The sequence below is a fragment of the Pangasianodon hypophthalmus genome, chromosome 3 (assembly GCF_027358585.1).
Source record: "Pangasianodon hypophthalmus isolate fPanHyp1 chromosome 3, fPanHyp1.pri, whole genome shotgun sequence".
Lineage (NCBI taxonomy): Eukaryota > Metazoa > Chordata > Actinopteri > Siluriformes > Pangasiidae > Pangasianodon > Pangasianodon hypophthalmus.
In genome coordinates, this window is record NC_069712.1 from 20,137,341 (window position 1) to 20,209,429 (window position 72,089).

The window sequence follows — 72,089 nt, forward strand, 5'->3', positions numbered from 1 at the left end:
TCGATGGTAGCAGCAGAAAGGCTGCAGAAACATTCTGTCTGCCAATTTACAGAGAAATGCATCCAGTCGAATTGCAGTAAGACAATAACGCAAACACACTGCCAAAAAAGTGGAAGGATTTAGACTGGCCAAGTCAATCACCAGACCTTAACTCAATTGAGCATGCATTTCACCTCCTGAACAGGAGACTGAAGGGAGAAACCCCCCAAAACAAGCAACAACTGAAAGAAGCTGTCGTACATGCTTGGAAAAGCATCAAAAAAAAAAAAGAATGCAACAGTTTAGTGATGTCATTGGGTTGCCGGCCTGATGCTGGCACTGCAAGCAAAGGATATGCAACTAAATATTAAGTGTTATTTACTTTAACACTGTATATATATATATGTATATTAGTTAGGTCCGGAACAATGGACAATGACAGGGTTTTTGTGATTTTGCCTTTATACACCACCACAATGGATTTGAAATAAAACAGTCAAGATGTGATTGAAGTGTAGACTTTCAGCTTTATTTTAAGAGGTTCCAAAAAATATGGCATTTACCATTTAGGAATTACAGCCATTTTCAACAAAGTACCTCCATTTTCAGGGGTAAAAAAAAAAGGTATTTGGACAAAGTAACATAATTGTAAATACAACCATAATTTTAATACTGAGTTGAGTTGCTTTCGCAGTATCCACCTGCACTGTGAAGCTGTGTCCTATCAGTTTTGTAGCATTTGGCTGAATGTGAGCAGAGAGTATAGCCCTATAAACCTCAGAATTCGTCTTGTTACTTCTGACAGCAGTCACATCATCAATAAACACCAGTGAGCCCGTTCCATTGGCAGCCATACATGCCCATGCCATAACACTGTCTCCACCATGTTTGACACATGATGTGGTGTACTAAGGATCATGAGCTGTTCCTTTCTTTTGCCATATTTTTCTCTTCCTATCATTCTGGTACAAGTTAATCTTGGTTTCATCAGTTCAAAGAATCTTATTCCAGGACATGGGAGGCTTTTTTAGATGTTTTCTGGCAAAGTCTAATCTGGCTTTCTTGTTCTTGAATGTTACCAGTGGTTTGCACCTTGTTGTAAACCCTCTGTATTTACACTAATAAAGGCGTCTCTTGATTGATTTTGACAATGATACGCCTACCTTCTCCAGAGTATTCCTGACTTCCATTGATGTTTTTTAGGGGTTTTTCTTCACCAAGGAAAGGATTCTGCGATCGTCCACTTTAGTTGTCTTCCGTGGTCTTCCAGGCCTTTTGATGTTGTTGAGCTCACCAGTGCTTTTTTACTTTTTATGAATGTACCCAACTGTTGATTTGGCCACACCTAAGGTTTTTGCTATCTCTCTTATAGATTTATGTTGTTTTTCAGCCTAATGATGGCCTCCTTCACTTGCATTGAGATCTCCTTGGACTTCATATTGGTAGCTCCAGTCGAACAGCTGCCAAATGCCAACTCAATACCTGATATCAGCTCAAGACCTTTTATCTGCTTCATTTGTCTTGAAGTAACGAGGGAATGGGCCACACCTGGTCAATTAACTTCTTGTCAGTCAATTGTCCAAATACCTTTGAGCCCCTGAAAATGGAAGTACTTTGCTTAAAATGGCTGTAATTCCTAAATGGTAAATGCCATATTTTTTTTGGAACCTCTTAAAATAAAGCTGAAAGTCTACACTTCGAACACATCTTGATTGTTTTATTTCAAATCCATTGTGGTGGTGTATAAACGCAAAATCACAAAAACTCAGTCACCGTTCAAATACTTCCGGACCTGACTGTATATCTATATAGGTGACATGTTCTAAGTTGTCTAACACATCTAGATCTAAATATCAAGAAATGTAAGCTGAAATTCTGATCTATCATCTCATATTCATCCAGTGCTCTCAAACCCAAATATATTGAGTGTACAATTTCAAAAGAATTGGCCTTGCCGTTTCAATACTTTCGGAGGGGACTGTATCTGGTCAGTAGAGGTATTATGGTGGTCCCTTTTCAACAGTTACTGTTGACCTACAAAATGCATCTTACAAAATGTACACTTGATGACAAGGGTAGAAAATACTTCAGTAATTGTACTTCATTACTCTACTTATGTACTACTTGTGACTAGTTGTAATCTTACCTAATTTCATTTCCAAGAAAAAAAAAACAGTGTTTTACTCCTTAGATTTTTATTTATACCTTCAAAGTACTCATTACAAATCATGAAGGATTCTATTTTCATCCAGCGAATGACTGTATGCTATATACAGTATCAATCGAATGGGCCTGGTTTAGCATCTAATCATTTCAGTTTTAAGCATCCTTTAAAAAAAATCAAGAATTGATATGCCAATTCATAATCTGCAGTGACTTTCTCATGCTACACAATGTAGTTAACAATATTGATATCCATCTGCATCTGAAGATCGACTGCCATTTCGAACTTGAGGATGAGCACTCCTGGCCGTACCTCAGTGTTTCGATGTTCCAATATGCTGGAGTACGCAAAGACTTTTTTTGCCTCCCAGGAAGGCATTAACTCCATCTAATTTGAAATAGCATGTTGAGGTATATTTAACTAATTTCCTAACATAACATGGTTATATTTAACTAATTTTCCATTTTCTCTGCTAATGAGGATTTAACTAGCATGGATTCCCATAACAACAAATAATGGCTAGGGAGCCAGTCAAATTCTAGCTAACAGTAAATTTTGGTTATTTACAGGATATTTCACTTCAGATTAATTCATTAGCAAACTATGTCATATTTACCATGCATATGACAAAAAAAAAAAAATCTTACAGTTTTAGATAAGTAATAAAGGTAACTTTACACACAAAAACAAAACATTTACTTTTTAAAACTTCAGTACATTAAGAAGTAGCAATTTTTTATTGTTTACGTTGTCTTGAGTACATTTTTAGCTGGATACTTCCATTTTTAATTAGCAATTGGGGGCAGTTGTGGCCTAATGGTTAGAGAGTCAGACTTGTAAAAATGTACTCAAGACAAAGTAAACAATAAAAAATGTTGCTACTTCTTAATGTACTGAAGTTTTAAAAAGTAAATGTTTTGTTTTGTGGAGGACCAGCACCCTCCTCCACCCTCGATACCATGACTGAGGTGAGACCCTTGAGCAAGGCACCAAACCCCCAACTGCTCCCCAGGCGCCGCAGCAAAAAAAAAAAAAAAAAAAAAAAAAAAAAAGGCTGCCCACTGCTCCGGGTGTGTGTGTGTGTGTGTGTGTGTGTGTGCACTTGGATGGGTTAAATGCAGAGCACAAATTCCAAGTATGGGTCACCATACTTGGCTACATGTCACTTCACTTTAATTTTGACACATTGTCTAAACGTTGTATACACTCTCAACACTTTTTCCACCCCTGCCTGGCAATGTGTGTAGCTACAAAAACAAGGTGTACTGCCAACTCAATGAAAGCATTCATAATTGTTTATATGTCAAATTATCAAGTGATTCATATAAACAGTGGCATACCAAAACTTGACTGTTTTCTTCCTCCACATTAGATTCACCGAGATAAGACAGAAAGATAGAGGCGTGTCTAGTTTTGCTTTTATTTCTAGGTAGAATTTCTGAAAAGCACAATGAAATGAGGTTTAATGTTATTGTCTATTTAATCAATATAAAGATACATGTCTCAGTTCTTATGTGTATTTCAGCTGAAAGATCAGGGAGTGTTCTCACCTCAGAGCATTGCTCGCGTAATTACACAGGGGGCCAGAAATGAGTTAGAAAAAATCAGGGCCATATGGGTCTGGCTCTGCTATAATATAGGTGAGTAAATACACACACTGAAACAGCAAGAGAATCTAAACACTAAATGAATTGGCGAAACAGAGTTGCATTTTTTTCTTGAATGGAGCAAACACTGCATGTAGTAAGCACAAATACTGTAATATGTAGAAATATGTATGACGCATGTTGCTCTATGAATACATTGTATGCTTGTGTGTGTGTATGTGTGTGTGTGTGTGTGTGTGTGTGTGCAGAATATGATTTGGATGGGTACCTGGGTTTTTCCCCAAAGCTCTCCACCCCAGAGGAAGTCATTAAGGCGGGTCGAGGAGTATGCAGTGGATTTTCCAGCATCTGTCTGGAGATGTGCAGGTGATAAAGATAGAGGACTGCCAACATTAAAAATGCTGGGATTGTTATAGTGGTAGACAAGCCATCTCAGTGACCTCTTCAGTTTCTTTCATAAATATTCCATGCATTTTACAGCAACAATGCATAAGACGGAGTAATAACATACTATTGTTTTAATGCTAACGAAATCATTCAGTGACCACTCTTGCCAATTCATGGAAGGCATTGTCATATATGTTCTCTCATTTCCATATGCATTAGCATTAGAGCAGTGTACCATTATACCATAAATATTTATAGTTTACCTGGAGTATAGACTGAGCTGACCTTGTTATCTCTCTGTGTTCTGTAGGGAAGTTGGCATTCTGTGTGAGGAGGTGAGTGGGTACAGTAAGGGCATTGGGCACTGGCCTGGGCACAGGCTGGCAGATAAGCCTTCTGACCACATGTGGAATGCTGTGTGGGTGAAGGGGCAGTGGGGGCTCCTGGACGCCTGTTGGGGGGCTGGAACTGTGAACATGGATACTAAAACTTTTGTTAAGAGGTTAGAATTCTGTCAGTGTTTGCAATAATCACGCCTGTATACAGTATACACAAATAAATAAATGTACAAAGATAAGTGCTAAATACTCATAGCACTATTGTTTTATATTAACATTGCTATTCTTGTTTAAATATTAGAAAAGAGATGGTGAATAACTCTTTTGCGGTATGTCTGTTAGATTTGACGATTTTTACTTCCTGACTGAGCCGAGAGAATTTATAAACTCACACTTTCCTGATGAAGAGACCTGGCAACTGCTGGACACTCCAATCGCTCTGGAACAGTTTGAACTGATACCATTAAAGACCTCAGCATTCTACACGCTGGGACTGACTCTTCTACAACCCACACAGTACAAAATAACCACAGGTCACACACCCACACGTACAAATACGTTACACAAAATAAATAATAAAGGAATTAATGTATGCTGTCACCCACACTCTCAATAATGCAGACAATAACAGATTTGCATGCAGAAAAACAGTCAGTGCATAGACATACAGCGCAGACTGAGTTAATATCTGGCTCCTTAGCCCATTCTCCATAGCTCTGGGACCATACATCAGAGAGGCCCAAAATAACATTCTTCTTCTGTTTGTGAAGTTATTGTGTGCTTTAAAGATTAAAGCATCTCAGGGGAAAGAGGGCCAATATGTTATTGTTACTAAGATTTCCTGAAACAGTGACAGAATACCCTCTGCACACAGCAAGGGATACAAACATATAAACACTGAAAGGAAAATGTAAAAGTGAAAACAGAAACTCCCTTACCAACAACATAGTTTCCATACAAAGAAAAGTTCTAAGTTGTAAAGTTCCATACAAAGTCGTAAGAGTTGTAAAAAAAAAAAAAATGCTATGAGTGGTAGACAATGCACCCCACCCTAATCTTAATTGTTCAGATTTTTTCTAAGTAAGACCTGGTTGAGGAAACTACTTACAAAAGTGAGACTGTCTACTTTGAATACTGACCCTGACTAAGAAGCCTGTAACATTTTGTAAAATCTTTGTGTGTCCCGTAGATGATGGGGAGACAACTGTGACTGTGAGCTCATGCGGACGGTTGACCTTTGCCTACGAGCTCAGGCAGCGGGACTCGGAGACAGGAGCTGCAAGGCAGAACGAGGTCGACGGCTCATGTGGTCTGCTGTCAGTGACGCAGCAGGGTATGAGACTTCGTCTGCTGCCACCAGAGCCAGGAACCTATGAGCTGAAGCTGTTCGCGCGACCAGAGGGTGACTCTGGCACTCTTCTCTGGGTCTGTACTCTGGAGCTGGAGTGTCCGGCTGTCCAGCAGAGCCAGTCGCTGCCCGCTAACCCCTATCTGAGTTGGGGCTTAGGGTCCAATGCAGGGGTGCATGGGGTGAAGGGCTGCAGTGTGCCAAGCCAAGACACTCTGGAGGTTTGTGAGAGAGGTGAGTGTGAGATAGTGCTACACACCTCACGGCCCCTGATGATGGTGTGTGAGCTCATACACCCTGAACTTGACTTTGCTCTGGCTAAGCGCTGCCTGGCACTTCAAATAACAGCAGAACAACTGGTGTGCAACGTGCTATGCCCATACAAAGGCTACTACCGTCTTTCTGTGTTTGTGCGTGATTACAATGATGGAAGTGGCTCCTTTCAGAATGTAGGGAATTTCCTGCTGCGATGCAAGGGCTTAGGAGTGAATCAAAATGTGCTATATCCCCCTGATCTCAGTCCATGGTGTGGACCAGGAATGCGCACTCAAGCAGCCGGACTGTCGCAATTTAGCCACACAGGGGCATTGGTGAATTTGCCTCAGGGTCGCTGTAATATTACTTTCCACTGCACCTCATCACAGCTACAAATACACGCAGTCCTTAGTGCAGAGTCATACCAGAAGAACAAAGAAAAACTGAATCAGGCCAGCTTTCCACTGTCACGATACATTTTGCTCACATTCACAGACAGCAAGGTGACAGTGAGTGTGTGTGTGCCGCAGCCTGGAGTCTATCGCTTGGGTTTATATGGACGCACACCACCTCAGCAAGACTACACACCGCTGTGCGACTATGTGCTACGAAGTGTGTGTGACAGATGTGGAGAACCATTCCCATGTGTGTATTCAGCGTGGGGGAAAGGGTGCGTGCTGCTGGAGCCACGTGGAGGCGTGCTGGCCCCACAGAGCTGGGTGTGTTTCCGTGTGCGGGTGCCGGCAGCACAGAGAGTGAGTGTGCTAGCAGAGCAGCGAGTAGATTTAAAAATGAATAAGAGCAGGGTGTGGGAGGGCAAGGCCTTTACAGGAAACATCACTCAAATTAAACTGACTGCAGCCACCTCAGACACCAGCGACATGGCCGTGCTCATGACCTTTGATGTCCTCAACCTGGAGAGTAAGCTGTGATGGAAAAGAGAGAGAGGGAGACAGACAGAGTATATGCGTGTGTAGGGCAGCTGGACAGTATCCATAAAGTGAGCTTGTTTATGACAGAAAGTTGCTTGTAATTCTTTTTGGGGTTTTTTCTGTTAAATGGTTTGTGTTGTACTGGATGTATCTTATGAAATGGCTAAGAAAGGCAATTTAAGCATTTCTTAAATACAGTAACCTCAAACACAAGCATTGTAAATGTCTCTGTCTTTGTTTTTCAATCCATGTTCTTAGTCTGATCTCTTATAGTGTAATTATAATGGCTGCAAAGGACAATAGACATTTTAAGAGGGCATGGTACAGCTGTAAAGAGCATTCAAGTCACAGAAGGGGTCTTTGTGTGTTTAGCAGCAACACACAAAGGCCAGAGTACAAGGCCCACTGGTAGATGAACAGCTTTTATATGGCATGTCACTTAAAAACTGCTAAAAGTGTGGTCTGAATATATCCTTAACCTAAGGATATGCTGTTTATGTGTCAAACAGCGCAAGACGCTGAAGTGAACATTCATAATCCCTAAGTTCATTGTCTGCGGTTACTGAGATTGGTAAAAATATGCTTGTACTGAACGAGGGAAAAACAAATGACAAATGAACAGCACAGTATATGGAATCATCCCAAATAGAAGGAAATGAGAAAGTCTAACTTTTTCCAAATTGGAGTCGTTTCTGCTATCAGACTGGCCCTAAGCTCTACAGGAGCCAGAGGGGACACCCTTGTTTACATGCTGCAGTCATAACAAATAGGAGCTCAGAATGCAATTGGACTGCAGATCCATTCCAAACAAGAAGTAAAAACAATGTCTGCTATGTGTGTGTTTGTGTGGGTATTGCCTGTAGGGAGAAGGTCAAGTACTGCTGATGTAAGGTGCCAGTAATACTGTGTGTTTTGGATCTGTGTGTGAGGAGCTGGTGTAGCGATGTCTAGGGAATTGTTGGCATGTGTATGGACACATAGAAGGGGGTGTCAAGTCTGCTTGTCTCTGCATAAAAACAACTGCTTGGTATGTGGCCACGATTGGATGGAGACCAAAACTGAGGGCCAGGAAAAAGGATATGTACTATCAGATAAAAACACACCTTTATTACAGCCTACACAGATGGAGAGAGAGAGAGAGAGAGAGAGAGAGAGAGAGAGAAGTAAATAGCCCTATTGATGGCAGGCTCTGAAGGTTTGTGTTGATGCAGGACTTGGCATTTTCAAAGATGTTACCACCATGTGACAAACTCACTACTGAGGGTATAAACATTAACACCCACCCACACCAACAAATGTGACTCACTAATGATGAGACCATCCAGAAAATGCAGAGAACCCCACAATCAGCAAACTGAAAACACAAGAAGACATCCATTAAGTGGGTTATAAATAGTTTAATGGATTACTTAATCTCATAAATATAACATATAGATTATCAAAAGCATAAGTCACAGGAGAAAACATGAGTTTCAGTAGTTTTGTGCAAACACAACTCAATTATTTGAACTTTCACACACTTTAGTGAATCTCTAACATTTTGGCACTTTTCAAGTACAACTGTTTGAACCATTTTCACCACAAATATCAGTATGAACTCCAAACATTGGGTATCCTGAGGTAAAACCTTAGGAATCTATCACCCCTTTTCCTTTATCTTCTCTCTGGAACTAAAAAGGTTCAGAAATAACTTACTTTGTCCACAGTCCGGACGGAATAGGAATGTGTTCTTTGTGCAGGCAATAACATACTGACTATTCTTATTTTAGGTCTGGAATTCTTTACTTTAGGCTTGTTCCCTACCAAACATCTTGAGCAGTGTAAATTAGCCCTTAAGTTTCTGTATTCCAAATAAGCTCCTCTCACCACCAAGTGTAACCTGATTAGCATAACAAGTGCAATTAAGTCTCTGTCATCTGTGATGGGAAATTCTTATATGTTGGTACAGCCAATATGATCCAGTACCTGGGAACATAAGAAAGAAAACTTCAGCAGGAGCAGTCTCTGATTAACCCTGCTGATTTTAGGAATGAACAGATTTCAAAGAGAGGTTAACAGATGGGAGTGAGATGGTTTGGTCAGGAACAAGCCCTCAGCACTTACAGCAAGTTTAAGATATTGCTGAATAATATTATTGTTCCAACAGAGGCCAAAGCCAAGGCAACCGACAATTATAGTTTTATTTATTTATTTTTTTTTAAAAGTTCAGTTTAAGGAATGGCCTCTCGGAACACTGATGCGACCCTTCAGCTAATCATAACAATTTTTCACATATAAAAGGCTAATTCTTTCTTTGACACCAAACTCTGTTTTAGTCCTCTAACCTCAGCTACACAGGTACAGTGGTCAGGGAAGACCTCGCAGGCAGTTATAGGGACAGCCTGGAGGGCCTCACTGGGGTCTGTCTCCAAAAGCAAACTAAAGACTTACCCGCTGCCAAATTTGCATTCATTCATGCAACTGTTAAATAAGATGTCTTTAAAAGAACACCCAGTCCACTTAATCCAGGCTTAGGCTTTGCCCTGACACTGATGTGTCTTTGTTTAAAATTTTGCTCTGCTGCCCTCCAGTGCCCTCTTGCCTGCCAGCATCCGACCCTTCACAAATAAGAAAAACACTCTGCTTATCCTTTCACCAATACTGGTGCTCAACTCTGCCTGGCAATGTGCCTGTTCCTCTTGGCCAAGGCACTTCAGTCAGCCTAATAGGAAGCCTCTGAAATAAGTTACAGGAGTGAAACATACCCCTAATTTAATCAGTTTTTTTTTGCATTTTAAATAAACAGCCTTACAAAAATACACTTTTTTCCTCTCTAGGTAATTCAATTCTCTTTAGGTATGCAAAATAGTTTTTTTCTCTCTGTAGTACCAGTTTGGTGAAAGGCATTTGTGTTATAAATATAAATATACCTCAGTAAGACATATTAACACATGCACGTAGTATGTGCTAAAATGACTGCTACCCTGAACTACAGATTACAGAAGCATTATGGAGCCCCATAGCCCCAGAACAGCTGCTCTGTGTGTCTGAGATGCTGCAAAAATTGTCTAACTCGCAGAGGAACTGCTCAGTGAAAAAGCTCTGTCAGTCAGCCTGGTGTGAGCTGGTCTGACTTCACCTTTTACTGCACAGTGGACACACAGCCTCACAATAACCTGTACTTACAGAGTTTATGCTAAGACAAGTGTGATATCTTGAGGCAAACTGCGATTGATTGCTAAAAAGGTACGAAGTGGTAAGTCTCCATGGTGATAGTGGCAAGTGTGCTGTATTGTAAATCTCCATAGCAACAGCAACAGTAACACACCTCTCGAGCATATCAATGACCACAGCAACTGTTATATACTCTTATACTGGATATGGTGAGAGCGCATACAGAGTGCTAACACTTCGTATATAGAATTCCATTACTATACCTTTTATTCTTGCAGCACAGAGAGGAGCAGCAGTGTCTGAATTTTTTTTTGCAAGTGCATCCTCACCCCATTTCACAGCAAACATTTCTTTCATATAATATTTAACATTTCATTCACTTTAGATGCGCTATACTTTTGGCTTCTTTAATACTCGTCTTATAGATGCAAGGTCAAATATCAGAATGCATGTTTGAGAATGACACTGCTTCTCCCCTGCTGTGCACATTTAGTTTGAGTAAGCATGCATAGAGGAGTGACCCCAGGTGAAGAGCTAAATCCGCCTGCAAACAACATGACACATTAGATTCACCGCTACAGGCTCTAATAAACACGCATTAACCATAATTGAGTCAAAGAAAGTTAATATATGACTCTCCACAACCCCCTACACACATTAATTGGAAAATAGGCTTCACAAGAAAGCATTCATCCCACATTAAGAAAAGGCTCTACCATGTTGCTCCACATCACAAATTAATTCTACAGCCCAACCTCCCACTCAACTGAAAACTCAGATTCCCATCAAACTCCGTGACCATTGCCCCTTCCATAACCATCCTTCCCATACCACATATCCTAACCCCCCAACCCTCACCCCAGTGGAATTTTCCTTTTTTGGCCACTTCAGTCTGATGCCACTGGTTGTCTGAGCTCTGCCTTAGATGAGAGATGATCACCACAGCTCCACAGCTGGAGTCTACAGACTGATGGACCATCACATCTGTCTCCCCATCTGTACTCCCCTGGATGTGGACTTCTGAGGCATCTCCTGTTAGTGCAGGTTTGCCCCTGCTGACAAACTCTATTAGCATTTAGCTATGATCCTAGCACTTACTCTTTGTGTAACTGGTACCGGAATTAGAGTGGAACTAGGACTAAGCACTTTTATCTCTCTAGCTATAGTGATATCTACACAACCTCCTTAGTAGTATATTCACATTATATACATTATGATGAGGTTTACTACGGAGAGAGAATTTAAATGAAGAGTACCTACATCTGTTATACTTGTTATGTCCCAGCAATAAAAAAACCTACATGCAGAGTTATAGGTATGTGTGTGAACAGATTAATACATTAGATAGGCTTGATTTAAAGGCATCAGAGCACCAACATCATCACAAGATGGTTAACATGATCTTCATAATATATTGCCACAATTATGAATGTAGCATAAGACTTTTATTACTATTTTAATATATATGAACTCATGCCACATCTTAACATGCACTCTGTTTCTTCCCATTATATGCTAAATGTGCTATTCACAGAAGGAATGGCTCTCAGGAAATAGTACAGAGTGGTAGTGAGATGGGTGAAAATCTCTCATCATCTACACTGCAGTGGTTTTCCCTGAATTTATGGTGGGAATTTATGAAGTGGCCAACCCCTCCCATTTTAGTGACTTAGTTATCCCCTTAACATTGTGTGGACAGTATAGGGAACAGATGATTGCAGACATCATTGGTCCTGGAGTGAAGCCCTATCCGGTGTGACCAGGACAGAGGAAGAACTCTAGTCAAAGAGATCCCTGGGTGCATACAGGTCCACCTCACTGTTAAAGCGCTCAATCTCCTTATTGGCCTCCTGCAGATATTCCTCTACAAACTGGTCCATTACTGAATACACACATATAAGGAAGCACAACGCACACAGTGACCAAACATATGTGAAAACAAAGAAAGGTTCTACAGAGAGTAGTGCTTTCACTAAAGGATACAAGGATGGAAGTTCTGCTTCTCTCCAAAGAAACTGACAAACTGATGGCCATTATAGAAGTAACCAGAAGGAAGCGGTTCCAGGTGCCTCTTCATCTATAAACAGATCAATAATAATATACATATATATATATATATATATATATATATATATATATATATATATATATATATACATATATATATATATTTTTTTTTTAAATCATAGTTTCTGTTTACTTCATCAACTTTGTGTTATGTACATTACTCACATGGATATTTCTGATTTCCTGTGGTGTAAGAGTACTTCTAGTCTTCTTTGCTTTCTTTGGTACTTTCTGTAATACAATACAATTGTGAGCTGACAAATCCAGACAGTTCTGAATCTAAGTGATTGGACAGTGACCATTTTTGCTATTGTCGATCTGTAAATTTTGGATCACCATTATTATTTTGCTTACAAATATGTATCACCAGCAGAACACAACACTGGGTAAGAAGCGCTTAACAGTATGACAGTTCATTATTGATACACCTACTTTGATACATTTACTCTCTAAAGTTTTTATCTATAATTTTTTCCTGGTTGACTTATTCTAGATTTTTTTAGCCTTTTAACTGGCTGCGTTGGCAGAACTGACACTGACAAGCCAAGAAACAGTGGTTAAGATAACTGTACAATTCTTTTCATCTCTGAAATCAGGGGGAGTATGTATAAAAGAACTGATATATTTTATATTCTTATATATTGCTGACAATTGGAACTCAAATAAATGTAGTGGAGTACTAAGCCAAAAGTGACCAAAACCGTACCTGTTTAGCACACTGTCTGAGCCAGTCCCTCATGCCGTTCTGGGTGAGTCCTACCCCATGGATCAGCAGGTAACAAGTTTGCGTGATTTGGGGGCTACGGGTTGAGACCTGATCAAGGGCCACAGTCACACTCCCACTGATTGAGTTACAGCTCACGTTCCACAACTTGTCACTGTCTGTTTGAAAGCATTTGTGTGGGTACACATTTACAAACACACACATACACACACAACTGAAATCACAAAATTTGCAGGGATTAAAGTCAGAGTCTACATATGACAAACATAATTAGCCAAAACCAAACTAGAAAATATGAAAAAGCAACTAAGTAATACAAACTGTGCTTTTACTGAACTTATACCATCAGTGAAAAGACAACCAAACAGACACAACTACTGCCCATCTATTGCCTGTGCAGCAATAGGTATGTTATTAGAATATCATGCAAAACTTGTCCATGTGTAAAAGATCTTGTCCATGGACATCCACTTTGTGCTGCCAAGATCATGGCTGCGTAAAGTCATGTCTGCCACGTGCAACTATTTTAAATTATGTCTATGAAAGCAAAGCAGTGAGGTTTATGAGAAAGCCATTGTGCTATATAAAAAAAAAACATCTGGTTGTACCTGTAGTGACTTATCCACTAGCCTCATCCATGTTTACACTAATAAAACATTTTGGATTAATCTAAAACTGCCCTAGACACAATCAGTATGATGGAAATCTTGTGGTTGAAGAGTTTTAGTCTATGAATCTGTATGCCTAATGTAGTGACATACTATGCACTACATCAAATGTCTAGCACAGCATGCTTATAATCACTCTTCTCACTCTTAATACACTTCTCACCACAATATGAACTAATATTTCTAACAGTACTATACACACAGGCAGAAATTTAAACGAGGATCAAATAATTGAAAATAATGCCTTATAAGTTTGCAAACAATGTAATAAATTAAAAGCAACACCAAAGACCACCAAAGAATAAAGAAGTATTTCATACAAAACACAGATGACTTATGGTGAAAACAGAGCACTGCAGATGGCAGGACCTTATGACATCTTGCCAAGTGAATAAAAATGCACTATACTACCCAGGGTGCTTTTTATGGTGTGAAAACAAACTATTAAATCAACTTGTACCAACCACTCAAAACAGCCACTCAAACCTCTGCATTCTACTCACTCTCTCCATGCAACTACAGCACAGAATACATATAAGAATGGATAGACCCTTGCAAATAAACAACTGAGAAAGTAAGTAAAACAGAGATGAGTGGAGCAGGCCAGACTACTTAGAGGATTTGAGGTTAAAGTCCTACCGTCCAGAAGAAGCCCAGAGGGCCCCTGTCTACCACTTCCCAAAGGCAAGTCACACATTTATTACAAACACGCACATACATACTCAAAACAGAGAAAGCCACAGCAAGAGACATCTTGGGGTTGAATAAAGTGAAGAAATGTACAACACTTTGTATTTAGAATATTATTTATAAGTTGAACAAGATATTTTAGTCAGTAAAGAAACTGTAGACCATGAACACCCTACCAGAGAAGAGCACTTTCCCACTGATGTGATAGATGTTTCCTGTAAAAGGGCTGCCTCTGAGGGATGACTTTAATCCTGAGATACAGATATATGTGTGTGTGTGTGTGTGTGGGAGAGAAAGACAGACAGAGAGAGAGTGTTACACCACAGAGCAGTGTCAACTTTCATTGCTAGACTTGGTATCTTGGTATCTCAGCACAGCTTACACACCGCTAGCACCTTCAGATTACATCATTTTCATTGTCTGTTACCAACCTGGATGAAAGAATGTTTTTTTTTTTCTTTCACAAATGCAAGCTCGCGGACACACACACACACACGTACCTTTGCAGCAATGCAGAAATAAGGATCTTTCTAGTGGGCGGTTGAACTGTACGCAGTGTTGGGACATTGATACAGATCCACAACCAGACACAAACCTGCCCTCCCACCTACAGCACAACAAAACAAAATACAGGACAGTGTTTATATGCTACATGCATTCACACGGCAAAACACACACGCATATACACACACACACACACACACACACATTAAAAAAAGAAGAAAAGGAAGTAAGAGGTTTACCAGCCAGGGTAGAGCAGATATCTGGCTCTGATCATCTGAGACTCACAAAAACTGCTGTCACTCAGAATCAGCCGCATATCCTCCGTTCTATAATGCAAATATTATAAATGTACAAAAAGCATGAATCTCTATAGCACCTCTTACTAATGCTGTTTTAATCTCCAAGATGTAACACAGAGATTAATGCTTGTGCTTGCTAACCTGGTCACAGCTCCTCTCTCGGCTAGGATAAATGCTGCATTGGGATTCGCTGAACGAATGAGCTGCTGCATGTATTTCAGCAGAGGGTGCTTCTGCTCAGCAGTCAAACCCGTAAACACCACATTACTCACTACCCCTGTATTAGATACACAAAACAAACAGACATTATTACACCAAACAAACAAGGACATGCATATATGTGTACACACACACACACACACACACACACACACACACACACGCTGACAAATGCATAGTTATACAAAATATTCTCATGGGCCTTACCCTGACTGCACTGCTCCAGGAGTTTGGGGAAGAGCAGCCTGGGGAAATAGAGCAAGCTAGGCTGAGCTAAAAAACACTTCAATAATATATGAGTTCTTTAAGGAGATTACCTTTAAGGAGGTAAATTATGATTTAATAACATTGTTTTTTTGTTTGAGGTACAGCACAGCGTGTGAAGGATGTGCAGATTTTGTTCTACCTTTGTGTGGTGTGTGTGAATGTGATGGCTGTACTTCTGGAGATAAATGTAATGACAGGAAACCTTTGGGAAGTAGGTAAAGACCTGTGTTCCATAAAAGATGTTAGTGGGTTGACACAGGCTGTGACAGCACCCACACACACTCTGCTCTGGACCTGTGGGTCTGGATGACATATGACAGCTTGAACCATATCCAACACGTCTGTGTACCTGTAACACACATATTTATACACATAAAGACCCTAGTAACACATAACGTCTTAACAAAATGAGGCCATAGGGCCTCATAGGGTGCTTTTCACACATGCAGTATTTCTGTTAGACTCAAACTCTGCTGTGTTTACCTCCTTACAGTACATTAATATTGCAGTGAAGCAAAGTGCTTCTTTTGCAAGCTGCTGGCTGCTTCGGGGGTGTGCTGCTAAAAAAGAAGCAGGTTTAGCTGCCAGGAATAAAGTGCATGCAGAGTTATAGGCTAGATCTGTGCCCCACTGAAACAAGCTCTCTATATTTAAAGGTTCAGAAAACTTTGTTTGCAGTTCTTAAACTTATTTAAATTCCAAATGTACTTATGTCTCATTGATCATTGTTTGTACAAGTTCTTAACCTATGTACTTCTTATCTGCACCATGCACTTTTATGCATTTAAACAAATATAGGTATTTCCTGCTTGTTTTTATGGTCTTTAATCAAGGCATATACTGGGATATAAAAACTGACTTCAGTCACTGTGTTGCTGTAATCATGTTTGGTCGCCGCCTTGCAATATTCAATTCTCATTTGCATGAAGTTGCAAAATTCTCAAGTTTTTTCTTCTGTCCTCACCTGCTTCACACCGCTCTTGCTCCCAAAATCCACTGCACAGGATTTTCGCCTGTCTCCAGGCGAAAACGAATGAATGGGAGACAAGAAGAAAAGTGCTTCACACTGCTGCAAAGTGCAACAGGGCAGGGCAACTGCACTTGAATCCGAACCAAAATAACCAGTCTGAGACCACTTGCAAGAAGTGGTTTTAAGCCACTTATAAGCAAAACGTAGTGTGATTTGATTGCAGTAAGAACACAATTTAACCCTGATTTCAGACAACTGTAGAATGTGGAGCAAACACTACATATATTCTGAGTTTAACATGTTCTGGCTAAACTGATATGCAAGATGCAAAGTGCCAGAGGACAGACCTGGAGTCCTACAGATATATAATGCATTCTGGATATTTGCACCAAAAACACAAAATCTGAAATGCTGGATGCACTTCACAAAAAATATTGATGCTTTTAAGTTATTTGTATGGCAACCTGGGAAAACTGTTCATATGGCAAATTCAGCCAGAATTCTGCCACAGCCCACAGCAACACATTTATTTATACTGTTAACCGCATATTAATTATTTAGCACAGCCAAAAAGGCCAAATAGATAACAAATCAAATGTTTCAGTTACACTCTGAGTTGGGCTAGGTAAACAGACTGAGTAAGAAAGTACTCAAACAGTTATAGGTTTTATTGTGTGTGTGTGTCTATCTGTTTGCCAGTGTCTTACCCTGATGTCAGCAGCAGCACTCTTGGGGTATTTAAATATGTCTCACTTGTTTTGGCCACAAGGCCACTCAGGAACCGCTGGAGATGTGGCACACATAGATCTTTTGAGTCCAGGTCAGGGCGGTATACCTCCCACCTATCAACCAAACATTCCATATAAAAATGTGGACATAATTGCCCAATATATACTGCTGGTTTATATAAGCTTTTGAGCTTACCTGCCACATTCCTGATTCACATCCACCAAAAAATCACACAAACTTTCTTTACAGCTGCCTGGTAAGCCTGTGATGATTGAAAGGACCACCTAGAGGCACATACACACACACAGAGCTATCTTTAACCACACAGTGGTAGGAATTGCACTTACAGAAATGAGTGGTAAACTGTATCTTCAGTGGAACTGACTAACTCTACTGTCACTCACAGTAAGAACTAGCTGATAGAAAGTAAGATAATTTGAGCTCCATGTCCTTGTTAAATACTCAATTTATTATTTTTTATAAGCCCTGAATTTAATTGACCAACCTTTTGCTCTGACTCAGGAGCAGCTGTTTTGGGGTGTGTGTTTGGGAATAGTGCAGCTAGGTGTTCACTGTACACAGACTCCTCACAGATGCTACTACTGATAGCAAAGTGCTTCAGAAACCTGAGGATGAGAATACACCTCTGAAATAAAACAAACCCATCATGGAAGCACTATAAACTGTAACTGATCACTGAGTGAATGTGTTGCTACCTGTCCATATCTGGCAGGTCTGGATAAGCAGTCTTCTGGGTTGCTCTGGTATTTACTGCAGATGAACCATGTACCTCATGGAACTTCAGCAATCTGGAGTACCTGTCAGGGTCAGCAGGATTAGACACATCCAGAAAAAGGTGTTAAACTTGAATGAAAAGTTAAAAAAAAAAGGAAACAGAAAAGTTACAGAGTGCTGTAAACCACAACTAATACTATACTATGCTGACTATCTCACATGCTCATCTGTTCCAGACCCAGCTGGTCTTGGGCAACATGCTGCACATGGAGCTTTGAATCAGGCTTACTCCAAACCTGCAGGACCTGAGAAACAACCACAACTGATTTATAAACAAAATACATGTGCTTAAATGGTTAAGCTAAAGTCGCTACACAGAGGGATGTTGATACCTGTGAGTAAAAGTGTTTGTAACCCTTGGTTTTGGGCATCAGAGAGATGGCCAGACAAGAGTCAGCGCTGTGTAGAGGAAAAGGAAGATGTGGACGCAGAGAGGACTCATACTCAATAAACAGCATGGTAACAGCAGAGAAAGAGTCCTGCAAAACATGTACATTCACACAGCATTTTCAGTTACATACTCTACCGCAGCTAGAGCATGTCGTTCATCTGACAACATCCAAGTAATGTTATACTGGTGTTTGCCATGTTCTTTCTGTAACATCATTTATGCTGTGTTCAAATAAGGCATTTATTTATTTATTTAAACAAACAAACAAACAAATATTTACATAAAATGTATGGAAAGCAGACATATTGAGGTTAGAATGCAATTCTTCAGAAAACCATGTATCAAGACCAAGCCTTTTGTTTTCTTTTTTTTAAATCTCCAAACCAATTAAGTTGAGGGTTTGTTGACAAATGAAAACAACTAAAATTGAGGTAGAGTGCTAGCAGCTGTTAGTGAGAGTATGTCAGAAACTTGTTTCTGAACAAAAACACCTAATGTAAACAGAGCCTTAGCTGGTTAGTAAACTAGTAGGTAATGTTTTGGTTCATGTTTAAAGTAGATACTGACCCCATCATAAATTATGATGTTTCTGATATGATTCTTGGACATAGTGATGATACCATAATGTGGATGGACAATCAATATACCCTCTGAGAAAAACACCACCTTCCCTAAAACACAAAATTCCAAACAAACATAAATATGTAAGAAACCCACTAAACAAACATTCTACACTTGTGATACAATAACTCATACCTTCTTCAGGTGTAGAAAGTAAACTGTTAGAGAACACCTGTGCTGAGTGTTTTGTTGTTAGAGGAACCCCTAAACATGTTCCATTCTCCTCCTTTTCTCACACACATACAGTGGGAGAAAACAAACAAAATCAGAGAATATAAATTAAGCATACTGAGTGTTATAACACTGTATTTAAATAAGCACTGAAATATATTTCACCTTCAAAAAATGCAGAGCTTGCTCAGACAATCTCACATCAGAATCATCCACCTATATTCGGCAGAAAAGGGACACACAATCCCTCAATCAATTCAACAAACAAATTCATTAATGTAAAGGGCTTTACAGTGAAACTAGTACACTTCAAATACAAAAGACCACTGTATTGTATTACAGTGCAGGTGCCATTCCATATCACTACGATGTGTGTCTTTATTACATAAAAATGTTTTGAAAATTCAATTATTAAAACAATCCATCTGTAAGTGCGTACATAAAGATGTAACAGACACTGTATAGAGAGAGTGAGACACTGTACCATCCAGGAGATGTAGCGAGGGACTGAAGAGGTAAGCAGAGTGAAAAAGCTGTTTGAGGCAAGCGCTCCATCTGCAGGACAAGAGACACATTACATTTTAATGTCTCATAGACAAAGAGCCAGAAAGATTTTACACACTATGCCCCTTTTAAGCCTAACCAAAAACATAGTTTCCCACGTTTTGCCTTGTTTGAGCTTTGTGCTTGAGCACATGAACATTACTACTGTAAAGAATGGGGTTGTCATGAATTTAATGGTTGTCAAATGGTTGTCATTTTAGGTAATCAATCACATTACACTTACTCTAATGTCAAGAGGGCCAGACCAAAATAATCAGTTTAGAGGACCAATAACAACTTAACAACTCATCTGAAATGTCTTAATTTATCAGCGTTTATCTGAAAGATACATTCTGAACACACAAACTGTATCAGCTACATGTGTCAACTACAAAACAGATGAACATATTGCAATTCATTAACCATAAAAGAAAAAAAAATCCAAATCATTGTTTAACTATATGTATATATAAATGAAGTGGGGGAGAAAATCAATATAGTGTGCAATTATAAATAAAAAAATGTAAGCTGTGATGTGAAATGCCTACATTAATTCTTTTGGAAAGAGACATGGCTACAGCGTCAAATTTTTAGCTTGCTAATGAAAAATTACTTATCATTGGCAGAGCAGCTGTTTATGGGCCTGAGTTAATTGCTCTATTTTGCCCACTAGAAGAATAAAAGAAAGTTACTCTCTTTTTTCTTTAAAATGGTCCACAAGATGGCTTTAATTTAAAGTACAGACTAAATTCATTTGGTGGACCAGGTTAGAACTTTTATAAGAATACTCCTGGCCTGTGAACTGTACTTTTGACACCCCTGATTTAACTGGAAGATTAACTAAGCAGGATCCTAGTATTATGCCTTTCTGGTCTGCTATTAACATTCTCAAGTAACCATAGTTTGCTGTTTGTTTTTTGCACCTTGTAGCATCTTTATGTGTCTCCTTATCACATAGATCTATGTAAATCTAAACCAAGCACCAAGGTGCTTCTCAAACATCTGTACTGTTCCATCCACTAAGTTCACTCTCAAGTTTAGCAAATTGGTATATATGGAGGCCATTGATAACGGCTACATAAACAATACCGTAATATATACAATATTTGTTTGTATAAGTAGCTATTACAGATGTTTTGTTTGGATCAAAATAAATACCTACAATTTTGGCAAACCTACAACTCTGTCAAGCGAAGTCATAAATAATAATAATTGACAGTAACAACATCCTCATGTAACATTTTGGTTCAGTGCAGTTAAGACTATTGCATTTGTAATTTATATTGCTTTTGAAGGCTTGTTTTGGTAGAGGTTCTAGACAAAACACCTAAATAACTGGCATAAAATCACTAGTAACAAAGTAGTTCATCTCACCCCTCTGCTGAATGTAGATGCTAGACTCCAGGAAAGACTCAGAGAAGACTACAGAGCCCAGGTCCCCTCCCCCCCACTGGAGATCTGGAATATCATACACTACCATGGAGGCCTAAAAAGGGTCAGAGAGCCCGCCATTATTCAATATGCTATAGCAGGAAAAAACAGTCACAGCAGAATGGTTGAATCAGCTTGTTAGGCATTTGACAAACAACTTACAGTTTTGACCAGAAAGCGACTGTGCTCATCACTGAGGGGTATAACTCTAGAAGGAGAAAGAAAGAATGTGTGATTTGATCGGGCTATGGAAAGAAACCACATATTTGAGCATTATCAGTGTGTATGTGAAAACCCACCTGCCTGCATTGTTCACAGCTTCGATGCTGAATACTGCTTTAGACCTGAATTACCAGAGAAAGCATCAGTCAGTGCCAGTTAGTGTCATTAACTGAAGCTGCTACAGGATGAAACATCATACACAACTAACCACTGCAAAACATTATATGGCCAAACACAATACACTATATGGCCAAAAGTATGTGGATATCTGATCATCACACATATATGTGGTTCTTCCCCAAACTGTTGCCACAAAGTTGGAAGCACACAGCTGTATAGGATGTCTTTGTATGCTGTAGCATTACAGTTTCCCTCCACTGCAATGGTGTGTATAGTGTATGTAAGAGTAAGACAGAATGAGAGACCTGAGAGCACTCCTGTATTGAAGCATCCCAAAGGTTTCCAAAGCCAAATGAAATGTTTGCTCTGCTACATCCTTTGCCTAGTAAATGAACAGTGCTGAGTCAGAAGTGCTAAATACACACGAACACCTCAACTTTGGTTTATAGCAGAAATAGCAATTAACAAAATAACTGTTCTGTCAACATAAACGCCAAAAAAAAAATAAAAAAAATCTTGTTTATATGTATTCCAATTTTTATAACACTAATCAGTCAGTGCAGATGATGGTCCATAAAATTACAACTCTACCTTGCTAGCGCTAGAGTTGATGGAGAAGCATTTTATTCCTGCCAGCACTGACTGAACAGCAGCTGTGTAGATCTGTGTAAGCAGCCTGCAAAAGACCAAATCTACTTTTTATTCCACTGGAGGCAGTCTAACTTAAAATCAAAGACCAACACTCTCTGAGCACTTACATGACTTCTGATGACTTCTGTGCGGTGCTATTATCATTCCCTGCACAAGCAAGACAAAAATGTAGATAATATAATGGAACATGTCACTCAGAACAATAGCATTATAAGAAGCTTTATTGATTACACAAACCTACCCAGGTATGGGACATGAGTACTGCCAAAGAAATATGTTCTTGCACAGGTCAGTGGGCCTTTAGGAGCCACGCACTGAAGCAGCTGAAAACAGAAAGACAGTAAAATGCTTTTTCTGTGATATGCTCCTATACAGTGCTTGGTTATTATCGTTACCTATGCACGTGTAATATTCTTTTACCATGTGTTTTGCAGCACTCCCACAAGGTCCAGTGTTGCGGACCTGGTGGCCCTCAGAGGGGAAGGTGAAGCAATAGTTTTCCAGGTCATCTTTGGAGGAGTGACTCCCAAACAGCACATATGGCTGTCGGCTTTTACATGTAAACATGCAAAGAAAAACATTTCACATTCTTCTTTAGACTGACTAAAAAATATTAAAAAGAAATAAGGCCTAGACAAAGAAGTATATTATCAAATACCTTTTATCTGTGATATTACTTGATATGAGACCATGGGAGTAATATGTTCTGAATGGCTTCATTAAAGAAAGAAAAGAAAAAAGTGAGAACGATATAATATTTATAACCATTTAAAATGCAAACATGTAAAGGCAAACAGAACAAAGGCTATCCCTCTAGCATTTGAGCTTTCACTCTGACACACATTTGCAAGCTTTTGCTCTATCTTAATATTTGATACTTAGCTAAATCTATATTATATTAGTTTACATGACTGGGATGTATAAGCATCAAGCTACAGACCTACTGTATTAATTAACCTACCTGTCACATCTTAGAAAATCCTCTGGGAATTGTATTCAGTAATGATCACATCTTTAAAAAATGATATAAATCTGAAATCTGCATTTGTACCTCTGCAGTCTGAGCCTCTGACATCTCCTGCATGGACAGTGGGCTCTCTGTGTTCACACTGGTTAACAAGCAGCTCCACTGCTTCTCAAACAACAGCAAATCCTGCAAAAGAACACTGCATTCACATCACCTCTGTGTGTCTGTATTTGCTTCTGTTGTATACTTAGTTAATGATATTATGTTTGTACCTCACTGAGCAGATAGTCCAAAGACACCGGGTCTAGTCTTGCATAAATCTCCCAAAGACTCTCACTCATATCAGTCAGCTAGAAAGATATTACACACAGGTCACATAGGTAAGCACCCTGTAGGATAGCTCTGTGTGATGTCTGTACACTCTGTATATCTCTGCAGCAATGCTCTACCTTGTATTTCATGGTGAAAAAACCACCAGCTCCTATTCCTTCCAGAGCAAATGCTTGAATAATGGGCCACTTCTCTAACATGAACATATCAAACTTCTGCACATGACCTACAGACAACATTTAAACCTGGATCAGCGGCAGCATTAGTATAATGATTGATTTCCAGGTGTAAATTTAATGCACAAGTGTCTTACTTTGAGAGCTGTAGGGTATTCCAATGCAACTGCAGTCTTCAACCATAGCCACAAAACTGGAGATTTTAAACTCTTCTGCGGCTTCCTCATCCTCGTACTGAGAGATGGAGAGAATGACAGAAATAAATCCTTTACAAATGTTAGCCCAACTAAATCTCATAATACATACATTTACATCAGTCTTGAAGCAAAAGGATCACAGCTGTAAAAACCTACATTCAATAACCTATTTAATTCTCATAGCATAAGAAGTGGTAAAAACTTGTGTCAATATCGTTACTGTGTCTCAGACTAGGTCTGAAAGTGCTTACTCATTAACTCAATCACTGTTTCCTGGATTCAGATCACTACACTGAATGAACAATGAATGGAGAGCAAAGCATTAAACAGGGCAAGGCATACAGGGACTAATATGGTGTCTCAGTAACACAGCAACCGACATGCCATTGCTCAAACAAACTTCTAGTACTTAGCAATGGAAATGCCCTTAAATAAATTATATTTTGCCAAATAGTTAAAAAAAAAAACTTGGATAGCATAAATAATCGTGCAGATAAGAATGGCATTCCAAGTGCCCTATATAAGGAATAAGGATTCCTTATACAGAATTTATGATACAGTCTCTGTTGTGCCTTATGTTTGTAGTGAGTAGTGTAGCTGATCACCTCTGCCTCAGTCATGCAGTGCAGGTGCAGATTCCTCCAGTGGGAAATGTAAGGAAGCAAGTAGCTATAATTCACAGGGTTACAATAGAGGTGCACACTCTCTGCCTTTATGAGAAGGATCACATCTGGAAACAAGCACACAGAGATTTACAGTATGATAGCAGGATATACACCGATCAGCCATAACATTAAAACCACCTGCCTAATATTGTGTAGGTCCCCCTTGTGCCACCAAAACAGCTCTGACCCGTCGAGACATGGACTCCACAAGACCTCTGAAGGTTTGCTGTGGTATCTGGCACCAAGACGTTAGCAACAGATACTTTAAGTCCTGTAAGTTGTGAGGTGGGGCCTCCATGGACTTGTTTGTCCAGCACATCCCACAGATGCTCGATCGGATTGAGATCTGGGGAATTTGGAGGCCAAGTCAACACCTTGAACTCTTTGTCATGTTCCTCAAACCATTCCTGAACAATTTTTGCAGTGTGGCAGGGAGCATCATCCTGCTGAAAGACGCCACTGCCATTAGGGAATACCGTTGCCATGAAGGGGTGTACCTGGTCCGCAACAATGTTTAGAAAGGTGGTATGTGTCAGAGTAACATCCATTGAATGCCAGGACCCAAGGCTTCCCAGCAGAAGACGGCTAGTGCATCCTGATGCCATCTCTTCCCCAGGTAAGTCACACACATGCACCCAGCTGTCCACATGAAAACGTGATTCATCAGACCAGGCCACCTTCTTTCATTGCCCCATGGTTCAGGTCTGATGCTCATGTGCCCACAGTCCCACCGCTTATGGCAGTGGACAGAGGTCAGCATGGGCGCTCTGACCGGTCAGACCGTTCGCTTGCCGTCTAATATATCCCATCCCTTGACATGTGCCATTGTAACAAGATAATCAATGTTATTCGATTCACTTGTCAGTGGTTTTAATGTTATGGCTGATGGTAGTTTTAAGTATTTAGTGTAAGTTCTGCTGGAGGATCATAAATATATTATATTTTCTATATATTACATATATTCTACATTGAAAGAACATCTTAAACTTGAGTGCATTGGACAATCAATCATGTACTCTCATGCTGAAATGCACGCAAGCGAAAATCTTTGTTTGTTGCATCATTAATTTTCTTGTTTACATTCTGAAATCTTTGGAAAAGAAACCAAATTCTGGGAGACGTCAGTTATAAAATCCATGACAAAAGGCAGAAGCAAACAACATTCCCATAACTTAAGTGGAGTTTGATGAAGCAAGTAGGGTCATACCATCCAGCACCTCCTCAGGAAAGTCCTCACAGAGCTGCTTCTGGCTGTGTTGATAGAGACCAAAGAAAAGGTAGCTGGCCAACTCACTACAGCCCTCATTATAACGGCTGTCGATACCTGATAAAGCCCCAGACACACATAATGAAACAGAAAGAATTGTGAAATAAGATTAGGGCTATACAGATACAAATATATATTATTTGCTTGTTTTACCTGCTAAAAATGATTTCTGCATGAATACAAGTACATCAAACTCAGATGTACTAGCAGCATATGGAAACACCGTCATTTTGTATATGGTAATAATTTACGAGTAAGAGAATTTAGCTGATATCTATCTGTGCTGTACAGTACATAGTCTAATCATTTGTACTGCACATAAGGAAAGAATAGTAAAACCGAGAATCAGTGTTGATGCTTGCATTGCTTTCTGGATATACAACTGATTAAATACAGAAGTATATATTTGCTATAGCTGCTACTGTGCAGGTTTAGGTAACTTGCAGAACAGAGTGTCCAGGTAGAAGGAACTGATTTATTTTTTTTAGTGAGCATACTCCACACTGCCACCACAGAGGGCTACGGATTAGGTACAGTGTATCAAGAGGAATTTTATAAACTTTCTCAGTCTTGTTAACATGGATACAAGTAACATGGAAGGGGCGCTCTGATGAACTCACCCAGTGAGCAGAGGATGCCATCTGGAACTGTTTCGCCATCAGCTTTCAGGAGAGCCTGAACTTGCCGTAAGCGTGAACAGCTGCAAACACAGCATACCTGTATAGATCTACCTTTTTCCTTAACAATATACACAACATGGTCACAAATTTGTATAATGTCAGAGGGCATGATTTGTTTTAAAAAAAACTTTGCAAGGTTAAGGTTAGGGGCAGGGATAGCAGTCATAACTTTTCTTACAAGTTAATTTATAAGAAAATTGTAATAAAATCCACCCATTTGTGCACTTGTACATATTTTTAATGTTCAGGTTCCTATGCACCATTATATAATCAGTTATAAAAATCCTGCGATCAGTAACAGAAAAAGGACTTATGTGCATTTATATTTAGTTAGCGATATCCCACTTGATGCAACATCTGCATACTGTATTTATCCAAGGTTGTGGGGAACCTGGAGCCTATCCCAGGGGACCTGGGGCACAAGGCGGGGGGCACCCTGGACGGGGTGACATCTCATCGCAGGGCACAATCACAAACACTCACACACTACGAATAATTTAGAGATGCCAATCAGCTTACAAAGCATGTCTTTGGACTGGGGGAGGAAACTGGAGTACCCGGAGGAAACCCCTGAAGCACGGGGAGAACATGCAAACTCCGCGCACAGGGGCCAGAGGCAAGAATTGAACCTCCAACCCTGGAGGTGCGAGGCAAACGTCATTAAAACCCCTTCCCTTTGAGTTTGTAGGAAGGTGTGAAATGAGAATTTTGATTGTTTTTGATCAAATAACAGCAAATAATAACAAAAAATCACATGGCAGAACAACAGATTTTTGTGATTTCTTACAAAGACAAGATATATTTATTGCTTAATATTGTTTAATATTTTAAATAAATAAAGAAATGGCAACAAATTACTGATAATTATTGATCCTGCACTGCTATAGGTGAAACTGGACTAAAGTTTAATGTGTAGAGAACTAAAACTATTAATAAAAGAAAACAACTACCCTTAGAAACATCCAAATATGTTAAATGTAATAATTTTCATTGCATTTCCAGTTATACATGTAGGTAAACGTTATTTATTATTTTCTATTGGCTACTGTCCATCATTGCTTTACAATCCTTAATTAATTTTATGCCGTATACACAGTATAAAAAGGCAATATTTTGGTCATTTTCCTTGGTAAATCAACCATTAGTCATAATTAGCCTATATTTTGCAAGAGCATAAATGGTCAAGTTAAGTTTAATCCTTGGATCTGGATCGGAAAACTGTGAGTTTGGCGAATCTCTCTCTTGCACTATCAGGCTAACTGCTTTCTGGACCGGACCTCTGCTTAACGCTCTGAAGAACACAAACAACCTTATGCTTCGGTTTAGCTAAAGGTTAAGACAATGGGCGGCTTGCTTTCACGCATTTACAAATAAATATTCTAAAAGTATTCCTCCCCATAACTGGGTTCTTGACTGAACAAGAAGCAACCACTGGTGTAGAAACAGTAACTAGCTAGCTGGCGTTAGCTATCGGCCCAACTACATCACCACTGTAACCGTCCTCTCATTCCAAACACAACACGTCCTTCAAGCAGAAACATATTCACTTGGATATTAAGCGAAATTTGAAATTACCTTACTGGCGGACCGACAAAAGAAGACCTTCCATTCGTCTTATTTATGCCAGACATATTCGCAATATTTATATTAGAAAGTCAGACTTGTTACTGAAATTGCCGTTATTTATTTATTTTTCTTCTTTTTTTCAGCTCGCGCACATCTCCATAGTCAACAGCCTCAGCTGGAGAACAGCAACACAGGCGAACAAGCATAGCAACCGCCTGTACCATTTCTGTGAGGAGGGCAGTCCGACTGTCAACTAGCAAAATAAAAATTACTTGACAGAATAGATATGACCTTTCTTAGGGCAATTCTGTTAGACACTAGTCAAATGTATAATTCGAAATATGATTTGAATTCTAATGTATTCAACTATCAAAAACATACAAAATTTGGTTGCGCTTATTCCCCCTTCCCTGAAGTTAGAGTCACACATTCCTTCTTACAATGGCTAATGCAATCCTAGAGCAATGCATCTGACCTCCACTGTAACTGTAACTGTAACGCGAGCTGAGGACGACGTTCTTGCAACGCTGCGGCTTCGAAAGGGTTAATGCACATAGGAGGGTTAATACATATAAAAGGGTTAATACATGCCAGTAGTGTCCATTACATTCTAATACATTTACGATTTGAAAGGATTAACTAGTTTAAGTGGTCACTTTCACGTTGAAAGCACACAGCCACATTCCACAGCTCAGATGTTTGTTTGTTTTTTTCATTATGCCAGAGATTTCAGATTCTCATTAGCTGAAAATGTAGAAAAATAAAGCTTAGAATTTATTATTGTAAAAAAAAAAAAAAAGAAAAAAAAAAGCAATGCAAAGCATCTAAACTCCTGGGCAAAAAAATGGGCCAAGCGCAAAATGATTTAACAACAAATCATTGGTCAGGAAATGAGCAAGAATTAAACAAGCCTTGTTTAATGTTTAAGCCTTGTGGCCACTGATGAGCTGCATAAGGTGTGGCAGATAACCAAATAATAACTAATCCTTTAAGAAAAAAAAACATCCCAGAAGATATTTTTGGGAAAATTTGTACACGTGTTAGTTTGAATTTTACATCAAACCTTTTAATCATCATCATGATTTTACTTTTGCATACAAGAAGACTATATAAGTGAATTTCCCTGTTTCTAGCTTTTCCCCAAACAAACAGCAAAAGTAAACCAGCAAATGGTGGCACAGGAGCTCTCAGGAGTGCATTTGTTTAATTCTTGCTATTTTTCTGACCAATGATTTGTTGTTAAGACCATTAAAAGCTTAATATTTGCCATTTTGGTCTTGGTCTATTTATTTTATTTTATTTATTTATTTTTTGCCCAGGAGTATATGGTTTGTGAAAACACACACTGAGATTTTGAATAAAGCACTTAAACCATCAGGCAGGAACAGGAACTTCCTAAAAGAGCATTATGGAGTTGTGCAGATAAGGGTTTGCACTTGAACTTCCTGTAACAAACTGCAAACACACACACACACTATGTTGATAAACTTTCCTGATTACTGGCTTGCTCGGATAAAGGTAGGTTAAATTTAGGCCTAACGATTTCCTATGCATGTGAAGAACAGTGGAATTACTGATTCAAAGAATTAGAAAGTATTCTCTCACGTAGATGTTGCATTACTTCAGCCACCGTCACTGATTCGAGATCTGCCAGTAATTGTAGCTTAGCTTATCTTAGACATTAAGTGCCATTCACTTCTTCATCTTCAGTAACCGCTTTATCCCAGTTAGGGTTGTGTTGGATCCAGAGCCTATCCCAGGAACACTGGGCATGAGGTGTAAATACACCATCTCAGGGCACTATGCACACATTCACTGCATTAAACTCCAACTCTGAACAAATAAAATGGAACAATTCAGGCTGGCATCATTTCCTTCAACTGAATGTGAAAACCTCTGAGGTAGGTCACTCCTGATAGAAAGCACTACTTCATACAGCTAAAAAAAAACTATAGATATTTCATTTTTGAGCAATATCACACTGTGATATACATCTGGGCTGTTGTACTGATATACTGAATATCAGCATGCCTCTGATTCGGCCATAGGTAATCACATTTTTCATGAAGGTTTAATCACCTATCAAACAAGATTAATGGGCTGAAGTTATACACCAAATCATTTATAATACTGTTCTTTACTTTTGCCTTAAATTAGTAGTTTTTCTGTTCTGGCATGAGAACACAGAGGCCTACTCACTGAAGACTTGGATGATGTATGTGATGCAATAATTAATTTGGCAGATAAAATGGGTGAAAGTAATTTCACACCTGATGGCGTTTTAGGCTGCAGTCCAAATATTTAGCTACTTTGCTGAAATACATTTAAAGACTATTTTAAAATAAAAGCGCAAATAGTTAAAAGTGACTACATTATTGAAAATAAATAAATAAATAAATAAAATTTATAATAATAATAAAACTTTATTTTATATATAGCACCTTTAAAAAGATCTCTCAAGGCACTTTACAAAGGAAAAGAAAATAGAAACAGAAGTACATAGCATAAAGTATATATGCATATATCAAAAACAGGTAATAATAAAGTATTATTATTATAAAGTAGTATTATTATAGTAATAATAATTAAAAATAAAACATTTATTAATGTGTATTTCATGATGTATTAAGCCATTTACTTATATTGCTGCACTTATCCATGTGGTTATCCCTTTCGTATTTGCCTATTTCTTTAGTTATTTGGCAGACCTGATATCTTACAAATGCAACATAAAAAGGTATGTCCTGATTTAAAAAATGCTAATTCATAGTAAACATTTATTTTGATAGGAGTGTTATGGCCTTTCAAAAAATTATTATAAAAATACCCAAGCATAATTGTATAACTCATATATAAATCAGAATACAAGACAAGACACGTTATTAAAACATAATAAACACTTTAGAAAACGAATGTCTACAAAGATGTAGACAACTATGTATGTTGGTGTATGGGGTAAATGCCCATGAAGGGGTCATTTCACATTTGTAACATAAAGTTTATGCCAAAAGAGAGCTAGCAAAATGTTTAGAGTTGATGCTACAAGAAGAATGTAATCTGGAATCTACTGTTGTATTGCAGCATAACCAATAAATTTCCAATTCTGGTATAAAATCTGAATAAACCCATTATACTTATACATAATATTAGTCATGTCAAAATTAACTGTTTAACTTTCAAAAAGAACAATGTGAATACTGTGCACTGTATACTGGTGAGCTAGAGCAAATATGCCTGTCACACCCTGAAAGACTAGAGTGGTGCATACCTCTGTGACCAGTGTGACTTCAGAGTGTTCATCACAACAAGCAAAAGACCACACACTACAATAAAGCCTGTAGATAAGTTGGATAGGTGAGATGAAAGTTAATATGCCTCGAAGTTAGAGTAAGATGGGGCCTACAAGCAATAATATGATTTGCTCATTTTGTGAGTCAGACTGCAGACTTGTTACTGGGTCATAGTGCGGGTGATCCAATCGTCATAATGCGATATAATGGTGTAGAGACCAGGCTTCCTGGTGGAACCACATTTCCTCCCTCCATTTGAGGTTATTCCCACAGCAATGCCCTTATAGATCAGAGGACCACCAGAATCACCCTGTAAGAGGAGTAGATAGGAAAGAGAAAATGAAACTAGGTAGTTTGGAATAAAGTGGCTATATATAGGCATGTGCGACGCTAGGGTTAGTTATCTCTGTCTTAAGTCCTGTAAGCCCATCCTCAAGGGCTGCCCATACTGAACCAATTATTTCTAATAATGCACCCCTTATGAAACACCCCCATTATATTAGGTTAAAATAAACAGATTGTATATCTGACAGACCAAGTACTCATTGGCTTACCAAACCAGAATTATGAACTTATTATGAACTTCCTGTATGTGTGTTAATGAATAAATTACCACACCTGACCACAAGTAACACATAGGTAAAATTGGAGGGGAGGGGAAGAGAGAGTGATGCTCCCCCACCTTTCTTTAGCTGAACTGCAAGTGGAGCTCAGCTCTGGTACTAAAATTTGATGGAAATGTAAATCATATCAGTTGTGCTAATAATAATCAGATCTGAAATATACTTGAGAGGTGGTTGGAGGACTGAGAGGGCATGAAGAAAAAGAAATTGTTTTATACATATTTTACAGATATTTTGAGTATGATGGATTAAGTAGATGTTACAAATGACAAAGCCTAAGACTATGTGTTATGTCTCATATGGCTTATTCTCTGCTTCAGCTCGTCTGTACTGAGGTCTGTTACCTCACTGCTGCACTCATAGCTCTCTCCTGCATCTCTCAGTCAACCTGTCTCAACTGTTTCACTGACCGACTCCTGGGACTGACGATACATTTATTTATGTTTGCATTTTACATTAATTAACATACATTTCGTCTGTGTTGACTGCAATTAAAATGTCACATCAGATTAATGTAAAGTATCTTTGGGGGATTGTAATTTTGAACACTATCTGTGGCTGGGAGATCAAGAGAGCATAATTGGCTGTGCTCTCAACTGGTAAACAAGATGACACTAACCAATCAGGGTTGACTGTGAACTCTGGAAGCGAGGAGTAAGCGCTTTCCTCCTAGTATTCAGCTGCACTTTAATGTTTTATGTGCAGCTGTTCTAAAAGATTTGGTTGCTGGCTTCAAGTGTCTTGGAGGAAGCATGTGTTAGTCTTCACTCTCCCTGGCTGGAAGATGTTGTGTGATAGGAGACAACTAAGTGGGAATGTCGAAATTGGGGGAAAAGCATAAACAATGACTGATTCATAACACAGAGAGGCGGTTTTAAATCTAAGAGGAAAACTTACATCGCAGGTGTCCTTGCGTGGTTTGCCAGCACAGAGCATATTTGTCGTAAAGGATTCCCCATAGGAGTTACTGCGACCACAGAACTGTCTCCTTATAACAGCAACAGTCACCTCGTGCAGTTTGTCTGGCCGGCTGCCCAGGTTGTTTAGTGAGCCCCACCCTGCAGTTTCCACAGCAGCATCTGTACCAGGATCACTCCCTCCTGCTCTCTGGAACTTCAGAGGCTTCACTGCATCAGACTCTGTGACTGGCTGATTTAGCTGCCAATTACAGAGGACATTATATGCCAGTGGCTCTCAACACAATGTAAAATGATATGGTATAAGAAATACCCTGCCCTCCTGACCCTCTATTTCTCATTTCCTAATTTATTCCGAGACTTTATATACTTTACCTTGACCAAGGCAATATCATTATCGTAGTTCTCAATCTTGAAATCAGGATGGTTATAGACAGCAGCCATATCAAAAGTTTGTTTTGTGTCCTCTGCCTGAGATAGGGAATGAGCACCCAACACCACCTTATAATTATTGCTGCAGTAGAGAGAACACACATACACAATTTTCTATTAACACATATTTTGAATAGAATTTGAATTTATTGCTTTAAAATGAACTAATCTCATAGAAAGGTGCCATTTGAAAGTCAATCAGAATGTTAATTTTATGAAAAATACATTTATGAAAGTTTTACAATACTGTGACAATAGAAGTGTGTGAACATATATCAGACTTGGAAACAATTTTGGCACCATACTGTAATATAATATGCTCCCTGTTTGATTATGGTACTTACCCATCCTGGAAACAGTGTGCAGCACTCATAACCCACTGACTGGAGATCAGAAACCCACCACAATTGTGTTTGCCTTCCAGCTGCAGTGAAGCCATGTAGGGACGGGAGTGTGGTGCAGCTTCATTACCTCCTGTGATGCATTCGCCTTTTCAGAGATAAAGGTGAGCATAATAAGTGCTAATGTCAAAAGCAAGAGCTGAAACAATAAATAAAACAAGTAAAGATCAAACTGTTAGATTAATTAATTAATTAATTAATTAATTTGTTTTTAAACTCTTCTCTAACCAATTGGTTGATGGCAGTCTTCATTTCTACTTTGCTGCTGTGTAGAGAACATATTGGATGTCTGTAAAACTGCATGATGACTTTAGGTCTTAACATGGGCTGAAGTATTAAACAATGCTGCATAGATAATACTACTAACACAATTGCTTCATTATGGACAGGTTTCAGATACAGTGCTGCAGGCACCTGGAATAAACTTTCTATAAACTGAATTTTCTTATAACACTGGTCCATTTAAAATATCTATCAATCTAGTTATGCACAATTAATACATCACTTTCTCTCATGTTCTCTTATGTTGATTTATCTATTTATGTGGTATTTTTGGTCTTCTAACTTTTGACAGAGAGGTTGTATCCTCAATATGTTTCCATATATTCTACTCACCAGTTAGTAGTAATGCATAGAAGAGAGCTGAAGCAAAGATCATTTGTAGAGAACCCATCCTGAACGACTCCTTTCTGTCCACTGCCTTCTTGAGATGGAATATGTTTATAGTCTAGCCTCTTAGCTTTATATAAGCTGGGAGTGGGCAAGAGGGTCTGCCTTTACAAGAAAAATGCTGACTTCTTGGAAATCGTTCCTTTCTCCTCCTACATTTATGTGATGCTGAAACTTGTCTCTTATCTCCACTTTGGCGCTGCCTCAACCTTATTGCTTCACTCTTGCATTTTCCAGTTTTCCTCTCCAGATGTTTCCAATATCCTGTATAAAAACTTGACAGATTTGGCTAGTAACAATTATAAAAAGCCCAACTGCTTGACCAACTCTTTTGTTAGTGACTTATGTGACACGCAAATACACAACCGGCACACTCAACCCACACACACATGCACACACACACACACACACACACACACAGATAAATTACTTTAGGCCAGTGACAACATGTTCTTGTTGGATCTATGTTAAGATAAATAGAAACAGCAAGTCAGTATTATAAACATGGGCGTTGTTTCTCATATACTGTTCCACAATTATATGAAAACATGGAAACTGGCATGTTAAAAAAACTTGCTTATGGAAATTTACAGTCTGGAAAAGATCACTAGATTCACTTTCAAATAGAACTGTGTACTGGTCAGCGCTGCACTGGGACTTACTGTACCCATTGTCTTTCCCAGTAGTCATTGTACTGTCTTGTCCTGTCTGCACATGTTTGCACTTGTGCACTTTATGTATAAATTTATGTAGTCCCTTGTAGTTCTGTGTTGTTCTGCGTTTGTCTTATGTAGCACCTTGGTCCTGGAGAAACATTGTTTCGTTTCACTATGTACTAACTGGCTGTATATGGTTGAAATGACAATAAACTCCACTTGACACTTGACTTGACTTGACATCAGATTCAGAATTTACTGTAATATTCTCATCTGTATATTTATATGAGGTGAACTCAGTTGTGTTGGTTTATTCCAATATACTATACAGGTTAAATATAATCAACTGAAAGAGAAGTTAACAAATAAAAGATGCACAGTAATGCTGTTTGGACAAATACCAAAGTTGTTTGCTCCTTGTTAAGGACTTGTAAGTCCTGGGCTCCACTACTGCACTAAATTGTGGATCCTATTCCCAAACAACTGGCTTCTAACCAGATTCCTGCCTAATATGATCAAGTAACTATTAAAACTGTGTTTCTGAAAGAATATACAGTCCATTCTGAAAGTATTGGAATGACAAGCCAATTCTTTTGTTTTTGCTAAACACTAAAGACATTTGGGTTTGAGAACAAAAGATGAATGTGAGAAGATAGATCAGAATTTCAGCTTTCATTTCCTGACATTTACATCTAACTGTGTTAAAAGACTTAGAACATGGCACATTTTGTTTGAACCCACCCATTTTTCAAGTGATCAAAAATATTGAAACCTGTGACTTACAGGTGTTTCTTGTTGCCCAGGTATGCCCTGTTAGATTGAGTGTTGAGTTGAGAAAGAATTAATAACTCTTAATATCTACTCTTGCTTTGAGCCCTGGGTTTCACCTGTGAAGACAGCATTTGTTGTTAAAAAGGATAAACCAACATGAAGACCAGAGAGCTGTCTATGGGAGAAAAGAAAAGTATTTTGCACCTGAGAAAAGAGGGAAAATACAGGGTGTCCCAAAAGTCTCCATACACTGGGGAAATTTTAGCAAAATGTCTTCCAAACTTTTTCATACTTAGTTAAAAAAAATTATATATATATATATATATATATATATAATTTTTTTTTTTTTTTCCAGATAGCCTTTAATAATGCCTTTGACAGAAGAAGAAAATATTGAAATCAATCTCATGGCTGGATTGGGAAGCTGTCACAAGGTTGGACTTAAACAGGAAAGAAACGTGGCAAGCACATCACACACGACACTGTTGCCAAACCTATTAACAAATTCAAAAAGACTGGAAGTGTTGTGGACCAACGGAGAAGTGAACATCCACGAACATCCACTGACGAAGGCTCAACCGATGTGGTGCTGGCATACATAGTTCCCTAAGTATGGAGACTTTTGGGACACCCTTGTAGATCAGAGCCATTGCACAAGGATTAGGGATAGCCAATACAACAATTTGGAATGTTCTGAAAAAGAAGTAACCATTGGTGTACTAACAACCAGACATCAAATAGGTCAACCAAGGAAAACAGCAGCAGTTGACAGAAATAATGTGAAAAACCCAAAAACAACAGTCCATGACGTCCCCAATAACCTCCACAGGGCAGGCGTGAAGGTATCACAATCCACTGTTTGAAGAAGACTTTGAGAGTAGAAATGTAGAGGCTATACCACAAGATGCAAACCACACAGCAGTAAGAATCAGAAGGCCAGATTGGAATTCGCAAAGAAATACAGAGATGAGCCACAACAGTTCTCGAAATAAGATTAACCTTGGAAAGGCCAAAGTGTGGAGAAAGAAACCCTAACCCTAACCCTAACCCTAACTTTTTCTATTTTTTTTCTATCATTTTCCCTTTATTTTCTTTTTTACTAGCTTGATTTTGCTTTATTGGGGAAAGGCATGATTAATTTAAGGTCTCTTGCATCTGTGATCTATGTGTATTTATGTGCAGAGGTGGACCGAACCATTTGTGCCTTTCAGTGGCGCAGAGGGGCTCCAGTGTTTCCTGGATGAAAAGTTCAGGACCTTTAGCTTGTTATGCTGCTACTATCATGTCATGCTGGAAAAATCCATGGAATTTCCATGGCTTTAAGCCATGTCAGAGACTTGGCAACAGCCTGGGAATTCGCAGGGAAGACTGTGCTCCCTGATTCACATCTTTCTTTCAGAGCAGTAGTCTGTTCCATTGCTTCCAGAGAATGTAACGTAACCCTACTCTACAGAAAAGCACAAATTACCTTGTAAATTTACAGTAACTGACTGGCAGCAGACTTGCTATGCAGATACTGTAATTATTAACAAATATCAAATACTGATACTATCATCTCTATTGATGGTAATCATTCAGTCTATTATTAATATTGTGTGCTATTGATGATGAAAATCTATTAATACTTGTGATGAGGAGGAGGGAGAGACCAGGCTGTGGGGAGAGCACGTGTGTATATCTCTCTCCCGTTCAGGTGTTTCCAGCTGCTCCTTTATCACATAACATATTGCTCTTCTCATTATTGACTTCTAAGCCCACAGAGCTTACACATTTGAAATCAGGAGGTCCGTCTGTCTTGTCACTCTGTCACTCATAGCAGCCAATCACTTTGTTAACACCTTTGGTGCTAATCCAAAAGGAAGGACACGGCGTATATGGAAATGGAGAAATTGTCTGTATTCCACATCAATGTTATCTTTTGATGTACATATGCTTTTTCATTGCTCATATCACATCTGGTATATGGATATGGAAAGGATATGGAAAGGCAGTTGTTTTAAGGACACATCTGGGTATGCCAACTCTAGAATGGGGTGGATTCTCCCTCCATTTTTTGGAATCAGGAAATATCTTGGAAAAAATCTGGCGAGGTATTCATATACAGTCTCTACTGCCTGTGGACTGTGTGCTCAGTAGCCACTGATCTGATGTTATTGTCCAGTGCTGGAATTCCCTTGTGCTTCAGGTGAATAAATCATGCTTTGGCAGTTTGGTTAGTGCTTGTGCTGACTTGAACCCACCTCTTGTGTTTTTGCCCTGACTTGTTCTCTCGTCTGTTGCTGCTGTACCAGTGTGGTGCAAGCTGTTTTGTGCATAACTCCATACATCCACCGTTGCGGTCTTTGAAGCTCAGTTCTTCAGAAGTAATGTGACCATGGTTAAGGTGGTTTCATCCACCTCCTAAACATGTGCGCCAAAGACCAGGCACCAGCAGCAGGCTGTGCAGAGTTTTTTTTTTTTTTTTTTTTTTAACCAGCTCCTGGAAATGGCATTTGACGCCATACTTGCCTTCTAATTTTTTCTAGACTGAGTGATTACCCATACCCCACTGCTATGGCTCCCATAGATTGGTGCACTATCTATAAGATCTCTGTGCCCATTTAATCTCCCATTGTGGCCAATATCTCCTTAAGACGCCAAGGCCAAATGCGCCATGGTGTTAGTGATACAACCTGCAAGTCTGTCGTTTGCTTTGCAAACCAGTTCATCAACTCTTTTGTATTCAGGTTGTGTGCAGCACAGATTTTCTCGCAATGCTTCGTCCACTTGTACCACTAGCAAGGCATGAATTAACTGTATGCATCAACTGACAATAGCTGGCTAACTAACAAACTTAGCAAGCTACTGAACCCCCACCAGCATTTGGCTATGTTAGCTAGCCAGCTAATTTTACCAGTCATTATAGTGTTGATAATTGAGGTAGTGTTCACTTCAGCATAGATCACCTCGTTAGTTAACATAATTGTTCAATAATGTATTCCCCAGGTATAGAATATTGTCGAATTATTTGTTTTAATTGTAGACATATAAAAACGTAATTTGTGAGGTAAATAATCAAGTAGTTCATCAGATGACTTATTTGCTCTTAGATGACTAATTTTCTTGATCACTAATTCTACTTTTCTCGAGTGAATTATTACTACAGTAGCAGAACATTTACTCAAGTCAATGTTTTGTACTCTTTCCAGTCACTAGCTGTGACTCTAGCAGTGTATGATACTCGCAGTCTTACAGTTTGACCACGAGGAGGCAGGAGAGTACCTTATACTTTATTCCTTACTAGTAGAGGTGTGTGTGTGTTTGTGTGTGTGTGTGTGTGTGTGTGTGAGAGAGAGAGAGAGAGAGAGAGAGAGAGAGCATGTGCAGATGAAGGATAGGAATATCTGACAGATCTGACCTTGTGGAGACATTTGACTAGTCCTCATGGTTAAAACATGAGGGATTTTGTTTGTTTGTTTGTCTGTTTGTTTTAACAAAAAACACAGCTTATGTTTCCTTTTGGTTACTGAGGTTAAGGTCAGGGATAGATTTAGGGTTAGATTTAATTAGCTGCATTAACAGTTATATCAGTAGAAGGTCCTCACAAGGATAGTAATTCAACAGAATGCTTCCTTATTAGAAAGTTTTCCAAATAGAGACAATCTGTAACTATCAATAAGAAGAAGCTCCACATCAGGTCAGGAAACTTAAGGGAGAAAAAGTGAAATGTATTTCCTCTTTTATAGAACTTTAACTCAGAATGAATTGATGTCTCTGGCTGGGGTCAGAGGTCAGTGTGCCCCACTCAGGATTGCTTGGGAATGATTGGCAGAAGGAAGTATCTCCTAACCAAGAGGAAGAGGAAGCATTCACTCAGTCAACACACGATGGGCTGAAGATGGGCTCTCATTCCTGCCTCTCATTCCTGCCTCTCAGGATTCTTTTGTCATCATTTATTTCACATGCCATGAGCTCTGAATTGTATTTTCAGGAACTCCTGCAACTTCTAATATCTACTAGCTAATAAAAGTGAATTGATTTAGTGTTTTAGGCTTTTTTTAATCCACATTTTAGCAAGATTAATTTTTGTTATTAATTAAATGTAAACCATTTGTGTCATGTTCACATACCATCGCAGTTGACCTTTAGGCCTATATTCACCATTTTTATTTATTTTTGTGTTAAATCGTTGCTTTTATTTTGGCACATTTGTTGCCAGTTTTGGAGTTTAAGGGTAGCTGTCACTCAACACCATCACTCCCACACCTCCCCACACTTCTCACTCCACAATTCAGGTGATGATGTGTTTAAGGAAGTAGGTAGAAGGGTTTTTGGACTTTCTTTCTACCTTGTCAATGTAATTCATTAGAACGGTACCACTAGTCTTCTGCATATTCAGCAGTAAAGTATAACCTCTGAGTGTAGTTAATAGTTAAGACACTGGTTACATAGGAACTCTGAGGTGACTAGATGGATTTTACAAATACTTAAGATTGATATAATGCAGCATAGTTATGTTTATGGTCTGAATGATTTTTCAGTTGATTCCTCTCACCTTTCTATTCTGCATATACAGTGGGGTCCAAATGTCTGAGACCACACTGAAAATCTGGGATATTTTTTCATTCAAATTGGAAATAAACAGAAGGTTTTAGAATTTTGAAATATTTAAAACAAAGAAAGTAAATGTTCAATATCTTGCAATATTTAATATTCAAGATTCTGCACTATTTCTCGCTTTAAATGAAAGCAAATTTGTGATATTGACCATGTTAAGTGCTTTGTACAAAAGGCTAGATTTTCCTCATGCCTAATCTCTTCTACTGAAGCATGTTTTCAGATGACATTTGATTGGATTTTATCTAAAATGGATCGTAAGGTTTTGCACAAACTTGTGGAGTCCATGCCAGCTCAAGTGCGTACTATTATTAAAGCAAAAAGGGAATGTACCAAATACTAAGCAACTAAAATGATCTAAAATGGGGATAAGTAGGGATACATGTATAAATTATGCAAAGCAGCTTTGTGACAATGTCCGTTGTTAAAAGTGCTATACCTATAAAATTGAATTTAATTGAATTGAAAATGGATCATAAGGTTTGTCACAAACTTGTGGAGTCTGTGCCAGCTCAACTGTGCACTGTCATTAAAGCAAAAAAAGACAGACATACCAAAGACTAAGGAACTCGTGGTCCCAGATTTTTTGACCCCACTGTATGTAGGATGTTCCCTGTTTAAAACACCCCACAGTGGGTGGTCATATATGGGTCACACTCGAAGGTCATGACCAAATTCTGCCTGTCATCTCAGCTAATCTGCCACTACATACTGTTAGACTTTGTATAATCCAACAGTTTAGAGGAAATGTACTAGTTTCTTACTCTTTTGGTTCTGGCTCTGAACTTCTGATACATGGATCCTTGGAGAGGTGGAGGAGCGGTGGGGGTGCTCTACTGATCTATTGATAGCCCCATGGGACTGTTGTGTGGGCCTTTGGGGGTGTCATTAGAGATCCGGCTGATGAGAGAGTGGCATTGTGTGATTCCCTTTCTCACTGAGGTGTTCGGAAACAGCGAGTCTAAAAGCATCCAAAGTTTCTGCCACAGGCTAAAAACGCTTTACTCTAAACAAACAAAACCCACCTCAGAGTCAGCACCTCTAACAGACACTCAGGGATTTGGGTTACCAGTCTACTACTGTCCACCAAATTAACCTTTAATCCTCTCACTCAGTATGTTAACCTGCCTAGGCCTCGGGACTAAGGAGTTTTAATAACTTCTCCAGCACTGCTTTTACAATGTACTTTACAATGTAGTCTGAGACCACTATAATTTTCATTACAAATTATATTACTGACAACAACTAGGATCTTTAAAATATTTCCATGAATTTCAGAGATGCTTAGTATTTCCCTTTTTTGCTTTAATGACAGTGTGCACTCGAGCTGGCATGGACTCCACAAGTTTGTGCAAAACCTTACGATCCATTTTAGATAAAATCCAATCAAATGTCATCTGAAAACATGCTTCAACAGAAGAGATTAGGCATGAGGAAAATCTAACCTTTTGTACAAAAGCACTTAGCATGGTCAATATCACAAATTTGCTAACATTTAAATAGAGAGATTGAAATAGTGCAGAATCTTGAATATTAAATATTCAAGATACTGAACACTTACTTTCTTTGTTCTACATATTTCAAAATTCTAAAACCTTCTGTTTATTTCCAATTTTAAATGAAAAAAAAAATATCCCAAATTTTCAGTGATGTCACAGACTTTTGGACCTTGCTGTATATATATAAAAAAGGAATGGACCTGGTGATGGGTCCTGAGACCTAAAGGTAAATGACTTTCTATATAGGGTTTTATTGCCTCTTAGCCTAAATCCAATGAGATTTACCATGGTCAATATTAATGACATAAATTTCTCTACATTAATTATTTAATTCTTATAAAGCCAAGAAGAAATGGTTTTAGGAGGCATTGTTGACTGTTATAAAGCATTGACCTCTATTAGAAATGTTTTAATGCTTGTAATGAGGTTGTGGGTTTGTAAATGTAATCATTTATGCCTGAAAAAAAAAAAAAACTTTTAGCTCCTTTAAAGGTTAGTTGAGATTTAGCCATGGTTTAACTCAATGGATTCAACTCATCGTGCAGTTATGAAGCCCTTCATTATTTGCAAATACATTTTAATCTTTTTTTTTTTACATAATGGGCCTCACGTGGGATTAGTAATGACAGGCTACAACACACTCCCACACCACAATGAAGTGGGATAATGGTGGGATAACAAACAATGTGAAATTCACATGGCATGTTCAGTCTCAGTGCTGCACCCTATTGGCTTCACAATGAAGTGAAGACTGAGATAGCAACCAAGTCTCAAGTGCATTCATGAGCACCAAACACACCTATGCTCTACTGGAAACGACAGAATGTTAGTAAATGGTAAAGCCTTTCATTTGTCAGTCAAATTCTTTTTTATGGTAAAAACGGATGACATAATATGTTACTATGGCTTCTATGCTGAGACTGGGAGGATTTTTGTCTGCACCTGTACCCCACGGCAGTATGGGATAAAAAAGGATATTCCTGGCAAAACTACTGGATTGGACCTGCAGCGAGTCAGAACTTCAAGACCACACACACATCATATCCAGGTGTATGTAAGTATGCGAGCATGTGTACGAGTATGCGCATATCTGTGTGTGGTCTGGCATAGTTACAGTTATCACAAGTGGGAGTTTATGTGCCTAAAGAGATATTGTTTTGTGCGGCTGAGTCTGAAGCCCCTTACCCCTCCTCTTTCGCTAGGTGTTGTTCTCCACCTGTCCCCACCCCCCCTGTGTCTCGTGAACAGTTCTGGACTACTTCCAGTCACAGGGATTATTTTTAAACTCATATAATCTCCTGTGTTTCCTCCACTGAATCAAATCTGTGCTGTCTGAATTGCATTCACACAGCTGCCTCTCATATTATTTAATATCCCACTAATCAGTTCTTATAGCTACACTCCAGCACAAACAATCCAACAAGTTGTGTAGTGTTTGAGTGCATATATGAAGTACAGTCTTTACTTAAATATCACAAGGAACAGGCTGCAGGTGTACTACGTACATTATTATTAGCCATGATGCCTTTTTCCCAGGAGGCAGTAATCCTTGTGCTCTATCTTTTATTGTCAAGCAGGAATCTGCTCCAGTGGTGGCCCTCGGAGGACTGCAGGAGGATTCCAACGTTCCCACACCTTCTATCTTTCCTCAGTAATCCCGCTTCCTTAGTCATTCAGCAGTAGAAAGAAATTCACCTGGCATGGTTAAATGATGGTTGTCTCATCTCAGCACAGAGAGGTGCACACAGAACAAATGTCTTGAACAAATGGAATCTGAATCTAGCAAAGATAATGAAAATGATATCCTGCTTTTGGAACATCAAATACCGCTAACTTCTATATGCTGTGTCTCTATTGAAATAGAACACCTGTGAACCGTGTTTCATGTGCAGGTAGTATGTGGATGTGTTGGGATATGAACATATGTGTCTTTGAAGTTGAAAGTTTTGCTCCTTTCAAGTAGGGTCACTGAGTGTGTGAGTGAGTGTTTGTAATTGCTATGGGAATGAATAAGCTTGGGGGAACCCCATGCTGCTAACTTGCAGCCCGTTTTCACCCAACATTGCCACTCACACATTGCAGCATACATGCAGGCACCTGAAAGAGCACACACATATACACACATGCACTTAAAAGCACAATATTCCCAGCATCCTCAGGCATGTACACCGGACAAGGATTCTAGCACAGCTCAGCTCCAAAAGCCACGTTCAGTAGAATTTAGAGAGTAATGCCAAAAGAAGTGCTCATATGAATATAAAGCCTACTCCTCTGCCTCAAGCAGACTACGAATGAAAAATCATGTCTTTCTCAGCAATCACTGACTCATGACTGACAGATCAGATTCCCTGCACTCAGAACTGTCTCCCTCATTTTATATCATGACAGTAAAAACAAACAGGGAACAACACAGATTCAGACTGTCAGTTATAGGCAATGCATTCTCTTTTATATACAGCTCTGAAAACACCTGAGCTTTTTTTCCAGGCTAATTTGTTGAACATAGTTACAGTTGTCAAGGTCAAAACCTCTGCATTTGAAGCCTCACTCCGTCAGTGTTTACGTTGGAAGGATTTGGTTCCTCCCCCTGAGGCATTATTATGGCTAGACGAGTCGATTGTCAATAACTGTCACCTGTCAAGAAAGAAGGCCTCGTCCCTCTGCCTTTGCTTGCTATGTAATTAGCCAATCAACTATCTCATACACTGACATGCAGACTGGCAGCTGTGCCAAAAATGTGGTACATTGCATACCTGACCTTAACACATGGGTGGCACACAGCACATTATTGCTTTGTAATTTTTTCCCCATCTAAAGTTATCCAAATGACTCATGGTTCGCAATATACCCTATTAATAATTAAGATATTTTTTGTTCTTTCCTTTGAGAAACGTCATCCACTGTGGGTGTTTGGGCAGGTAGAAAACTTCAATTTTTTTCCACCTGCTCCCCTGAGGCTGAATGAGATGCCTCTCACAAGCTAGCATGCTAAAAGATATATGGGAATATTAGAGCACTTAATATCATCTTGATGGGCTAAAGAACAATGGTGGCAGTGTGTGACCTTTCAGGATGTTTTTCTCTGTGGTTTAGATAATAGAGGGTTCTTCCCTGCAAGATATTTGTCTTGTTAAGTGGCTTCCCTGGAGATCTTACTGAATGATAAAGGTGTTAGCTGACCTAGAGCATATGCATACTGTGTGATCATTATCTATTAAGCGTTTCTCTGCTGCTACATTTCATTCAAGGAATTGAAGAAATTCAATCAACAGATTTCTTTAGCAGTTTCTTATCACCTGAAGCACTGGTGGTTGATTTACAATCTTCATAATGAATCAGACTTATTATCCTGATGACAATTTCCCCGATTCCAGAGGTAGGGAGTGTTTTTAGAAGGAGACCACAAGCCATCTTTCCTAAACATTAGATCCCACAATGGATATGAAGCAAAGCAGCTTAGTGCTTACATGAAGCATCACGAAAGACTTTGACAAATTCCTTCAAAGGAGTCATCAACAAAGACTTGTGTGTATGGTAATGTAGTTAAGTAAGGGTAATGAAGCAAAAGCTAAATTAGTCGACACAAAACAGAGAATGTGGTGAGAAGTGACTAAGGGAGTTTTCCTATAAGTGTGTTTTACTAAATCTCAGCACGTCTCATTAGACAACACACATTAATCTTGATGTGTAATAGTTGTCATGTCCATATAACAATATTATTGACTGTGTTTTCAGAATAATGTCAACTGTTTTATTTTGCAAGTATAACAGAAAACGACGCATTTATTAGAATTGTAGAGAATTGGTAAACTAAATTGATCAGCTAGGGGACGAGGTACCACAGGGCTCTGTGTTGAGCCCTCAGAATATTGGCATAGAATATTAATGAATTATAATAAATAATCAACCAAAAATATATTGTATTGTATTGTAAAAAATTGTGTTTGTAAAAATTTATGTATTATATTGTAAAAAATTGTGTTTCATTGTGATATATTCATAATCCCTATATTTTCCAAAATTAACAGTTTTGTCTTGTTACTGTTACAAAACTTTATACTGTAGTAACTATACTCTGGTAGCTATATTTATTTTATTGAGTGTGTACAACAGAATAAAAACAAGGTTTGTTGTTTGTCAGTAAGATTGTTCTCCATCATTGTCTCCATGTTGTGATAGAGTGAGTCACACACCTGAGGATCTTGTTTTTCTCAGGCCTCGTTTGTGCCTGTCAGCAGTCACAGGAAGCCCCATATCCACCTCTGACATCCCGTGCCTCTCCACAAGAGTGATTTATCGGTCTGTCAAGCGGTCTAGCACAGGGAAGCTGATCTTCTGCTCTGAGTCTATTCTGTTACACTGATACTTCTAGAGCTCATGTGTTCATACATGTAATGTTTTTCCAGTACTACACTACTGTCTTGCAATCATTAGTAACTGTGTGGAGCATTGGAGATTTTTTTCATACTGTGTTCTGAAATGGCTATATTAATTTCCATAATTTGATTTTTAGAATAATACATTGTGGTACTAAATATGACCCCTCCTAACCACACACGCACCCTGCAGACTGCTAGGAAGTGGCAGGCTCGAACTTTAAGGTGTGTGTCTGTCAGCAGCGGAGACCGCTTTTGTTAAAGCCACTCTCCAGCTGCTTTGATTTGGGCTCAGGGTTATTTTTAAAGTGCTTCTCGTGCTTCTCTTGCATCACTTCCCTTAGAACACAAAAATGTCACTCTTTTGTCACTGTAAAAACTCTTTCATCTGTGAAGTTTACATCCAAAATATTGTGCATTGTCTGGTAGAAAAGCCTGGATCAAGAAGAGAAATTCTACAGCAAATATATACAGCAAATTCTACAGTAAATTTTTATATATTCACCCTTCTGAATGAACCACTTGCAACAAATAGGATGAATTTCATAATGAATGTGAGGGATTACAGAAAAAGGTAAATACAGAGACCATACAGAAAACAAAGATAAATATATGAATTATATTCAATAATTGGGTTAAATATTGTAATACATATTTAAATTTTTTTTTAATAAACTGAGTGCTTTAGTTGGTATTTGACAAGCAAATTAAGAATACACAAAAACACTATGTGTGTAAGGCTATGTGTAAAAAAAAAAAACACCACTGCTCCACACACTTTCTTAAGGCATTATAGGTTCTTTCAGTCTTTGAGAAACTATTACGATTATTATTAACCTATTAGCAGTATGTAGCATTGCCTCCTCACTGGATCCCTGGTTCAATCCTGAGCTTGGGTTACTTTCTGTGTGGAATCTCACACATTTTCCCTGTGTTCGTGTGTTCTTGTTTTCTTCTGGGTTCTCCAGTCCCAAATCATGCTGATAGTGACATTAGTTAATCTAAATTGCCCCTAGGTGTGATTAAGTGTGTGTACATGCGTGCATGCATCTGTGTGTGTGTGTTTGTGTGTGCTCGCTTGGTGCCCCACAATGAATTGGTGACCCTGACCAAGTTAAAGTGGTTACTGAAGATTGACTGAATTTATTCTACACTGGCTGTATATAATGTGTGTGTGTGTGTGTGTGTGGTAGATTTGTGGCAAAATTAGGCTCTTTTTTATAGCTGCCATATTGTCAACACGGCTTGTTAAATCTCACAATTCTACAACTCCCCTGTAGTTCTGTCTGTCCTTTTCTCCTCCTTTTTCTTTTTCATTTGTTCTAATTCCAGGGCTGGCCGAGTCTTGCCTGGATTTGAGCAGTGCTGGGTTTCAAAGGGTAATTGACACCTTAGCTGTAATTTCATGGTTTCACTCCACATGCCTTTGAAGTCTCAGACCTGAGATGTGGAGCTGTGTGTGTGTATGTGTTGTGTATGTGTGTGTGTGTGTGTGTGTGTCTGTGTGTATACGTATGCGTCATGTGTACCATTTTCAGCAGTTGCAGAAGAAAGATGGTTTTAGCTTGGGTGGGGGGATTGGGGTTGGGGGATATTTAAAACATGGTTGGGTTTAATAGTAGCCTTACTGAAATATGTACTTATCCAGTTTATGAGACATGTATTTTAGTCACCCAGTGTTGGGTTATTAAAAGTGTAATAACAATATGCCTTTGTCCTGCATTTTTATTTTTTTAAATCTGAAGCCATGCAAATGTACTCTGGTTGTTCTTTTATACCTTTTTCCTCATGTTCTCTTTATTTCCCTCTCTTCCTCACTGCAGCAAGTTAAAGACTTAAAGCTCTCTATTTCACTTGCCACACACGTAGGGGTTTTTCACATTAGAAACAGTCTTAACAAACATACTCTCGCTCCACTGTTGGAATAGCTGCTCTAAAGCACTGCCTCAGAAAAGCTTTGCTACAAACTAGGTGGCAAAATTAGCTTAACTGCATTGAAGCTACATCCAGGATTGGTGTCAACTTCTACTTCTATTAATTACAAAAACTATGCAAAAGGTTACATAACAAAAAGTGCCTTAATTTGTAATGTAATTAATTATGTTAATTATGTTAAATGTCTGCGCACTCTCAATGTGTTTGGAAAGCAGACATCAGAGCACTGTCAGCATGTACTGTGATTGGTCAGACAGTTATATCAATAGTAAGTGTGTTATATAAAATACATGAAGTACTACTAAAAGCTTGATATGTTACATTAGCCAACTTTAGATTAGGTGAGCATAATTGCAGTTGATTATGTTTCATTAATAGAGGAAGCCCCAAACTGTGGTGATGATTAGAATATGATTAATTGTGTTAACTGCATATTATTCATTCATCCATCTTAAGTATCTGCTTCATCCTGGTCAGGGTTGCAGTGGACCCAGAGCTCTTCCCAGCAACACTGGGTGCAAGATGCGAGAATTCATCACAGATGGGATAGCGCACCTTGCACACATTCATTCACACCAAGGGGCAATTTAGCAGACAACCAGAAATGTGGGGAGAACATAAGAAACTCCACACTGACAGTAATTCGAGCTCAGGATTGAACCAGGAACCCTGGAGCTGTGAGGCACCAGTGCTACCCACTAGCGTACCAGTGATTAGCTCAATCCTTTTTTTTTTGTTTTCCTTCAGGTCATGATTGTTTCAAAAGAAAATAAAACAATGTAGCATTTCTCAACAATACTAGCTACTCTGCAGTAAAGATAAGTTTAACTACTTGCAAGCCTGGGTTCCAAACGAAGCTACAACACAGCTATTGGAAAATATAGCTAAACTAATAGCTTTGCTTCTTGTACCTACACTACTACCAGCTCTGTCCAGCCTTCTGGATAATTAGCACAAAATCATTTAGATATTGTTGTCCAAACTTTTATATTAGATAAGGAATGATATATGTATGTTATTTGTATATTTTATTTTGTTCTCTGGAAGTGGTTGCTGACACTGTATTCGGTGTTCACATGTAGCCTTTGTGGAAATAATTAATCCTTTCTTTGTTCATCTTCTTCATATGGGGTACATTACAGCACTGAATGATACAGCCAAGGTGCTTTCTTTTGTTCTTGTGCTGCTTCATTTGGGAGGTTTGAACCTTTAATCAGGACTAGTGCTGACAGATATATCAAGCATTTTTCTCTAATGAATCATTTTGAGCAAGTCAAAAACTCAACTCTATATTCTCCACCTACACGCCACTCTAATTATGGTCTCTATTATCCAATAAAACTTTCAGCACACACTGCACAGAACATATTACACATCCATTAAAGAACACTATAACCTCAGCATGCAGATATGCAATATATTTACCCAATTCAGTACACTGAAGTTTTTAGCAGACAGAAATAGAAATCGAATTTTTGTAACTGAAAAAAAGAACTAGGAATACATGGCGATAAAGAGAAAGTTAGATATGGAGAGCAATGTTAAAAGAGAGCAAGAGGTGTGTGTGTGTGTGTTTTTGTGTGTTTGTGGGACTTTTTGGCCTGTTTGGGCTGTGCTCCATATTTCTGTCTGGATTACGAGTCCCTCTTCAGGGGGGATGACCTTACCCCCTCCCTTCACACTCCTCAAAACTAACGGAGCGACACCAATGACCCAGTCATGCACCTGAGCCCCCTCTCCTTCATCCTCCTCCTCTCACACTCTCACAGTCCTAACAGGCTTGAGGATATAGACTGAGTCATTATATTCATAGTTCTGAGTTCTGACTGTGTTTCAGGTTGGAAAACTACCATTAAAGAGTGTGGGTTAACTGATGTGAGTGTAATTAATTGTCCTCTGCTCGCTACGAATCTGTTAGACTGGTCCTGGAGAAGTATATCTGAGGTTCTCCCATACTACTCAGGCTTACTGCTATAACAATAACTGTCAACAGTGCCCAGAGTGTGTGTGTGCCACTATCATAGTGACTTGGGTGATTACCCATAACCCTGAGCCGGCTGCTTGCTACATCAGTACCACGGGTCTGTGGAGAGTATAAACAATTTCTCATTACACCCTCTCTCTTGCCTGAGCTCATTTGAAACGCATTATGTAGTGTACTTTATAGAAGGTGCTGTAGGATGCAGTAGACTGTAGAATAACTAATACAATAGTGTTTGACCACAGAATCCGAAAGATAAATTGAGGGTATGTGAAAGTCCAAGAGCATCCACTGCTGGGTCATGCCTAGTAAGGAGGAAACAGGCAACATCACACTTGCTCTCTGAGGAACTTTTTTTTCTATCCAATGTCTGTTTCTTTGGTTTGCCTTTGTCCAAACCAGTCAATGTCCAGGAAGCTGGATTGGCAAAAACAGTGGGTAGAGAATTGAGAACAAACCTCTGGCTAATCCAAAACCTCCAGAATCTCCCAAACTACCATTGCATAAAAAAATGTAATCTGGAAAGGGATACATGATAGAAAGGCTTAGGTATACTACAAAATCTTCAATCCAAACAAAGTGAAATCCACACTAAATGTACTGTATATGTACACCTTGCACACAGCTGCTGAGTGAAAGTCTAAAATCCTTCCACACAAATGCACTTGTGCATGCTGTGACCTCTCACCCCTCTCTTCGTCATTCTCTATGCAGGCTGCCCTTGGCCTCAGGATGAACCTTTTGAGAGGGGCATCGGGTTGGCAGTAGGCTGGATTAGTATCTCTGAGGCTGAGCTCAGACAACAAGTCTCAGCCCCTTAATCAGCCATCTCTCCATGGCTCACAGAGCCCGGAATGGCCAGATGTTCATCCTGGTGAGAGGATGTATTACAGACACTCATTGGTACTGTCTACCTACTTCTTCGTTAAATTTGAGCACCACAACTTAGAACTATCTAACCATTTATTCCTCATGTTATGAGTTCTGCCATCCGAGAAACACATTTGCCCTTGGCTCTTTGGATGAGTGGCATGGAGTTTAATTCCTTTGAATCCGCACATATTTTGCTAATTGTGAAGCAAAGTTTGTTTCTGTGCAGTGAGTGAAACAGGTGCAGCAGCTTTAGATTTTAAAACACAGATAGACCACTTTATCAGATACACCTACCTTGTTGGGACACCCTGAAGGCCATATTATTACACGGTGAGTGTATAAAATAGGAGTACCTGTTAAACCTGCATATTGAGTGTTTATTAAATAACATAGCTCATTAGCTACATCTTGAAACTACATCTTCTATACCCAACATTTTTAATATAAATTTTGTCTTATACCCCTCTGTCTTATGTTATGCCTACTGCATTTGTGTTTCAGTAGAAAATAAAAAAATATCTTTTCAAATGTAACTGCTTTTCCAAAAACTGTTACAGAGACATTTTTGTAATGGACCCTCTTAAGTGTCAGAACACATTTCTGAGCAAATCATCATCAAGGCTGTCTGGGATTTTTCAAGAGGCCTGGAACAACTTACCTGCCAATTTCCTTAGAAAACTGAATGACAGTGTACATAAGTGAATTTGGAGTTTGGAGATTTTGTGACTTTGGATACCTAAGTGAATCTGCAGTTTTAAATCCAAAGGCAAGTGAGGATTTTATTACTTAAAGAAAGAAGTCTACACACACACACACACACACACACACATAAAGCTCTGTTCAATCATTTACTCCAAAGGGAAATATTACACAAATGTTTCGGTTTTAAGCCTTTATCAGTGTGTGATGAAAAAAATTATTATTATGGTTATTATTATTTTTTATTAAAAAAATGATTTTATGAAATATTTGGGTTGTTTTACTGCTTACTGCTTAAAACATAACTGTAATTTTTGAAGGCATCTTGGCTTCTTTAAATGTACCTTACCTAAGTCTTTTGCACAGTGCTGTATATCTTAAAGGGTTAAAGTACAAAACAACAGTGGTATGGAATGACATCACTGATTTATGTTTAGTGGATTATTCATAGACAAATTGAAAAGAGAAGCAGAGAAAAGTTTGAATGGGATTTCTAACTTGTCTACATAGTGAACAAAGAGGAAAAACGACTGACTAAGATTTCCAAAGTACTTAAGGGCAGAAACACAGAGCATGCATGGAGGCAGAAAACCGCTGGCATGAGTCCCAGGACCCTGACCGCAGACAGACCTCCCACCGTATACACCTGCTCAAAGACACACACACACACACACACACACACACACACACACACAGTGAGGATTATTTTTATATATAAAGATGCCTCTCTTACATATATATGAACTAAAAAGTGTTATTTTTCATTCAACTGACATTCAACTGACCATCTTTATTACATTCAAAACACTTAAGTGAGTCACACCAAAAGAAAAGTCACTATATACCTGGATAGTTTAAGATGTCTAAAATTTTAAATTTTAAATCTAATTTTAAGAATAATTTATACAGTCCTACTTTCAGTTCTCTGTGGTCAGAAATCAATCAGTGTCATTTAACTATATCAGTGTTGTCATTCATGTCATTTAACTATATCAGTGGTTTATCACTTATGCATCTAATATGCTATGTGTCTAATGACTAATTCATAAGTTTTAGGCATTTTCTTTCATTCGTTTTTATTGCCTGTTTCATTGTATTAGTCTGACTGTCTTTAGGATTTCAGTCTTGATTACAAGGCCTGTAAAAATGTTTGTGCCATCTGATTATCAAATAATCGTCAGGTCTACTCCCGAACTGGCCCTTGAAGAGTGGCGCCATTGGCTGGAGGGGGCCACTCATCCTTTCACCATTTTCACCAACCACAAGAATCTTGAGTACTTCAAAACTTTGAAGTGCTGAACCCTCGCCAGGCCTGTTGATCATTGTTCTTTGCTCAGTTTCAGTTCACCCACTCCTATCGACCTGGCTCCAAAAACACCAAGGCTGACTCCTTATCACGCATGCACATAGCCAGCCCTCTTAGGAGCAGTGAGGAGCTCATTCTTCCTCCATCTTGCTTCACAGGAGCAATCACCTGGGAACTGGACCAAGAGATTGCTCACACCCCTTCACATCAAGTTGCTCATTAATGCCCCAGAACAAGTTAATTGTACCAGCCAACCTGTGAACTCAACTCATGAAGTGGGCACACAACTCCATACCCACAGGCCACCCAGGAATGCAGCATACTTACCATCTGCTACGGGACAGGTACTGGTGGCCCAACATGCTCGCAGATGTGCACCACACGGTCTCCTCCTTTTCCATCTGCGTCCAAGCTAAAGTTCCCCAAACTCTACCAGCCAGTAAGCTACTACCCTTGCCTATACCACAGAGACCCTGGTCACACATTGCCGTAGACTTCATCACTTACCTCCCGGAATCCCAGAGTCAGACTGCCATCCTGGTCATTATTGATCACTCCGCCTCATTCCACTGCCCAGCTTACCCACAGCCTTAGCCAGAGCTCCCTAACTCCTCTTTAACCAAGTGTTCAGGTATTTTGGGATTCAGAAGGACATTGTCAGTGACAGAGGCACTCAATTCACCTCTCAAGTTTGGGCTAGTTTCATGGACAAGCTGGGTGTAACAGTCACTTAACCTCAGGATACCACCTGCAGACTAATGGACAGGTGTGGGAAAATACCCATCAACATCTGAAACAAGTCTAATAAAGAAAACGCTGACTGGTACCGAGGAGAGAACCCCCACTTCCAACCCAGGGACAGATTCTGACTAGCCACCAAGGACTTCCGTCAACCCCAAGCCTTCAACAAATTAAGTCCCAGGTACATCGGCCCTTTTAAAATCCTGACGCAAATAAATGAGTTCACTTATAAACTGGACCTTCCATGACACTGCTGCTTTGCCCCCTTGTTCCATGTTTCCCACCTGAAGCCCATTATACCGGGACCCCTGGCCACTGACATGCCACCTGCCACCTCTCCAGCCCCCCTTGACATCAAAGGTCAGCCTGCATACCTAGTAAAAATAATACTCAATTCTCTTTGCAGAAACAAGGTCAACTCCTTCCTTGAACTCAACTTCCCCGAACACACCACAGCCTACAGACATGGCTGTCATGGACTACAATCCCCAGCAAAACATTCCACCAACATGTTCATCAACTCCTGAGATTTGATCACACACACCTTTTCCAATTACACTCACACCCTATATAAACAGATCATAGACATTCAAACAGTGCGAAATAACTCTCAGTAGTGCAAACTCTGATATTACCAAGCATTTTGTTTAAGTATTGCTACTCTGGTTTCTGACTCCGATTGTTCCCTGGTTTTGTATTCTGGTTTTGTTGCGGAGTCTTGTTTGCTAATTGCCTAACCTTTGTTTTTGATCTTGAACTTGTCTCATGTTTTGGAACTGTTTGTCTTTTGTTATTAAACGGCCTCAACTGCACTTGCATCCGTCACAGCCTCTCAGTTGTGTCAATAATATAATTACACATGCATTTTTCATTAGTGACAAATTGGTTCTGTAGTGGACTCAACCCAACGATAGCTAAAATTACGGTCATTTGTTGGAACACCCACACACACACACACACACACTCTGGCAGAAGGTGCAGGAGCATCTGTGCCACCACCAGCAGACACTGCAATAGTTTCTTCCCTGAGGCAGTCAGATTACTCAACACCCTGCTGCCTCTCAACGCTTACCTGGGCTAGTTAAACACTTAACCCAGTATGACTCTATACCACTGCACACCTGCACTTTACAAATCTGCATCAGACAGTTTTTATTATGGAACTTGTTTTTGCTGCCAATATTGCTGCTATACTTATTGCTGTTACACTACAGTTTACAGTCCATGTTCTGTGTATTTAGTGTCCTGTGTATTTATTGTCCTGTATATCTGTTGTTTTGTTTGGTGTATTTATTGTCCTGCATTCGTCTCACACTGTTGTGTATTGAACTTTGTGTAGTCTTGCGTACTGTTATGTGTTGCCCCATGGTGCTGGAGAAATTTTGACATTTTGTTCCAATGTTTACAAGCTATATAGAGGAATGACAATAAAAACCCACTTGACTTGACTTGATAGTCTTCCATTTGCAATGTTATCATACCTCTTCTTATGACCTTTTCTCATTTGCATGAATTTAAATTTGAACTACCTGCAAACAAATCTGCTGATGCTAATTCCTAGCCCTAATCATCAAAAAATTGTCAAGCACTTTTGCAGAGAATTGTTTTACAGAAAGCTAAGTGTGGTTATAACACAACATCAGCTCAAAATGGTTCAAAGCAGCCAGTGTGCTGTCTAGCTGACAAATAAGCCTAGTTAGCTCTGTATGTGTGTATAAACAACAAAGTATGCTGTGCTAATTGGCTGTGTTGTGTGTGATCCTGAAAGAGGCAGCTAGTGGTCAGTTCCCCTGCTACAACCACATACCAGCGTGTTACTGTTTGTTTTCTTTTAGTGTTTTTTTTTTTTTCAGGCTGGAAATTTGGGGGTTGGATGAGGCTGTGGCACAAATTTTCCAAGACTGGGGTCGGGGGAGTTGGGATACAATACAATAACGGCCCCTGTCCCATGCTGCACAAAGGCCTGTCCATGTCAATTAGGTAGAGGCCGGTTGGGATGACTGGGTAATAGTTTATTACATGCTTACATAGAGGGTTCCCCCTGGAGAAGTGTTAGTCAAAGGAGACACACATTTCTCTCATTTTCACACTTTCTGATTTAATTTATTTCACCTGCTATTCTATATTATCTCTATTTATTTACAGTTAGCATATGTTTATATCAGTTGTGAGCAGTATATAACAGACATATGAACTGCATTTTTGATCCACTTAATACTTCATATTTTTCCCATTAATTTATTAACATAATGGATCAGTTATACTTCTTTGTATAACAAAGCAAAACAGTTATTTTTTAATAGACTTTTTCAATTTCACAAATGACAGATATTTGAAGATCATGTGCTGTATTAAGGCCATCATGATTAGCCATATATACTTACCCTGTTCACCAATTCTTACCTGTTGGAGTACATTAAATCATTTAAGGGTGTTTACTCTCCAGTGTGGTACACCTAAAAGATCTCAGCCTTAATCATGATGATTACACATTCAGTGTAATTACTGTGGTAACCCTCTTAGTTCCAGCTGAGTGTTCAGACTCGGTGTTCAGTCACAGGACTGAAGAAGAGATCAAATGCAAATGTCAAATGCTGCTGGTGCTGAACTAATGAAGATTTATGAAGGGGAAAGAGATCATCACTGCTTTTACATACAGTAATGTCTTAATCATGTTTCCAGAAAAGCAGCAATTTGATTTCTCAAAAATTTTGGATCTTGAGTACCACTGGGCTAAAAAGCCCCGCTTAAGAAAAACCAAATATGTAACTAAAGTTACTACAGCCAAAAACTGTTGTTAAATATAACCCAAATGTAACACACAACTTCAGGACACTCATCAAATTTCTACTTGTGGAGGCATAAGGCACACAGACTGCACTTCGTACACTTCACTTCACGCTTAGACAGTATGCAGGTGTTGTTTTCTACTGGTTTCATTCATTTAATAATGATGCAGTTCAATTCCCTTCTGTCTCTCTCTCTCTCTCTCTCTCGTTTTCTCTTTGCAGGTGTGGGCTCTGCTTTGTTGCTTATAATCCTCTGTGAAGAGCCTACTTGTGTGTCTGACTTCCCCATCCCACACTGACCACTTCCTGTTTGACCTCATGAGATATGACAGGCGTAAAAATAATGACGGACACCGTGGCCGCTGTTGACCCGTCCTGACTCACTCTCAACACACTCACTCCACATGATAGGTACAGCAACCACTTAACTGAGCACCAACCACCCTCGCACCCCCAACCACACACACACACACACACACACACACTGGGCAAAGACACTCTGACCCTCCAATCATAAATGTAGACCACACCACCACTACTTTCTTCAGGGGATCTCTCTCTTCAATCATAAACAAATAGACAAATAAATAAAGATATATTTCATAGCAAACATTATAAAAACTTCATGATTTTAAAGGCTTTTTTGTTGGATCAGGACAAACTCTGCACCTGTATATACAGCAGGTACAGCCCTATGAGTCCTGGCATTGTCACAGTAACTTAAGTAAATCTGTAGAGCCAACATACTGTTCTTCATAAACTCCTTCTTATTATTATTCTATTTACAAAATTGCACCATTTTCACAGATCGTAATTTTTGATGTAGAGGCACGAAATTTGGCATAGACGTAGATCCCATATATTAATAGGGTGCATGTGCTTTTGGGAAACATCGGAATTATGGTTACTTCATAGCATTGCTACAAAGTGTGTGGTTCTGCCCATAGGAATACTTGGGAAATGTTTCGTTGGTCCTGCTTTCACATGATTTGAGCCTTTCTTAATTCAGATATACAGAATGCATTTAAAACTGCATTGCTCCACCTACTGAAACCCTAGCAACCACCTGGACTATTACAGCAACCAGTTAACAAATTAATAACCAGCTGATTTTCTATAGCAACCACGTGGGATCACAACCTATACAACCTAGCAACCACATGGGATCACCATACCAGAGGTTTAGTATAACAACCAGCTAGCAACACCCTAGCAACCAACTGGAATATCATAGCAACACTCTAGCAACACAATAGCAACCAACTGGTTTAGCATAGCAACCATTTAGCAACACCCTAGCAACCCACTGGAATGTCATAGCAACCACCTAGCAATACCCTAGTAACCACCTGGAATATCATAGCAACCACCTAGCAACACCCTATCAATTAATTTGGTTAGCATAGCAACCACCTAGCAACACATTAGCAACCAGCTAGAATGTGATAGCAACCACCTCGCAACATCCCAGTAACCAATTGGAATACCACACCGACCACATAGCAACACCTTAGCAACCAAGTGGAATATTATAGCATCCACCTATCAACACCCTAGCAACCAAGTGGGTTATCATAGCAACATTTTAACATTTTAATGCTTTAACCATTGAACATGTTTTAACCTTTAGACATTTCAGTGTTTTTAACCTTTACACACCTTCTAGACTTTTAACACTTTCACACTTAACTGTTAAACATTTTAAAATCAATGACAACAAAGCACTTCAAATATCATTGAAATGTTTTTGAGTGTTTAGCTAGCTCTGTCAAAACAATATCAAAGCTCATCCATGAACTTTAACCTTCTAGTTTTAACTGTTTTGCATTCATATTAACTGATGTTAATATCCTCTTGATTTAGATGACTTAATCATAAGACTTAATCATAAGACTTATGACTTACAGTTCACAGGTTCACAAGCAAATCACATGGGTGGAATTTATTTCTTTATGATGTATATGTTTTGATGACCTTTATATTATCAATTTATTTATTGGTCCAATTATGTAATAGTAGTATTAGTCCCTTGTGAACCAGGTTTGCTGGTGCTGCTTAAGGGTTTTAAGTTCGGTTGGTGTAAGATGAAGTTTGAGAGCTCATAACATTTCCCTGCTGCTTTTTTTCTGAACTGTAACTACATGCAACAAGGCTTAAATTACCATTTTGAAAAAGAGTGATTTTTCCACATATGGATTGGAGACATATTTACAACTGCCAGAACTAAGATTTTTTTTGTATCTCAAGTGATGCCATATTTCAGAGCAAGTTTTTAAAAAGCCAGGGTATGACTCAGTAGTGTGAGATCACCATGCTGAACATATCTCTGAAATGAAGTTAAATGATTATAACACTGCATTGGTTTTAGAAACCTGGGCTCTGGTCTGTAAAGCATGACACAGTGTGTTTTTACTAAGGTGTGGGGGTCGGGCTCAGGCCCAGACAGCGCTGAGTGCTGTGCCTCACTGAGGTGGTGGGCTGCTGCTCTGTGCTTAGCATTAGGAAAGCGATGTAATACTTTAATTACAGCCCTTTATCACTCACTCCGCAGTTCTCATATTTCCCTCCTCTCAAACATGTAGCAGCTCGCTTACAGCTGCAGGCACAGCATCTCCCAGCAAAACACACACACACACACACAGATACCAGGTTAGAGACCCCTAGTGAATTCTAGTGTAAAGCCAAATTTCAAAAATCTGAGAAAATATTTGCTCAGACTCAGAGACCAGAGACAATTTAGAATTACAAATAGAATTAATATGACATTCTGTCTAACCTAACATATTGAGTGTACTCAATTAATTATTCTGTAAATCGTGAATTATCAGAGGAATAACTGAGCTGATCAAATGATCTTTGCTCATAGGCTTTCTGAACTTATGGGGTTTTGAAACACAGAGATAAGCCTCAGTCTTTGTGTTAGTGCCCATTCCATTTTTAACTATCGCAGGAACAAAGCTGTGACAGTTCAAACGGAGCGGACGCTAAACTAGGTGCTGAAAGTTGGCCTTGATGGCCCACCCATGCCCCTGCTAACTGAGGACTTGGTACTGGTTTAAAAGGCTCAATGAAAAAGAAGTACATCCTGCTGTCTGTACTGAAAAAGAGATGTTACTGTAAAGTGTCACTGCTGTAATTATTTCCACAGAAATAATTACAGCAGAATATATTCCACAGAAATAAATTAACAGAAAACCTGTGATTTTGACAGTATAAATATTAACTGCAGCATTTTATCATTATTGGTTCCTTTCACGAGCAGATCCTTGGATTGTATTCTGCCTTACTTCTGAGCACAGGTTAAATTGAGATTTAGTGGGTGGCAAAGCTATACTTTATTGAGTGCTAACAATGTGGGAACAGTACTTTTTTAGTATATGTAATTCTATATTAATATTACTATTATTATAATATTAATATTACACAAATGTGATTAAATATGGTGTATATACATGTCCTAAGGGCTTCCTTTTTTGATTCAGACTCTTGCTGGTCCACACAGCTAAAGTAGTTCTCAGAACATGCTGTTCTCATATAGTAGTATATTGGCACTTCACAGAGTTGGGGTGGGGGCAGACAAGTAATGATGGGGATATTCCACTGTGTAATCCTTACTTTGAGGAGTCTTCCTGTGAGGTATATGTCAGACTGAATCTTTGTGAATCTCTCTCTCTCTCTCTCTCTCTCTCTGTGGAGCCATTCACTGCTTCTCCGCCTCCTGGGTGGCACTGCCCTTCTCGTTCAGGGAATTTCTTACTGGGAGTTTTCTCCTAATCTCCAAACGACCAGTTGGGTTCTTCCCAGCATTTATTCAAACAGCCCTAAAGAAGGGAAGACAAAAGGAGGAAGGTAGCCCCTTTATTTCTCTCTATCTCTCACTCTATGTCTCTTTTTCTCATTGTCTCTCTCCGTAACTTGGCTTCTTGGGTACATGAGGATTGGCATGACATATACAGAACAATAATAGCATTGTTTCTGTGCCTCTCTATATTAATACAGAGATTTCAGCCATGTTATCTGTGCTGAGGGTTTGGCCCTCTACCAGAGAAAAGATCCAGTGAGAAAATCTCACGCTCTCATTCTATCTTTCTCTCTGGCTCATCACAGGATTCTGACCTGTATACATACTACATCATAAACCCAGTCTGATATAAGTACCCCAAATGTCCACACAAGATTAAGTGTTCAGAGAATCTCCTTTTCAGATATTAGACATTGAACAGACTAACATTTATTATACATAAATAACATATAAAAACATGAGGAGTGTTATCTTATACAGTACAGTACTGTGCAAAAGTCTTAGGCACATGCAAATGATGTAAAGATTCATGTAAAGTTTCAAAAATAATGAAACTAAAGGTTTCTTCATAAAAACACTATAAAGAGCAATAAACAGAAATAAACTAAACAAATATTTGGTGTGACAACTCTTTGTTTTTTAAAAATGCATCAGTAGTCTCAGGTACAATTTGTGCGTTTTTATAAATTTAAAATTTTTAAATTGACTGGCACATTTTACTGAGCATCTTGGAGTACCTGAGACAGTTCTTCTGGAGACTTTTACTGTTCAATTGCTTGTTTTTATGCATGAAAACCCAGCAGCCTTCATTATGTTTTTGTCTGAAAAGTGGTCTTTTATGTAATATGTTGCTTTCTTTATAGCCATAAAATAAACATCTATAACAAAATGTGTACTAAAAAATAGGGTGCCTAAGACTTTTGCACTGTATTGTACATTGATGCATCTTATATATACCTGATATAACTGTGAACTAACATTACCTAAAGAGCCAGGGATTTAGGTCTTCTTCCACAATAAATAAACTTATTATAATTTACTTAAAGATGATTGTTCATCTGTTTTGTTGAACACAATGTGCTGAACAGACCATGGTCTCACTTACAAATTTGCAGAGCTTATATGAACTCTATGAATGTTAAAATAAGTTAATGTTTGTACCATTCCTTATGACTTCTTTCATATGATGTTGAATGAAATTCAACCACATCAACCTCATTTGTGCTGAAATCAGGTGGTGAAGCAATGTGCTGAATCTTTTCCCTGTCTTGCTTTTAAAAATGATAAAAGGGTCTTTGAGAATGTCTCCTAATCGGTTACTATTTACAGCAATTCAGCTCTATAGTATAAATCTAAGTACTTCACATCATTAGTGATGTATGTTGTTAACCTTCTATATAATTGGTATAGTGGAACTGCAAGCTCTCTGCATCCCAGGATTACTAGCTTTTGCTCAGAACCAACGTTGATAATTTTATGGCACTTTTGGTATTTTACATGCTCTTTGCTAGGTTAAAATATTCACACTCAGAAAAGATGGCTCTTCCATGGTTCTTTGGATAGTTCAGGGCTGATAGTCTTACTCGGAGCCTTTCTAATAGGAAAGCATTCAACTTTTTTTCACAGAACATTTAAGTGGTCCAACAGAGGAACACTTCAGAAGCCCAAAAGGATTCTAGATCTCTTGCTCTTTTTTTCTATTTCATTAGAACTGTAAGTTAATATAACATTTTAAAATTTGCATTAATTGTGTTATTATATACATGTGATGCAAATATTTTACGGATATAAAATGTGTTGAGATATTCATGTTTAAAATGAAATGATGAGGAAAAAAAATCTAGGAATTACAATTTATAAGTTTTGATTTTTTTTTCCAACTCTATATTTATAAAAAGTACAAAAGGTCAGAGAAGACATAAATAATAATACATAATGATAAAAACATAGACATAATAATATTATACAAGAGATTTAAGGATCCAAAAAGATATTATCAAATTGTAATTTTCTTAAAAACAGGGGAAATGTTTGCATGTTCTTAAAAACAGGGAAAATGTCCAGTTATTTGAGGTTAAAGTGTGGACAAACATTCCAAATGAGCCTGAAGATTAGCTGGCACTTATGCAGAAATGCTTTTGTCTTCATAACTTATTATCCAAATACAAAATACATCTTTGTCCTCTGAAACAGTCTACAAAAATACATAATTTAATATAAATATATATTTTAAAATAACTATATAATTTACAAAAAATACACATTAAAACACAGTGGTAAAGAGAGACAGAGATAAAGATAATGAAAAAGGCTGGTACAGCTGGAAGCACTAATATTTAAGGTGGATACATTTGCATTTACCACCAGTTACAGTGTTGGATTTAAAATTGTTTTAAAAAAGGCTGTATCTCCCGAGTTTCCTCAGAAATACAACTCACCATTAGTGCATTAAATGAATTAGTATTGCTGCATAATAAAGGGTGTATCAAACGTGTATGTTATCTAAACTAGAATATGAACAACAAAAAATATGTTTGGACTAATAATCTCGAAGGGGATGTATATGAATACATACTTTCACTGAGTTAATGCCATTTACAAATATTCGTCTGTTGCACAAGCTGAGCTAGGCTTACACCCTGCTACACAGTGAAATCCCCAATGTCACCATGTCCTGTTAAATTACCACCTCCAGTGTTGAATTTTTTGAAGGGTTAATTTAATACCTACTATAGGCCTACTGAAATAACTCTTAGGCCTATGGTGTTTATACAAGTCCCAGTGGACACAGTAAGCACAGTAAAGCTTAATTCAGTACTGGATATTTTTGCAATGCAGGTTTTTTTTTAATGTACTTTAATTTCAAGGCTAAAATGTGAAAATGCCTTAAAAAAACCCCAGACAGATTCAGAGCTGCCACACTAAGGACGTTCCGTAATTATAACTCCGTGCCCTCTCTCGGGTATATGAGACTGTTCACGCTGAAGCTGTTGTAGAAGTGGCCGTTGTACTGCGCACTTTGAGCGCCACCGAACGCGCTCGAGTACGTGGCTCGGTTCGCGTGCACGGTGTGGTCATTTTGCTCCCCGGGTGGCGCAGCGTCGGTCGCAGAGGCGCCGTGATACGGGCTTAGAGCACTAATGTTCCGACTGGACAGCTCGCTGATTAGCCCCAGGGAGCCCTGTCTAACGGCCGGCCCCGGGGCCGAGCTCATTCCGGACATGGTGCTGAAGAAGCTGTTGAAGCAAGGCGCTGACGCAGGAGCCGTTGGAGACGCACTTCTGTGGCTCTCATTGGCTGCTGTGTCTATTTCCGGAGACACGGCCCCGCCCAGGTGCGCGCTCTCAGACGACTTCACACCTGCAACAGGTCGACCGTCCTCGGCTTTAGTACCGCTGGAAAGCCCGGAGCCCGCTTCCGACCTGCGCTTTCTTTTTCGCCGGAAGTTTCCGTTGTCAAACATTTTTTCGCAGTTGGGGTCCAAAGTCCAATAGTTTCCTTTTCCTATGAGAAAAAAATCGGCATTGTTAGACATGACACATCATATAAGAAAGGCATTTCTATCCCAAAATATATCTAAATGATATTAAGAGAATTTCGAATTCTAGAAACTTCAGTCTGGATATTTAAAAATATTTACTCTAATTTGGCTACTCATATGCATTTTGAGCTAAACGGATCACCCCATGATCTTCTGTGTTATGCAGTATTAACAATAACGTGGGATGAAAATGATTTTGTGAGGTTTGTGTTTTGTGACCTTTTCTCTGAGGTGCATCTTCTCACCTGGATCATCCTCGTCGCGCGGAACTTTCTTGAAGCAGTCGTTCAGGGAGAGGTTGTGTCTGATGGAGTTCTGCCAGCCCGCCTTGCTCTTCTTATAAAACGGGAAATTGTCCGCTACGTACTGGTAGATCTGGCTGAGCGTGAGCTTTTTCTCGTGCGCGTTTTGGATGGCCATGGCGATGAGGGCAGAGTAGGAGTAGGGAGGGCGCACCAGCTTCAGCAGCTCCTCCTGACTTGCGATGGAGAGCCAGCCGAGGTCGGGACCCGCGAACCCGGGCGAGTTGGTGAGATACTGCCTCTGAGAGCCGTAGGACGGAGCGATAAACGACGGGCTGCTGTTTCCGTGTAAGTATGATGGGGAGGAATTCACTCCGGGACCGTTGAGCCATAGGTAAGGGTTTGGGGTAGCCGCGTACTCGCCGAGGCCGTAACCGGCTGGCCTTTGCGCGCTCGCTACACTCTGCTGGTGGTAAACGAAGTTGTCGCAGTACACGGCCATCTCTGGCGCGTCGTGCGCGCTCTTGGGCTGGAGAGGACTCGCGGCGGGGGCAGAACTGTGGTGGATCTGCGCGTCCACGGAGTTCATCATGTCCTGTCACAGCACTGGATAAATCCCCCAGCGGACGCACACTCTCTGTCTCACACCAGGCGCGCGCTACTCTCACCGCTTTCCTTCGTACACACGCGGCACCCGACAGCAACAAGTGGTTTGGATTAACTGCAGTGGATTTGTAGGCATTTATAAAGGCGCCGTGCGCCATGGAGCTTTTTTACTGGCAGCTTCACCACTTCCAGCCTATAGGAATTAGCGATCAGAGTCGGGGGCGTGGTTACCTGAGAGGACAAGACTCATTCATAATCAGAGAAATGGAGAGAAAGCTGAGGCTATAGGGGGATTAGACAACTATTTCTGCTCAGCAAACTATACACCTTTATTTGGTTTTATGGTATAAGCAACACATTAGACCTGTAGCCTTAGAGCTTCACATTTTCCCAGGGAATCTAGGGCTTTGCCTGTGAAGTGATACATTTATTACCCCTGTATACTGTCCGGGTGTGACCACTGCTCATTTTCTTTTTTTAAGAAGAAGAAGAAGATGATGAATCCTTAAATGGTAGAATAATATTTAATGTATCTACGTGGTTGGTCCAGTTGCTCTTATAAACACAGAAGAACTTCACATTTGGGGCATATGCAGCACATTATAAATATCATTCCCTGAGATTAAAATCAAAATGTTACATTAGTGAACTAATGTAAATGGACTTTGTTAAATAAGAATAAAAACATGCTGTCACATTGTGCCAGTCTATTATTTGCACACCTGTGTGGGACTCTGATTCTTTGCAGCCCAGTTCTATGTAAAGTTGATCAGTTTATGAATAATTTTGTGAATTAAATCAGGTCAGAGCAGCTATAAGCCCTGTGAACTCATACACACATGTACCCAGGCAGCTACTTTGCAAAACTCTGATTTATCATTATTTTCCTCATTCTCTAAAAAATGATATATTTATGTCTTAATAAATAAAGACATATTTATTTATATATATTTTATCAACCCTAAGCATTTTATTGTCCTACGTCGTGTACCTCACACAGAGAGGGATAAGGGGATTTACCAGTGTATGGTGAGGTGGAGGAGGAGGTCTGAATACAAAAGATATTGTGGGATCTGATCTTAACAGTGAATGTGAAGAGAACTGAGATTAACAGTAGCCTCCCAGCCAACAGCAAGAGAAGTCTGAATGTCCAAGAATGGACAGAATCATTCACAATCCTCAAACTTATCACTTATAATTATAATCAGAAGCTGGTCAGTGTGACTAGGCAAACAGCAGAGTGAACACAACAGGCGAGTTAGAAGTATACTCTATACCTCCTGACTTTGCTGGACATTCCTCTTTTCCATATTAAACACCATATTGGGAGGTATACTAAATATTTTTATTCTGTATATGTAACCTAAAACCCTGAAACAATTAAATTACTGAATAACTGAGACATTTTTAACAGATTGTCATCCTAAATGACATGATTATGATGAGAAAGACAAAAGAGTATCCTACTACTTATATTAATACTACTAATAATACTAGCTTCCTCCTCCTCCTCCTATAATAATAATTATTATTATAATTATAATTATATAATTATTATTATTATTATTATTATTATTATTATTATCAATATAAGTGTTTTTCGAATTAAAGAGGTAGGTTTAGTTCACTCTTAGCCTACAATATTTAGTTATTTTATGTTATGTATCAGACCATCATTCATGAAACTGTCAAACAAAATCCGATCCATGTTCCATGTGATGCGCTAAAAAAATGCTTAAAACTGAACTGTACACTTTACAACACAGCTACTCTGACATGAAAGAAAGAAAGCAGGAAAGAAAGAAAAAAAAACCCAAGCAACAAGTATGTATGTAATTTCACAAGTATGGGAAATTATTAATTCTAATGAAAAAAAAAAAAAAAACAAACAAACATGTGAAGGTCTATTATCATGAGTATTATGAGCATTTCGATGTATTTATTTAGTAATAATTTAATAATAAACATTTCGAATCTAATTATTTTTCCTGCTTATAAATTCTTACATCTGGAATCCGTTAGAAATAGAAATGTGGGAATTTATTCATATTTCGGTGTAAAACAAAACCTGAATGCGCTCACAGAGATAGTCTATATAAAGAAAGCTGTTAGAGGAACTGGAATCTGGAGATATAAAGAAAAAAAAGGATTATAAGCACTGAAAGATGGGGAACTCCATGCTGAGGGTTTGTCTGTATCAGAGAAGATGAATGGCTCCATCTGGTGGCACATTTCAGTAAGAAAAAAACTCAGCACTCTCTTTCTCTTTTAAAGCAGCCATTTTTTCTTTAATTTAATATAAATAGTTAATGTGAACCCTCAGAGCTTTCTTCTATGTGTTTAAGTGGTGCATATCAGTGGTGCTATACTCTTTCATTACAGTGATTTGTTTGTCCTTGGCAAATTACTGAATCTATACTATTTTGTTCATTTTCATTTCTTTACTTAGGCATGTCCCTCAAGCTTGGTGACATAAACTATATAGCCAAAAGTCTGTGGACACCTGATCATCATATCTATATGTGCTTTTATGAACATCCCATTTCAGATTTGGTCCTCTATTTGCAGTTACAATAACCTCCACTCTTCTGGGAAGGCTTTCCACTAGATTTTGGAGCATGTTCAGTGGTTCAGTAGTTTGTTTTCAGTACAGTGGTTTCAACTGAGAATCTGTCACTTAGGCTGTTTTAATTGCAGTTAGATTAATTGGTGTTTGTTTAGTTCTACAGTTTGGTAGCCTAAGCAAGTAATAAGAGAAAGTCAAAACAGGAGCTATATTTAGAGTGGATAGAGAAAGTCTACACACCCCTGTTTTTTGGTACTGGGGCTCTAGTCAAGATAGAGGGAATCATAGAAAGCTCATGGAAAGATGAAGAAAGATGCCTCCTTCCAGCACGATAACGACTCAAAGAACAAATCCAAGTCAACAAAAGAATGGGTTCAGAAGAAGAAGATTTTGGAATGGCCCAATGTTTTTGGAATGGCTCAGTCAGAGACTAGCTCTAAATCCTATCCAGAACCTGTGGAATGACACAAAGAGGGCTGTGTTCCAGAGATCTCCTCGTAATTTGATAGATCTGAAGCATCTTTGCAAGGAAAAAATGGAATAAAATTGCCAAATCATGTTGGTAGACTTTGCTAAACTAAATTGCCAAACTAAGTTGGTAGACTCAAAAAGAGTGAGTGCTGTATTACAAGCAATAGTAGTTTTAGTAGTATTAGTTAAGTGGCGTTCACACTTGTGCAGCCAGGTCATTGTAAGGTGTTCCTTTTTTCCTCCATAAAATATTTCTAGTTGTTTTCCACCAGAATTTTGTTGGTTGCTCTATCATATCATATTTTATTATATAAAAATCTGATTTTTATGTTTCATTTTTACACAAAAAGCTGCAATTGTAAATGGGGTGTGTATCAAATTGGGCAAAATGTTTAGCTGCAGTTTTGCTTTTGCATGTACAGTATGTGGGAGTATATTGCTTGTCTCCACACATAAAGCAAAGTTTGCTGCAGTTGTAAACTGCGACACATAGAGAAAGAGCCCCATCTGCTGATCACAGCCATAACATGATTTATATGACATTTTTAGTCATTTCAAGGCACAATTTTTGCTGTGTGGTTCAAATAATTTTCCAACCATTGTATCAATGCACATCAATTCTGGCATTTTCTATTAAGGATTTCTTAACTTCTTCTCATAAAATATCAATAGTAATTATAATATTTTAAATAAAAATTTATGACATCTGATCCTCAAAAATTAAATAAATGAAATACATCAAAACAGTATTTTTTTAACAACCACATTCACCAATCCAAAGAATTCTCCTTTTTCATGCACGTTACCTATGGCTGAATGATTTATGGGGAAGACAATTCTAATATCCTAAAATAGAATAAAAGGCTGCCCACTGCTCCGGGTTTGTGTTCACTACTGTGTGTGTGTTCACTACTGTGTGTGTGCACTTGGATGGGTTAAATGCAGAGCACAAATTCCGAGTATGGGTCACCATACTTGGCCACAAGTCACTTCACTTCAATTCACTTCATATAAAACCTAAGCAAACACCAATAGTATTAGTTAAAAAGGACATTAATGATTCGACTGTAGAGTGCTTAAGAGAGCATTTACTTGCACCTTACAAGTAAATTGGTGCCCTATAGTATGTTTGGGTGTTTTTCCAATACAGCATCATGTTAATGTGTGCAGCATTTATATAGATAACATTTAAAGAGACATCATCTGTGCTTTACCACTGTGATTTCAATCAATGCTGATAAGTCAGTAAAACCTTAATATCGACCAACATATCAGTCAGGATTTAATTTGATCTTAAATTAAGTTAGACTACACTGCAGAGGTATGGTAAGCAATAACTGAAGTGATATACAGTGATATACAGTGTTAACGTTGTTAACATCAGTGTGTACAAACAATAAACACATTAACATTCCATGCTATCCATTATTCAGAGATGCAGGCTTTCTTGCTCATTCTGCCTGTCAGGGAAATGCCACAGCAAAGTGTAAAGATCAAGGCCTGCTGTTACCTTGAAAGGAGATATAACCTAGCTTAAAGCGTGTGTGTGTGTGTGTGTGTGTGTGTGTGTGTGTAAAGACAAGCGGCAAATGGAGTTTCAGAAGCTTATTAGAGGTTCACTTGGCCCTTGGCATGTGGGTAACAGAGGGGAACACATGAATAAGGAGTGGATGGAGAGGAAAAGGAAATAAGAAAGCAGATATAGAGGCAGTGTTTTCTTATTTATACAGTGTGCTGACAGATACAAAGCAAGAGATCTAATGTATGTCCCTAATCCAAAATATATCATCTCTCTCTCTCTCTCTCTCTCTCTCTCTCTCTCTCTCTCTCTCTCTCTTCTGTCTCAGTTCTGTTCTGCTATGTAGTGCATCTCTTGTCTTGGTTTAGAGGGAGATTGTATAGTAGCACATACCTATAGAAGTGCTGAGGATATTCATCATACAGGGACACGAGGGACAGATTACTAACCAGGCCTCCTGGGCATGTGTGTAGGGAACCTGTCCACTAGGGGGCACTTGACAAGCTTAGATTTTATAGTGAATTATTAGTTTGTGAGGAGAAAAGCAAGAAGGAATAAGGTAATATTGCTTTCTACACAGGACCAAGCTTACTCAAATACTCATAATGGATGTGTAATGTAGTAATGTATGCATTTTTTGTTGAGAGGGGACTGGGTGGGGCAGTGTAGGGGCGGTCAGAGTGCCCCACATTGGTCTATGTATGGCAGGGAGGGAGGAGTATGTTCCTGCCCAGCGGGATTACATATATAGATTTGGCTCTATTATTCACTATTATTAACTTTGTAACACAGTTCAACTTTATGTTTGAATCCATAAAACTCTGATGTTATGATTGCAGCATGACTCATAGACTGATGAAAAAAAAATCAGAATAGAGGCAGTGATAGCAGCAATGCACCACCATTTCCATTTAAACAGCAAATCAGCTAAAAATATCAAGTTCAGTGACAATGCAGGAAGAGAAACCAGTTCACTGTAAATAGAGCTTATGAGCTGGGGATGAGTTGGCCAGAATTCTTTGACAGAAGACAAATTCACAGTTTCTCAGACTATATGATAGAGTGCTGCGAGGTTATACACACACACACACACACACACACACAGATACACATTTGCAAACACACCCAGGTTTGTTATAGAGACTAAGAGGAAATACCAGTGGTTTGCTTGGTTAATTTAAAACACTTTTAGAATCTAAATAAATATTTCATTGCATACCAGGTAAGCAAGAATGAATGCCTTAGGTGTGTGTGTCCTGCTAGAAGAGTCAATAACACCACATATACTGGAGGCAGGACACACAGCCTCCCCCTGTCCATCCACAGCTATTCTATAAAGGGCCAGTTTATAGAGAAGCCCAACAGATCGACCATTCTCTATTTAAAACTGGCATTTCTCTCAAGTTCTGCCATTTCATATGAACTCCAGGCCCGGGGTGATGAAGCCGAGATATTACAGTAAATATTACTCCTATTACAGAGCTAATCTCACCATGCTGAGGCTAGAGCTCAAAGAAAAAAGATGGCCCTACACAGTGGCTATAATCACAGTAATAGCATCCATACACCCCTCTCTCTCTCTCTCTCTCTCTCTCTCTCTCTCCCCTCTCAAGTATTAAATCAGATCTGTTTTCCCCATTGCTGTGAATAAACGACATTGTATAAACGGAAAAGATTTTGTACTATTAAAGTCCATACACAATATTAAAATGGCTTGATATCCCAAAATCACACTAGAGTATTAAGTTATATATATTAACTACAATCTAAAGAGGATTGCTAATATGATTACTCTCATCACTGCAGTAATCATATTAGCAACTAGTGAAAATATCCCTTTATATATATATATATATATATTCATTTCTTTATGACAAATGCATTTTAAAGAAGTTATTTGATTATCTTTATAAAGGTGTCAATGATGAGGTGATTGACAGGTATGGCTTTAGTTGGTTGGAAGCTACAAACGAGACACCTGAGGTTTCCTCATTTAACAATATGTGACGTGGTTTCCATAAATGTCCATGTATAGTTGTAGAGTGTCACTCGTACTCTGTTACCAACCACTACAATTATTATGGCTATTACTCTGCAGTTATGTCAATATATTATTGATGCCTTTAATTAGTTGTTTCACTGGTCGCATGCTTAACCCCACCTATTTCTGGATAATTTTTCTTTTTTTCCTATTTAATAGTCTTAAATTCACCATATGAATTGTCCCAGTATGTAGAAAAGACCATAACAAAGGCAGGCATAAAGCAGGCACACTGCCCCAACATTGCAATCTCTTCTGCTCAGCTTCAGGCATCAATTTCATTTACTGTGCAAACACAAACAAGGCACTTTTGATTTTGCAAACACACATCAGCAGAGCCATGTTTTCCACCATATAGGTTTTTTCTTCACAACCTTTGTTCTTACACAACATGAAGACTGATGTCTAGTGCTCTAGGTGTGGTGTTATGAGCTACCACAGGGTGGAGCCACAAGGCTCCACAGTAGTACCAGTCACAACTGCCCCTCATCCACTACATTTGATCTGTTCTGAAGATGGACACTTTCCAACGTCCTGTTTTAAATCTTTCATACTTGCCTTTTGTACACTGAATCATGGGAACTTTGTAATATGCAGTGTGTGTTTATTACAATCCCTAGTTAGTGGAGCTTAGTAATGTAGGTACTGATTTTT

General features: G+C 38.9%; 4 protein-coding genes across 5 annotated transcripts in view; 1 reads left to right on the forward strand and 3 right to left on the reverse strand.

Annotated features, from left to right (window-relative positions):
• ky (kyphoscoliosis peptidase) overlaps positions 1–7,661 on the forward strand; it is an 11,995-nt gene extending 4,334 nt beyond the window's left edge. The window contains exons 3-7 of the mRNA XM_026933336.3: positions 3,669–3,783; positions 3,999–4,116; positions 4,448–4,639; positions 4,818–5,008; positions 5,665–7,661. Coding sequence (XP_026789137.3) covers positions 3,669–3,783; positions 3,999–4,116; positions 4,448–4,639; positions 4,818–5,008; positions 5,665–7,010 — 1,962 coding nt within the window. The 3' untranslated portion in view covers positions 7,011–7,661. The remainder of the gene's footprint in view (positions 1–3,668; positions 3,784–3,998; positions 4,117–4,447; positions 4,640–4,817; positions 5,009–5,664) is intronic.
• A 726-nt stretch (positions 7,662–8,387) lies between these two features.
• dnaaf9 (dynein axonemal assembly factor 9) lies at positions 8,388–28,290 on the reverse strand. Of its 2 annotated transcripts, none has more exons than XM_053232718.1 (37): positions 28,103–28,290; positions 26,468–26,547; positions 25,788–25,904; positions 24,521–24,645; positions 23,856–23,952; positions 23,662–23,768; positions 23,485–23,562; positions 23,297–23,398; positions 22,904–22,959; positions 22,666–22,795; positions 22,487–22,568; positions 22,353–22,392; positions 22,186–22,270; positions 21,900–21,976; positions 21,552–21,596; positions 21,415–21,460; positions 21,196–21,307; positions 19,763–19,833; positions 19,444–19,494; positions 19,243–19,333; positions 19,054–19,157; positions 18,428–18,574; positions 18,255–18,340; positions 18,017–18,118; positions 17,806–17,926; positions 17,496–17,584; positions 17,279–17,413; positions 15,804–15,950; positions 15,542–15,579; positions 15,257–15,392; positions 15,056–15,142; positions 14,813–14,919; positions 14,489–14,563; positions 12,937–13,112; positions 12,396–12,461; positions 12,147–12,240; positions 8,388–12,045 (listed from the first exon to the last, which is right to left on the reverse strand). In XM_053232718.1, exons 1-37 carry the CDS (start codon positions 28,156–28,158, stop codon positions 11,942–11,944), a joined length of 3,462 nt encoding a protein of 1,153 aa, XP_053088693.1. In that variant the 5' UTR covers positions 28,159–28,290; the 3' UTR covers positions 8,388–11,941. The 2 variants fall into 2 exon arrangements, with proteins under 2 accessions (XP_053088693.1, XP_026795019.3); XM_026939218.3 differs by having other exon boundaries at positions 15,825–15,950; positions 28,103–28,289.
• Positions 28,291–30,496: 2,206 nt separating this feature from the next.
• On the reverse strand, positions 30,497–34,527 carry cfd (complement factor D (adipsin)). Its single transcript, XM_026943999.3, has 5 exons — positions 34,372–34,527; positions 33,700–33,844; positions 33,299–33,437; positions 32,904–33,164; positions 30,497–31,693 (listed from the first exon to the last, which is right to left on the reverse strand). Exons 1-5 carry the CDS (start codon positions 34,427–34,429, stop codon positions 31,544–31,546), a joined length of 753 nt encoding a protein of 250 aa, XP_026799800.3. The 5' UTR covers positions 34,430–34,527; the 3' UTR covers positions 30,497–31,543.
• Positions 34,528–62,340: 27,813 nt separating this feature from the next.
• On the reverse strand, positions 62,341–65,060 carry foxi2 (forkhead box I2). Its single transcript, XM_026933670.3, has 2 exons — positions 64,236–65,060; positions 62,341–63,953 (listed from the first exon to the last, which is right to left on the reverse strand). Exons 1-2 carry the CDS (start codon positions 64,822–64,824, stop codon positions 63,388–63,390), a joined length of 1,155 nt encoding a protein of 384 aa, XP_026789471.1. The 5' UTR covers positions 64,825–65,060; the 3' UTR covers positions 62,341–63,387.
• Positions 65,061–72,089: the final 7,029 nt, after the last annotated feature.

Excerpts from the sequence above, each read along its gene's own strand:
- dnaaf9 (XM_053232718.1), bottom strand. The coding sequence starts at position 28,158 with ATGTCTGGCATAAATAAGACGAATGGAAGGTCTTCTTTTGTCGGTCCG. Across the intron at positions 19,834-21,195 it reads CATCTACATTCAGCAGAGGG|ATGGAGCGCTTGCCTCAAAC; the intron begins GTGAGATGAACT and ends CTTGTCCTGCAG. Across the intron at positions 15,580-15,803 it reads TCTTTACCTACTTCCCAAAG|GCTGCTCTTCCCCAAACTCC; the intron begins GTTTCCTGTCAT and ends CTATTTCCCCAG.
- cfd (XM_026943999.3), bottom strand. The coding sequence starts at position 34,429 with ATGGGTTCTCTACAAATGATCTTTGCTTCAGCTCTCTTCTATGCATTA. Across the intron at positions 33,438-33,699 it reads GCACACTGTTTCCAGGATGG|CAATAATTATAAGGTGGTGT; the intron begins GTAAGTACCATA and ends TCTCTACTGCAG. Across the intron at positions 33,165-33,298 it reads ATGATATTGCCTTGGTCAAG|CTAAATCAGCCAGTCACAGA; the intron begins GTAAAGTATATA and ends TGTAATTGGCAG.
- foxi2 (XM_026933670.3), bottom strand. The coding sequence starts at position 64,824 with ATGATGAACTCCGTGGACGCGCAGATCCACCACAGTTCTGCCCCCGCC. Across the intron at positions 63,954-64,235 it reads GCGCGACGAGGATGATCCAG|GAAAAGGAAACTATTGGACT; the intron begins GTGAGAAGATGC and ends TTTTTCTCATAG.